The sequence below is a fragment of the Nicotiana tabacum genome, chromosome 23, assembly GCF_000715075.1.
Source record: "Nicotiana tabacum cultivar K326 chromosome 23, ASM71507v2, whole genome shotgun sequence".
In the NCBI taxonomy this organism is placed as follows: Eukaryota; Viridiplantae; Streptophyta; class Magnoliopsida; order Solanales; family Solanaceae; genus Nicotiana; species Nicotiana tabacum.
In genome coordinates this window covers 141,832,522-141,904,610 of record NC_134102.1, presented here as the reverse complement: position 1 = coordinate 141,904,610, position 72,089 = coordinate 141,832,522, and the positions used below count along the sequence as shown (strand labels likewise).

Below are 72,089 nucleotides of genomic sequence, written 5' to 3'. Positions count from 1 at the left end.
CGATATCAGGTGACGCTAAAGACAATACCAGCTTACTTTAACCATCTGAATCCTTTCCTGCTCATCCGAGCTCTTGACATTCTTGTCGACACCAAACTGCAACCTTGATCCTCAACTTCTGAATCCCATGCCGATCACTGCACTTAATCATGCCAATGTGCAAGAGTACAAGAATTTCATCTTAACTTCCGAACTACTAATAGGGTAAACACTTCATCACATAGAAACCTTTTACTTAACTCATTCCAAGAGAACCATTGCAACACGCAACTGAATCCTCATATCCTCATAAAATACCAACCTCAAATAGTGGTCTAAACCACCATAACCCTTTCGGGATCCATCTGCACATAATATGCCATAATACTCGAAAGCCTCCAAATAAGATCAGTTACGGCGACCGTCAAACCTCGCACGTACCGTCACAAATCACCTGAATAACCTAACACACTGAAGGAGCTGATCATTGCCATCATTATGCGAATTCAATCATTTGCTAACCGACCCGACTCTTTCTAATTTACCCTAGACTTGCCTTAGGAATAATAATAGCTCTATTCAAAATATGGCGAACTCAATCCACACTCGTCCTGAGTGATCCTATTTCACAAGACCACATTTTCTCAAAACCCACAAACAATTTCATACCCTCCTTGTGCGCATAATCGTGTGTTCACCTGATACACCCATTCTGATGATTCTTCTATAAATCCAAAGTTACATGCTCCCCTTCCTCTCATGATACCCTGTAGACCAAAGATAACATGGAACACTCCAAGCTCCTTTATCGTAATCCGTTGCGAAAGCTCGATATTCAACCATACTATGGACTCAAAATCCTTAGGCACCACACCTTAACTTTTGAATCCACTAGGACCGTTATTGAGAGTCGCCCACTCTGACTTGGTCCCGAATATAATCAACTCTAAGGCTCTGTTAGCACATGAGCACCCTCTCAAAGAAGCACCTGGCCGAATCATCTTCCTTGTAACTCGCCTCTACACGAAGCACAAATCCTGAATCTTTCCAAAGCCTGGGCATTAATCAATAAGGCCAACTATAGCACACATTCCTCAAATCACTTGCTCAAATTACCACTGATGTTCTCTTTCCTTAGTCGTAATAACCTATCAATATGCCGATAACCAAAAATCTTACAAATAGACGACCATGCAATCCAACAGTAGGCGGTGGGACTCTCCCACTTAGCTTGAAGCTCCTATTACATAAACTTGAAACCCACCAAGATTCTTCCTTCATCGACATGATCTAGCACAATCAACCCGCCAAATTCCTCAAAATCAGTCCATTAACCTTTAATGAACACTCCGAACCACTAGCCACATTTATATATTCAATCTCTTACCGGGTAGCCAGTAGAATTCTTTGCAAAAACTTCGTCAACACCATGCGACCACTAACATGCTCACATGATATAACCCACCTGTGGAAATTACATGCCGACATATTCTAACGTCGTTGCACTAGGTATAATTACTACGAAATCAGTAAACCATCCTAAGTCCGAGCTCATTCACCAGCTGCACTAGTCCGTTCACTCCTCATGGATGTCAACTAAAGGTGCGACAATACATTCCAATCCAAAGTCATGTTGTAACCTTCTTCATATCGAGCAACTCATTTCTGTTGTATCCAATCTCCCACCGTATAATAGCCAATATTTCAAATTAAGTCCATAAACCCAATCACCGTCCACCATAATTCCCAAATCACTCTAAATTTTCCTCAAGGCATGTAGCTATCCTATCACAGAACCCACATGCTACTCTGCCACTCTCCCACTTTGGTCAAACTCACTCCTTTAAGTAACTACCCAACTCATGTTTCTCACACTTGGCCTTCTATAAGTTTATCCACCGCAAGGCACCTCCCACATGTCCTTCCTCATCCTTTGTTTCCCAGTTGTTGCCTTAAATCAAAATCTACCTCTGTAGCACTTGAATCGATAGATCACTACCAACTTTAAACCTTTCCAGAAATCATCTTTCTTGAGCCATCAATATCAGGAATGCCGATTCGATCCTGAACCTTTGCACAATGCGACCTCTGACAGCCACTTTCTCGACACCATTTTATAATACTCTTCCCCAAGGCGAATTAAAGGAAACCATAACACCGGCGAACTTAACACATTATAACCAATCAAGGATGATGACGCCACATCACAGGCGAAGATTCCACCATGCTCGAAAATATCGAGTCCTGCTACTCCATCAACCCAAGTCTGAACATTCTTAGTTCGATTGCCTTTTCTCTGTCGTAAGTAAAATACTGAATCTCTAAATCATGCACTGAGTAAACCTCCTTTCAAGCCATTCACTGCCCCGAGACATAGGCAAGCATCCTACCATCACATCAATACGGTGTGATAATAACTCATGAGCATCATAGCAACCTGTGCATAGCCTCAAAGCTCTCAAAGGTACAACTACTAAGTTGAAATGACAGAATATCCTTCCACAAGGCGACGACAATATCCCAATCAACTACGCAAGGAGAAATATCCCGCATCACATTTGTAGTACCAGTACTTCACGTCATATAAGATTTAATGGGAAAGAAATAAAGGCATAAGCCTCAAAGGAATCAAATCGCGCGATAAGGAATCAAGAAAGGAAGTGCTCCTAACAACCTTGTAGTCTCTCGAAGACAAGTACAGACATCTCCGTACCGATCCGCAAGACTCTACTAGATTCGCTCATGACTCGTGAGACCTAAGTGAACCTAGTGCTCTAATACCATGTTGCCACGATCCAGAATCCGTTAAAGGTCATGATGGCACCGAAAACCATTGTCAAGCAAGCCAACACTAAATAGTTAATTAAATTCTCATTTTAATATTTTTGAAATCGTAAATTTGCTTCAATTTAACTAGTAAAAGATGAATTTACATAATAGATAACAATGTTTTCCAATTTCAATACTGAACATCCCATAATCATCCCAGAACCCGGCGTCACAAGTGCATGAGCATCAACTAGGAAGATAAAATAAAACACAACACCTGTCCAGAATATAAATTAGACAGAAAATTACATAAGTAACTCTGAAGGGGATTCTGTTGGTTGCGGATCGTAGATGGAAATGCAGCTCACCTAAGTCTCCGCATTGACCACACCTCTGCGCCCGCAAGGCTGCTAGACATATATGCACATGCACAAAAATGTGCAGCAAGTGTAGTATGAGTACGTAAATCAACGTGTACCCAGTAAGTATCTAGTCTAACCTCAAAGAAGTAGTGACGAGAGGTTGACTCCGACACTTACTAGTGGTCCAAGAATAATATACCGATAATATAATAAATTATGGATTTTATAAGGCAACGGTAACTCAATAACACGAAGTAGGTAAATAATTCTTTTGTTAATAGGGGATTTCCAAATTTATTTTCATCTTTTAACAATTTATATCTCCGGCCAATGAGGCCATATCAATTATCAATAATTCCAAAACAATCAATTAAGTCATGTGCAAATCATGCCGAGGTCGTACGACCCGATCCAACATAATATTAAATTGTGCACTGTCGGAGGGTCGAACGGCGCAAACCATAGATGTATCTATTTAATCTGCCGAGGCATTCGGCCCGTTTCACAAAAGATAAACACATTCAGATAACCAAATAAAGGATTTATTTAGGTTTGATGTTTAAAGAAATATCAATTCTCATTAACGGTCAAGTGACCCGTCCAAAACCCAAGTAGGTGAAGTCTAACCCTTATGAAATTCCTTTATCAAGTTCTAATCTGTTTTAAATGGCTAAATTAACAAGTAGGATGCAAGCATCGCAAGTATAACGTGATTTGGGTCCTAGATCATCCGTACATAAGGATAATAGTAGCTACGCACGGACTCTCGTCACCTCGTACGTACGTATCCCCCACAAATAGAAGCACATGTTGAATTATTTCACCTTTGGGGTAAACTTCCCTCTTACAAGGTTAGAAAAGAGACTTACCTCGCTCCGCAGCTCCTTAACCGGTTCCCAAGCCCTTTTGACGACTCAAACTGATGCCCAACGCTCTAAAACTAGCCAATAAATATACAAACCCATAAAGATATACTGTAATACTCATTATAATCCAATTTATAATAATTTCTAACCCCGATCAAAAAGTCGATAAAAATCACCCTCGGGCCCACGTGCCCGGATTTCAAAATTTTGCAGTAATTTATTACGATAATGTTACACTCCGCAGTAATTTATTACGATGATATTACGCTCCACAGTGATTTATTACGATGATGTTACGCTCCGCAGTAATTTGTTACGACTATGTTACACCTTGTAGTATTGTACGTTGAATTTGTCGTAAGATAATTGACATCAGTTCAAAGACAAGATTATTTGGAGATTATAAGTATTAGGCAGTTTCAAACAAATGATGAGTAAATCCGTGAAGGTGAAAGGGTAAACGAATCAAAGAAAATGAGTTTCATCGAAATTTGACAATTTGGAATAAAATATGGCCCGAGCTATAATACCCGGTATTTATGGACTAGTAGCATACAAGGTACCACATGACTATGATAGTAAAATATATGAGGTATGTTAAAAGTAAGTGGTATTTTAAGTAATTTAAGATAATTGGTTAATTATTAATTTAACAGGATAAGTGTAAGAATTGTCTTGTCCACGTGGGACCATGAAAATTAAAGTATGTATGACTAATATGGATGCTACGTTGGAATCACACTTTGGGGATAAGAATGCTTGTTAAGCATTCAAGTTAAAAGTGGGGCCCACACCACTAATAAACAAAGCTTCTCTAAATTATAATATTGAGATGCTTACTACAAAGTAACGAATGGAATTTGTCAAAGAAGGAATTCACATGAATCCTTTACACATGTTAATAGCAACGTGAGTTACCTCTCAAATTCAAAGAGAGACATCATGTGAATTTGAATGGCAACGAGAGTTATGTCAATAATTCATACGAGATTGTATTTGAGTAACGTGAGAATTTTCATCTTCAAAGTGACGAATAGCTTCAGCAAGAAAAGTTATCCAATATTGTGATCAAATTCATTAAGAGAGAAGGATTAAAAAAATTCAGCAAGGTAACTATATTCAAGCAATTCTTACAAGATTTCAACCAAACTTCTTGCAACCAAACAATTCCAACGAGAATTGTTAGAACCATAGCAACGTAAAATTTTACGGTTCTAAAGGAGTACGGTGCAACCTTTTTCAAGAATATCATACGGATTTTTCCATACTCCAGGTATGTTAAGGCTATCCCTTCTTTCCTTTTGACATGATCCAAATGATACAAATGAAACAAGCAAAATACGCAGCTTTCATAAATGACTCTGTACATAGAAATACTAGGGGTGTCTATATTATTGATTCCCCATGTGAATTATTATTATATCATCTATTCGTGGATCTCAGAAAAATACGTATTTGATAAAGTTTGTCCGAAAGGCATATTGATTTTATGATACTCGAGAAATCTTATTAATGTATTTCTTATGCATTTATACATGTACATTGACCCATGACCAAAAGGCATTATATACGTGTATATTATATGTATATGGGATATGGGAAGAGGTTATGGCGTTATATACGCACCACCACCTGATCAGCTGGTATACGTTGATGATTTTGCCCACAGTGGCTGAGATGATATGATGGGATGCCCTCAGAGGCTTGATGATATTATGAAACATATACCTATGCACGACATGACATTCATACGCATATGCATGACACTATAATTATTTCATGATTTACAGAGTTATACAGACTTATAGGTTGAGTCATTTTCTCTATATTTCTTCCATATCAGTTATGTACTTATTTATGTGCCTTACATACTCGGTACATTATTCGTACTGACGTTCCTTTTGCCTGGGGATGCTGCGTTTCATACCTGCAAGTTTCGATAGACAGGTCGAGAGTCCTCCAAGTATGACATCAGATCAGCGGAAGATGTTGGTGCGCTCCATTTGCTCCGAAGTTGCTTGTTTGGTTAGTATGATTTAGACGTGTATTGTTTGGTATGGCGGGGCCCTGCCCCGACCTTTGTGATAAGTATATACTCTTAGAGGCTTGTAGACAAATATCATGTATACGAATGCTTGTATGGCCTTGCCGGCCTATGTTTAGAGTTTATAAATGATCATGTTGGCCTATCAGGCCCGTATGTCACGTGTATATAATGATGTAATAAGAAAGATACGTTACGTTGGTACTCGGTTGAGTAAGGTACCGAGTGCCGGTCGCGGCCCATCGATTTGGGACTTTGGGTCGTGAAAAAGTGGTATCAGAGCAGTTCTGTTCTAAGAAGTCTACAATCCGTGTCTAGTAGAGTCTTGTTAATGGGTGTGTTGCGCACCACACTTATAAGCAGGAGGATACGGGAATTTTAGGACTGTCACTCTTTCTTCTTACTCTAGATCATATGGTAGAGCTCAATTGTAAGAACTCAATTTCCTAAACTCTGTCTTATTCATAATACGATGATGCCTACATCGAGAAAGACTGTTGGTAAGAGATATAGCTGTGGAAAAGTTGAGTAAGAGGAACTCAATGTTTGCATCATGCTTATGGTGGATAAATATGAGGCATTCTGCAGACCATGTGTGTACTAAGATGTGTAAGCTTCTTAATAAGGAGCCTTAAGGCAAGAATATACCTATATGGTGAAAAGAAATGTGAGATTCAAAAGGTAGATACAAGTTTCAACAAGTAAAAGAAGCAAGGTAAAGAAGGGTATAAGGTACCCATTTAGTAAAGATGAACATTATCTACAATTCAGGAAGAGAGATATAAGCATTTTGAGTTACCTTCAACAGTAACAGAGGTATGTACAATTGGCCACACACATCTCATTTATGCCCTATGGAAGCAAACAGAAGTAGTATAAGAGATGGACGGATATTAGGATCCGGCTGGGGTTAGAGTGACCCAACATGGTGGATGGCTTGTTTGCGTAGGTTGCCATGTCCGAAGTATATTGCAAATGTGCTAATAGATCTCCTCGTGAGACACCCAGATGGTGCACTCTAAAATAGTACAGCTAGATACGAGTACTACAAAGATAGGCACTAGAAGCCTTGAAGGGATAAATATTACCTTAGTGTGGATCCCTTCCCAGGTAGAGAAAGAATGTTAGGCAACCCGAAGAGCAAGTAGATGGATCAAGGGGAGCTAAAAAGCAAAAGAATGTCTTGTTCGAGTTTTCAGAATAAAGTGTCGGACAGAGATGTTGGCAGGGAAATAAGAAGAGAGTTAATGAAGCATTATGAGTAAGATGTGATACATGGATGACAACGGTAGATCAAAAAGATGAAAGTATTACAGAGTCTATAGTCAAGTCAAGGAAAAGACGAGAGGTGACAGGCCTTGAGACAACAAAAGTGTTTAGGCCATAAAGTCATATCCTCATTTCGAGAAATAAGTTCGTGACTCCAATGTGATTACCAAAAGGAAAAGTTAGACCCCAGAGTAATAAAAAATCAGCATGGACTGATGAACAAGATAAACTAAACATAAATTAGGGATTGAGTAAAAGTCGGCATCATGAGAATATCATAGATTGCGTCCCGACAATAATAGAATAGAGGACATAAGAATACCCTTTAAAGGTCATTCAGGAAGATGCTTCCCTAAATCAAGCAAGGTGAGTAAAGTTAAGCTTAAGGGACTATATGTGCCAGTTACACTAAGTGTCACCCTCGCAAGTGAGGAATTTCATTATCCTTGGTACAGAAGGATTACCGCGAGAAGAGTAAGGATCATCGATAATGTGAAAAGATGCCAAAGATGAAAAGGTAAAACATCTATACGTAGATCGTCGTAGCTCTCATTCTTAGTACTCCCCTAAAGGGACAAATATGAAGTGATGTGGCATTTAGTCAAAATTAAATGGTTTTAGTAATTACGGAATGGTAAAAGGAGAATGCGATAAAAATGAGAAAGGGATGAGATTGCACTTATTCAAATCCTACAGATATGCAACGATTCCAGGACATTATGCAAACATGACGTCAAGGAGAGGAAGTAAGGATTCATGCCCGAGATGTTATTAATAGATAAGGAGCCAGTGCGAGACGTAAGTTAAGACAAAGGAAATTACCCAAGAAAGATTACGCGGATTATTAATATGAGAATGGGCTAACGAGCAGTTAGTAGTTGATTCAGGAAGAGTCTAGTTATGGCTAGACAAGATGTTACAGACAAATCAATAGATCGTGAAAGATAAACATAGTAAACCCCAGCATGGGGAGTTCATTCTCGCATAAATGATATAGTGACCCTTGAGAAATATTCAGAGGAAGGTTAGGGTAGTTAAAGGTATCATATGAATGTTATGGAACTAAAAGATAGTCTCACTGGAAGGCAGTCAAAACTTTAGTTCAGGAGCAACCCTACAAGTATAAGGGCGTGGAAATAAGTAACTACGGATAATAATTATAGGCAAGGAAGAACATCAAAAATTCCGTCAAGTATACGATGTGATAAGCTTGTAACTTTACAAGAGCCAGAAGGTCTCCCTAAATACTACAACGAAAGACTAGCTGAGGAAATAAGGAAGAAGGCTTCAACCTAAGTACAATGACCTAAAGAGGAAATGGTCTTGTAAAAAAAAAGTCTCACTACAACATTGTATGTACTCCATGAGAAAGTGGCACTTACCGTGGCTAAGGAATGGGAATAAAAATCAAAAGTAATATTCGAGATCATATGAGTTGCACGAAAATTTCGGCATGCATGGGAACTAAGATAAGCTAAGTATGCTTGCAACAAGTGGCAAAACGACCAGGAAAGTAATTGCTTACATTTAAAGAAAATGGAGAAGGAACGAAAGGAATTATTCGATCAGTGATCCAAAGTGAGTTACGTTATGAATGCACTCAAAGGATTGAATAGAAATCATGATTGAGAACATAGTGGAATCACTCTTAATATCAGAGGTGTAAGAGAGATAGTACAACAACTATATTCTATAACGGCTCTACGATAAAGCCATTTAGAAGAGTACTAGCCTCATAAGAAGTCACTATAAAGCTCTCACCAGATTGTGTATGCACCTGAGGTGCAAGTGTTATAATAGAGCTTCAAGTCATGGATGTGAATTATACTTGTGTTAAAGTGAGGTCATAAAAGAGATAGAAGATGTGATGCAATATTTTAAGGTAAGTAAGGTAAAGGTGAACAACGTATGAGATACTCAAATGCAGAAGGTTGTGAATAATCCATACTTCAGATAGAAGGCCAGAAACGCTGAGACTCAGTATCCAGGAATGATAGAGGCATCGTCAGTGGCATATTTTCCGGCCTATGGTTTCTATGTATCAAGAAGTCTAATTAAAAGAATAAATAAGAGTTAGCAACGATGTGATATCTCGCTTGATGTTCCAGGATGACATAAGAAAATCTACGATGCAAGTAAGAGGTTGCGAGTAATATAAATAGATATGTGTAGGTCGCAAGCTAGAGTATTAGGGCTGCTTATCGGGTGGATCGGGCGGTTATTTATTCTTAACGGTTTGGCTTATCGGTTATCGGCTTTTAAATGTATTAATCCGCTAGCCACCGCGGATTGGTATCGGTTTAGCTATTATCGAGCAGATATCGGTTTAGTTTCAGTTGACTGAAACTTAACATACTTCAGCACAATCGACATTTCGCATACATTCAACATTTCTCATACATATATATCAACTACAGTCAAGTGGATGGTTATTGTCTCATATATAAGAATGTGGACTGCTTGGGTATTAGAAGATAGGGATTGCTTGAGCATAAGAATGCATAGTGTTGTTAGCACAGCAACCATACGAATTTTACCAACAAAATTGCTCTTCTTCTTTGGATCTGCATAATCCAGGCCTACAATTAACAAAGAAAGTTGATGTTTTAGACCCTAAAAATAAGTATTGCTCGCAATACTGAAAGAAAATAAAAGACAACTGACCACATTGTCATACCACCAGCACAAAGTTACAAACATATCCAAGGACCAAAATTGAACTGTTTTACACTGGCATCAACTACCAATATAATACTTCAATGACTTAAACCAAACATAACTAGTTCAATTGTAAGTATTTACGACATAATGAGTTCTACCCCAGTACCATAAAAAACTTACCAAGAAACAAATTGTAAATAACAAGCAAATCAGATATTTGTAGTATATTGTATGAACTTTAGAATATCTTCTCACCAAACTCATAGAGAGAATAGTTTAGAATACTTTAGAATCAGATAACATGAGTGTCTGGTGATACTATAAACCTGCACTTATCATGATATATAAAGCTATTACATATGCTTCACAAAGCTATAAACCTGCACTTAACATAATATTAGTTGTTACATATGTTTCACAGAGCTATAAACCATAGGGAAGGAATATGAATGATGCACATCCATAATTCGAATTCTTACTAGATATATTAACACTACACGTCAATTACGGAAGGGTCTTTTCCATCGCTAGCTAAATCTGAAGAAAAAAATTAAAATAATGAGTCGTGCGATAAATATAAGCATATCCACAACGTTTATATACAACAAAAATATAGTAACAATATTATTACCTTGTTCAAGCTGCTCGATTTTATCAATATCTTTCTCAACACTAACAGGTTATTTTAATTTTTTATTTCGAAGCCAATCTTGAAGACACACTAAAGCTTGCACCAATTTAGGAGTTAATGAACTCCTAAATGAATCAAGAAGACGTCCTCTTGTACTAAACGCACATTCAGATGCCACACTTGAAACCGGAACAGCTAATACATCACGAGCCATCTCCGCAAGAATAGGAAATCTAGCTGAGTTCAATTTCCACCAGAGAAGAACATCAAATTCTTTAGTGCCATCCTCAGTTTCTTCACCAAAATATTTATCTAACTTTGTTCTAGTATCCACACCTCCACTCCCACTTTTATATTTTTTTATATCTTGTATGAGTGATTCTAAAAGTCCTGTATTTTGGGTACCTACTTGACTACCAGAAAACCCGGAAGTAGAAGTGTCCAATGAAGAATAATCTGAAGATGAAGCAAGCACGACACCTTTTGAGCCGGACTTTACATACTCACTAAACAATGAAGTCATGTACTTCTTCACTTCTGCTTGTATAGTTGCCCCCGGATCTTGACCAAACATCTTTACAAGTACATAGCCAACTGATTCGAGCTTGTAACGTGGATCCAAAATACATGAGATAAAAATTATCTTGTTCATTTTCCCTGGATCACCCCAATATTTATCAAACTTTTCTTTCATCTTCTTTGCCATTTAACTTAAAACTGTATCTTCATTTGCTATCAATTGCTTCAAATAAACAGCAACCGCACAAATTTCAAGAAAATGAATATTCGATGTAACATAACGTGATCCAGATATTTTCAAAGTAAGAAGATAAAAGATTTCAAGAAACTTTGTAATTCTTTTTACATTCTCCCAATCACTACTCAAAATTCACCTGTAGGAATTCCAACTTCAATATAAGAATGCTTAAGATAATGTCTCAGGCCAATTTCACTAGAAGCATAATGTGAAAATGTACTTTCAAATTCAACAGCCCTACGCAACATCAAGCAGGTGGAATTCCACCTAGTTGGAACATCCAAGCATAAAGTTTTTTTTTACAATTTAGTTGTTCATCAACAAAACATTCTTGAAACCTCTTCAACCTCGCAGGAGATTGCCTAACATATCTCACTGCATGCCTAACACGTTCAATAGACACTGAAGATTCTTTTAAACTATCCTAGACCACAAGATTCATGATGTGAGCCATACATCTCACGTGAAGGTGATTACCGTTCATCAAATTAGTTTCCATTTTTGTTAATTGCTTAGACAATTCTTTTACTGTCACATTATTTGAGCTTGCATTATCAACTGTGACAGTGAAGATCTTATTTATCCCCCACTCATGTAAGCACCTACCAATACCATTTGCCATATCTTCGCCTTTATGACTAACAATAGGACAAAAATTAATTATTCTCTTATGCATATTTCATTCACTATCAATCCAATGGGAAGTGATACACATGTAATTGATTCTTTGTATAGAAATCCAAGTATCAGTGGTAATACATACTCTTTGTTTCGTTTCTATAAAAGACCTCTTCAACTTTTGCTTTTCTTCATTAAAAAGATCTAAACAATCCCTAGTTACAGTACTACGGGAAGGGATCCGAAAATAAGATTGCGCCACTTTCATAAAGTCTCTAAAACCTTCTTTCTCAACAAAGCTAAAAGGAAGTTCATCAACTATTACCATACGACATAACGCCTTTCTACACTCTTCTTGATCAAATTTTCAAGTAACAACAGCTACGTCACCCCCCCCCGAAACAGATTTAAAGCCTAAATTTGATTATTTTTTATCAACAATAACAGGGCGTTTAGGACACTTAAACATATGAGAAAGAAGTGTCGACGTACCGTCTTTAGTTTTAAAAGAATACTCAATAAAGCAATAGTCACATTTTGCTTTTGTAGTCCCTTCATAAGTAATAATTTCTGTAAAATGATCCCAGACAACAGACCTTTTTTTACTTTTTTTGGTTATATTTGACTCCGTTGTTTCAGCTTGACTTATTGAATTTGAATTAGAAGCCCCACTTTCACCCATCACCTTATGACTTAATATATTTTCAGCCATACTACAAATTAAGGAACTATCTGCAGAAAGACACAAGATCAAATTAATACAGAACAATAGTTAGTTTGAGGAAATTCATTTAAAGATTCTGCTAATAAGTAATGGAAAAGCTATCCATATTTATCAACTCATATAGAAAAACTTCATTCTTTAACTGAATATCAACTAAATATTTATCAACTCAAATATTATCCAGGCTTGTGTTATAATATTCTTTAACTGAATATCTACCTGATTTTCAATTGAAGTGAAGAAAAGAATGATTAGAATTGATTATGAATCTTTAACTTGCAAAGCATGGCCATACATTTTTTGACTTTCTCCTTCCTTCTTCCTTGCTCTACTGGCTATGCATGTGTGGGACTGCGCGTGGTTGTTGTTTGAGAATTTCTTGCTAAAGGGAGAGGCGAGAGGGGCCAGAGGGTTGGCTGCTCTGCTGGGTTTAGAACTTTAGATGCTAGGGTTTCTAAAGGGGACTATTGTAAATATTAAATGTTAATCAAGCGGGGAAGGGGTTAGGATTTAGGAGAATGGGAAATCAGGAAATAAAGTTAAAGTGAAAGCTAGGTTCCATGAAAAGTTAATAATAATTCATAAAAAAGTATAATTAGGAGATTAATGGGAAACAATTACGGAAAACATGTACCAAATTATGTACTTTTTTGCTAATAAGGTTGATAAACAACCAGAGGGTATCCAACTCAATCCTCTACTAAGAAATGACTACAAAAATGGAAGTGGGATTCAACTTGTCCCTCTCAACCTTGTCTTGAAAATAGACAAATTCTTTATTCCAAGTACATGCAACTCTTTTTTTTCCGCGCTGCAAATATATATTTTGTCTTGGGAATCTATCTATCAAAATATTTTTCAAGTACAAAATATATTGAGGGGATTAGGTTAAGATTAATGAACCTAATTTGCAGGGACCATGCTTGGTCGTCTTTCTTCCTCCCTGCAATCAAGTGGGGAAGGGATTAGGATTTAGGAGAACGGAAAATCAGGAAATAAAGCTAAAGGGAAAGCTAGGTGTCCCACTCAAACTAAAAATATAAAAAATTGTTCAGAGCAGTAATATGGATAAAAATAAATTTTATATATATATATATATATATATATATATATATATATATATATTCTTAACGGGTTAACGGATTATCCGTTAAGAAAATTAAATAATCCGCCCCAAAATCGATAAGCCATTAATAAAAAAAATTCAATTTGTTCCCCGTCCGTTAAACCATTAACCCGATACCAATAAGCCATTAAGTCACTTTTGCGGTTCGGTTTTCGATTTCGGTTCGGTTTTGAACACCCCTATAGAGTATGATAAAGCGACAAGGTTGTAGGAAGACAGGAGTAAGGATAAGAAAGGGCAAGTGAGAAGGTGACGAAAATAGATAAGTCCTCAGGATTAAGCCAGTGAAAACAAGAAGGATGATTGTTTCTCTAAGTTATAGAAAGCTCAGTATAGCCTGAATGAACTCAAAGGAGTCTAAGACTAGTAGCATTTAGAAAAGATGTAATGTTTCCCTGGTAGTAGAATGAGGGTGTGATTGCGATAGATAAAGGATGGCGTTTGGGACTTCGATTGAGTAATGATTTGATTTCATAAATTGTACAGGATTAAAATACCCACATAAGGTGAATCACATTGGGATGCTATGAAATACGGTTATGAAAGCATGGTATCGTCCTAGGTGGATCAGTCTGATCATCTCAGATGTTCCCCGATGAGATGTGAGCCCTGGGGATTACATAAAAGGTCAAGTTATCAATGGTAGATTATAGATCAATATTGAGGTGAGTCAACAATGGATGGATAAAAGCTACAAAGTATGAGATGAGAATAGGCCATCACTCTTAAGATGAACAGTGACGAAGAAGCATTAAAGGACTTAGATTTATACATATAGGATAAGCAACTAAAATAACCTGGAGTTTGGTAGAAGACCTCAGTAACGATAAATCGAAGTAAGAGTTATGGTACAGTATGACCTACATAGATGCAGTAAAGTCAAACGGATGAATAATCGGGTCTATGAAATAAGATATAGCAATATTCGTAAGTTCAACAAAGTACCGAGCAGAGAACTTCAGTGTACTTATAGATGCCCAGAGAGACATCTTATCAAGCTCTGTATATGTTTACAAAGTGAGGCCTGGAGATTGGCTAAAATATGGAGGAAAAAGGAGAGAAGAGTCGCATAGGCACATTTACAAAGTCAAAATCGTACATAATGCATGATAAAAGGTAACAACAGTTACGGGATTGAAAGGATTCCGGCCACAAGTCGTGGTGTAAGAAAGAGGCCTAAAGGGGGGAATGCCATGGCCCTTGGATTTATTGACAAAACAGTTGCCTAGATGGCAAGAAGAGTACTAAAGCATTCGCAAGAACCATAGGTTATGAAAATAATAAGTGCATCCGTCAACATTCGAGGACGAATGTTCCAAAGGGGGGAATGGTGTTATACCTCACATTATTACGTCGATGTTACGCTCTGCAGTAATTTATTACGATGATGTTACGCTCCGCAGTAATTTATTACGACGATGTTACGCTCCACAGTAATTTATTACGACGATGTTACACTCTACAATAATTTGTTACGACGATGTTACACCCTGTAGTATTATACGTTGAATTTGTCGTAAGATAATTGACATCAGTTCAAGGACAAGATTATTTGGAGATTATAAGTATTAGGCGGTTTCAAACAAATGATGAGTAAATCCGTGAAGGTGAAAGGGTAAACGAATCAAAGAAAATGAGTTTTGTCGAAATTTGACAATTTGGAATAAAATATGGTCCAAGCTATAATACCTGGTATTTATGGACTAGTACCATACAAGGTACCACATGACTATGATAGTAAAATATATGAGGTATGTTAAAAGTGAGTAGTATTTTAAGTAATTTAAGATAATTGGTTAATTATTAATTTAATTGGATAAGTGTAAGAATTGTCTTGTCCACGCGGGACCATGACAATTAAAGTATGTATGACTAATATGGATGCTACGTTGGAATCACACTTTGGGGATAAGAATGCTTGTTAAGCATTCAAGTTAAAAGTGGGCCCCACACCACTAATAAATAAAGCTTCTCTAAATTATAATATTGAGATGCTTACTACAAAGTAACGGATGGAATTTGTCAAAGAAGGAATTCACATGAATCCTTTACAGATGTTGATGGCAACGTGAGTTACCTCTCAAAAAAGACTTCTCAAATTCAAAGAGAGACATCATGTGAATTTGAATGGCAACGAGAGTTACGTCAATAATTCATACGAGATTATATCTGAGTAACGTGAGAATTTTCATCTTCAAAGTGACGAATAGCTTCAGCAAGAAAAGTTATCCAATATTGTGATCAAATTCATTAAGAGAGAAGGATTAAAAAAATTCAGCAAGGTAACTATATTCAAGCAATTCTTACAAGATTTCAACCAAACTTCTTACAACCAAACAATTCCAACGAGAATTGTTAGAACCGTAGCAACGTAAAATTTTGCGGTTCTAAAGGAGTACGGTGCAACCTTTTCCAAGAATATCATACGGATTTTTCCATACTCCAGGTATGTTAAGGCTATTCCTTCTTTCCTTTTGACATGATCCAAATGATACAAATAAAACGAGCAAAATACATAACTTTCATAAATAACTCTATACATAGAAATACTAGGGGTGTCTATATTCTTGATTCCCCATGTGAATTATTATTATATCATCTGTTCATGAATCTCAGAAAAATACGTATTTGATAAAGTTTGTCCGAAAGGCATATTGATTTTATGATACTCGAGAAATCTTATTAACGTATTTCTTATGCATTTATACATGTACATTGACCCATGACCAGAAGGCATTATATACGCGTATATTATATGTATATGGGATATGGGAAGAGGTTATGGCGTTATATGCGTACCACCACCTGATCAGCTGGTATACGTTGATGATTTTGCCCACAGTGACTGAGATGATATGATGGAATGCCCTTAGAGGGCTGATGATATTATGAAACATGTACCTATGCACGACATGATATTCATACGCATATGCATGACTCTATAATTATTTAATGATTTACAAAGTTATCCATACTTACAGGTTGAGTCATTTACTCTATATTTCTTCCATGTCTGTTATGTACTTATTTATGTGCCTTACATACTCGGTACATTATTCGTACTGACGTCCCTTTTGCCTAGGGACGCTGCGTTTCATGCCCGCAGGTTCCGATAGACAGGTCGAGAGTCCTCCAAGTAGGCCATCAGATCAGCGGAAGATGTTGGTGCGCTCCATTTGCTCCGAAGTTGCTTGTTTGGTCAGTATGATTTAGACGTGTATTGTTTGGTATGGTGGGGCCCTGCCCCGACCTTTGTGATAAGTATATACTCTTAGAGGCTTGTAGACAGATGTTATGTATACGAATGCTTGCATGGCCTTGCCGGCCTATGTTTAGAGTTTATAAATGATCATGTTGACCTACTAGGCCCGTATGTCACGTGTATATGATGATGTAATAAGAAAGATACGTTACGTTGGTACTCGGTTGAGTAAGGTACCCAGGGGACGGTGGCGGCCCATCAGTTTGAGTCGTGACACGTGGGCCCACATCTCAGAATCCGACAAAACTCACAAAATTCTATAACCCATCCAATTACAAGTTCACCCATACTAATTTCAACCAAATCTGACTCCGAATCGATGTTTAAATCTTGGAAATTCATTTTATGAAATTGTAAAAAATTCCTCCGATTTCTCTTGAAAAATCAATAATCTAACGCCAAAAAACGAAGGTTAATTCATGGAATAAAATCACAAGGGAGTCAAAAACACTTGCCCCAAGTTGTGTGAAAAACTTCCTCTCCAAAATCGTCCAAACCGAGCTCCAAAATTTGAAAATGGTAAAAAATAGCGAAACCCCGAACTTAAAGGGTTCTGTCCAGCCCTTTCGCAGATGCGGACAAGAGGTCGCAGCTGCAACCCTCGCTTCTGCGATGGTCATGGTCGCTTTGCGAGACTGGCCGCTTCAGCGATGGACATAGTCGCATCTGCGATTGCGCAGGTGCGTCTAAGCACCCGCATCTGTGGTCCTCACGCTCAGCTCCCTTCACGCTTCTGCGATGGCACTGCCGCTTTTGCGGCTCCGCACCTGTGCCCAACACTCCGCAGGTGCGGTCACACCATAACCAGAAAAATTCCAGCCTTAGCCAAAACTTCCAAAATGCTCTGAACCTCGTCCGAAACTCACCCAAGTCCCTCGGGACCCCGTCTGAACATACCAACAAATCCCATAACATAATACGGATCTACTCGAGATCTCAAATTATATCAAATAACGTCAAAATCACAAATCATACTCCAATTCAAGCCTAATGAACTTTGAAATTACCAAATTCTACAAACAACGTTAAAACCTATCAAATCAAGTCCGATTGACCTTAAATTTTGCACACAAGTCGCATTTCACATTACAGACCTATTATTATTTTCAGAATCAGATTCCGACCCCGATATCAAAAAGCCAATCCCTTGGTCAAACTTCCCAAAAATTCGACTTTCGCCATTTCAAGGCTAATTCCACTACGGACCTTCAAATAATTTTTTAGACACGCTCCTAAGTCCAAAATTACTATACGGAGCTATTGGAATCATCAAAACTCTATTCCATGGTCGTTTACACATAAGTCAATATCCGATCACTATTTTAACTTAATCTTTAAACCTTGGAATTAAGTATTCCAATTCATTCCAAAATCTCACCGGACCCGAACCAATTAACATGGTAAGTCATAAAATAACTGTAAAGTATAAATTGAGTAGTAAATGGGGAAACGGGGCTATAATACTCAAAACGACCGGCCGGGTCATTATAGTGTATGAGTCGAAATCTTTAAAAATAGTGTGTTGGATATTATTTTCAATTTGGTTTCGATTACATGTAGATGTAGTATTTACATTTTACACCATGGATTTATAATTAATAATGATGAAATAATTATATTTGATTGTTCTAAATGATTAAGATGATTAAATTAAAATATCTAAATATGGAAATAAACTAAGAACATAAGAAATTGGTAGAATTTGGGGGGTAATAAAAGACTAGGGTGATGATTGATGAATTCTCCAATTATCGGGTTGTTCTATTAATTTTGGACTTGAAATCGTTTGCTATAATTCTTAATTACAAACGAAACCAATTAAAAATATTTTTTCAAAAATAATTAAGACCGTTAATACCTGTCCAATTTAGGATTAATAGAATTGTAAAAATGGCTAGAACAATTTAAATTCTTATATTTTGATACTCTTAGTGAAAATCCTGGCTCCGCCACCGTCGAAGGTAGTCAAGTCATTAAAGAATAAAATGATAATAATCAATTATATTAAATTTGAACTTCAATATAGATGATATTAAGTGAATTCTTCTCGTCTGCGCATATTCTATAGGAATTACATATATCTATCTATATCTATCTATCTATTTATCTATATCTATATTTATATTTATTATAAAAACACAAATAATTTATACTAAATGTTGAACGACTAAAATATTCTTGAAATATTGATTGACTTTTATGCCCTTAAATATTTGTTTAATATAAGGATCTAATTGTAAATTATCCAATAATAAAATTATTTTTCTATTTAAACTATACATATGCCCACCCTACAAAGTAGCTAAATCCTATATGTTGACTTCGTCTCTACCCACCCAATTGATACAGCGGTGCATAGCAATTTTCAACAACCAGAATGTATGAAACCCAACTCAATCTCCTTTTAGCTCGCTTTTGATTTGACCCCGGACAAAAGCGGATTCAGGATTTAAATTTAATAGGTTTAACTTTTAAAATTTTCAGCATTAAACTCATTGTATTGTTAAAATTGTGATTCAGATTTAATATTTATTAAAATTTTATTATATTTTTACATATACATCTATATTCCGTGTCGAAAGTTATGAGTTCAAATAAATTCGTAACTGGTAGGCTATATCCACACCTGAGCCCGGACCAAATTTCTGTTAAATTTTACCGGTAGAATTATTCAAATAGTCATTTTTAGGATAACGAGAATAGTCGAAATTTATAGAGTTTTTAAAGTTTAACTGTCTCAAAATACTTGGATTAGAAAGACACGTCCATAATTTTATTTTAAGAAAATTATTGTTCATAATTACACGAAATTATTGTCACCTTAATCACCACAAATACCCGTGCTCAAACCTAGACGTGAGGAGCTAAACAATACAGGATGTGTGCATAAAATAACATGTAGAGTTGAAGTTGGAGTCTGCTTTTGGTATTTGTTTAGTTTTGCACATCAATATTCACATAAATATAAATATTTATTACGTGTAAGCTTGGTATTTGGTTTTCCAATTTATATGGAACTTAGATTTATTGCATGAATTAGAAAAAGAACAAGCCAAATATTTCTATAAAAGAAAGCATTGTTCCACATAATTATCATAAACGTTTTAGGGAGTATTGCACATAATTTGTGGTATTGCTGTAGAAAGATGCAAAGTTCTCCAAATATTATTAGTTCTCTTTTTTCCCTTGAATTAATATTTTAAACTTTAAAAGTTAAATCTAAAGTATTTGTCACTCTTATTTTTGTAGGACTTTTTACCATTTCAATTAAAAAAAGAATTTAACATTCTAAAAACAAGTTTATTTAGGATTAGAGATTGCATATCTAATCCAATTATTCATTGCATAACTAAATGGTTCCGATCAAGTTAAGATAGACTTTAGGTTAGAATCCTTAATTTTATTGGAAGTACTTGAGCAAATGTAATTGCTTTAGATTTAACCATCATTGGACCTTCTATCCCCATAGAAGCGAAAAAGAAGTTAGAACGTTGATCCTTTCAAACAAATATGTAATTGTGGGAGAATGAGAGATTTATATAGCTATTGTGAAGTCAATATGAGATTATTCCTCACAAGGATGATGGGTTATATTTGAAAATGTGATAGTTAATGTAACGATCCGGCCGGTCGTTTTGAGTATTACCATCCTGTTTTCCTATTTACTGCTAAGTTTGTGCTTTATAGCTGCATTATGACCTATCAGAATAGTTAGTTCGGGTCCGAAAGGATTTCATAATGAATGGAATAGTTAGTTCGGGTCCAGAAGGATTTCGGAATGAATTGAAACACTTAGCCTCGTAATGGAAAACTTAAGTTGGAAGAGTCGGCCGGATATTGAATTATGTGTAAACGACCTCGGAATTTAGTTTTGATAATTTCAATAGCTCCATATGGCGATTTTGGACTTAGGAGCGTGTCCGAAAAATTATTTGGAGTACCGTAGTGGAATTAGGCTTGAAATGACGAAAGTTGAATTTTTGGGAAGTTTGATCGGAGGTTGACTTTTTGATATCGGGGTCGAAATCCGATTCTGAAAATTGGAATAGGTCCATAATGTGAAATGTATTGGTTTCATATATTTTCTTTTAATTAATTGCCTTATTAAATTCATTGGAATTGGATAGTTGATAATTGGCTTACCTAGCGGGTTGAGTTAGGTGCCATCACGACTAGTCGGATTTTGGGTCGTGACAAGGTGGTATCAGAGCTCTAGGTTCATAGGTTATATGAGTCATGAGCAAGTGTCTAGTAGAGTCTTACGGATCAGTAAGATGACGTTCATACTTATCTTTGAGAGGCTACTAGACATTTAAGATAATTTCCCCTCTTTTTTCCTTATCGTGCGGAAGTGATTCAGCTTGAAATATAACTCTTTGAATTCCTTCCACGCATTCGTGTGCGCATGTGAGTACTCGGTATCAGCTGTGTATCGCCGGCTTGTGATTTCAGGGATAATGTGCGAGATGTGTATTATGTGTTTTGGTGATGGGCAAGTCTGGAGGACTTGAGGCCATGGTTGAACCGCATCTCAAGCTCGGTAGCTTCAGTTGTAACTTGTACAACTGGACTCATATGTCCGATAATGTCCCTACGAGTAGAATTTGTGGCTCAATGAGCGGTAGAATGGTCTTGTGATGAGTATGATGTAAGTGTGGGATGTGTTAAGATGATTTGAATGTGACGAGAAGTGTTTCCTTGAAATGTAAAGGAAGGCCATTGGGTGCTTGATTTTCGTTTTGATGTGACGTACAGTCTCGAGTGTGAATGTTTTGAAGGATCTTTCACGTTGTTAAATTTTGGGACAAATTAAATTCTCATGTCTTGTTAATGAGTTTGGACTCAGAAAGATTAAGTGATTTCATAATAATTAAAACTGCGAAAGGATATAACAAGATACTAATTTGAGGCTAAGCAGGTGGGTTATCCCCTGTGGAGTAATCTACGTAGGTGTGTCCCTTATAATGTGAATGGAGAGTTTCTTTTCTGCCAGCAGGGCATATGTGATGAGATTTGAATTGGATATGGTTGAGAAAGTCGACTCGAGTATTAAGATAATGAATGCGAGCTTAGCAGACGATTGAGGTATTTTTATGGTTGGCGTTGTATGAGCTTGAGGAGAATTTTTGTTGTACTGACTGCGGTATTATGACAGTAATAGAGTATGAATATTGTGAGTTATCGAGTGTTTAAATTTATGGCTTTGAGCCAAGTGGGGGAGTTTACTATGGACAAATCAATTCATGGGTATGTGTCATTTTTTTTTGTTTTGGTCTGAAGTATACTTGAGAATCAGTGATGACTTGCAGATGTGGAGTTCTAGAATGACTCGAGTAAGGAAAGTTTTGGATACGGGTTATATTGCGCTTTATGAGTATATAAAAATCGTGGGATGAGTGAGTTGTTATTTGTGAATGATGTAGTGCGCAAGGAGTATGAATTTGATAGGCGGTATTAAAAGTAGAGTTACTTATTTGAGTGTTGTTGTGCTAATGGGGCACGTATCTTTTGGCTTATTTGGGCAGTGTAATTTGGATTCGAACAAAGGAGGAGACTCTCGAGAAAGTTCCAATAGGTTCGAGGTTTATTTATAGCAATTGAAAATTTCTCTGGACTTATGTATGGATAAAATCTGAGATTTACATTTGATGATGCTTGGACTTGCGAAAATTCTGTATGACTATGGATTCTACATTTTAGTATAAGGAATGTAAGAAGAATAGTTTCAAATTCACATAAGGTATTTTCAGAGTGAGTGTTACAGTTGTGGTATTTATGGAGGTGCTTAAGAAGAATACAGTTGCTTATGGGCCGTAGGACGTTGTGATTCTATGCCAAGGTTTGTGAGGTGAAATTTGGTTAAAGATCGTGGTGTTTTAGCAAGAAAAAGTATCAATATAAAAACAAATTCGGAAGGGACTCGGAGAAATAGGATAACTGGATAGTAGACTGGACCAATATGGTAATGGTAGGATCGGTCCTTTGGGTAATTACGATGTGATAAGACTTTACAGATGTTTTGGTGGCAATATTCTTGGGTTTGGTGACCTGCGTGGCCAGGTCGAGTTAGAGGAATTCAGTTCTAATATCTTGGTTATGTGCAAATGGATTTCAAAGTATTATTGATGGTTTCTACCATAGTTTGAACCGAATATTTTCTACTGATATGAAAAACGTGTTGTGTATTGTGATTTCCTCCTCGAAGGAAGCAAGAGGAAGTTTTCTAACTAACCGGGTATGTAATTTCCTAGTGATTCAGAGTTGATAATAGGATTCTTGTGCTTGTCACCTGATGGCATAATAGATGTGGTATATTGTGCGTGATTAGGATTTACATGTACAATGTGACAATTCAGTCTTGACGGGAAGGTCCCGAATTTTGGACAACATGGTCAACTTCAGATATTTAGACGAATGTTATAACTCCTCGGTAATCCCTGAGAAGGGTGCGTATTTCAAAAAGCGCATTGTGTTTTGATGTCATTGGTATTACGGTACTCACCTAGTTGATAAACTACTGATATTCAAATTATTGCTATGTGGCACGGAAGCATTATAGAAATATTCCGAGTGGGATGATCGTGCATTAAGGATGTGATAGATGTTCGGGTAGTGGAGATGGAATCAGAAAAAGTGATTCATGTGTTCTATGGATTTGGAGACTGAGAGTTTATAGGAGCAGATTGTTTCATGGTTGCGGACTGTGAAGTCGTGGCCGAAGCTATCCAGATGATAGTATGTATTGTGATTTCAGTTATTGTGGATTTTTGGAGGGTTATTTATCTATTTGTGGGTAACCAAGCTGATTTGGGGGTCCATCGGTAGGCCCAATTAGGATATTCAAATTATTGCTATGTGGCACGGAAGAATTATGAAAATATTTCGAGTGGGATGATCGTGCATTAAGGATGTGATAGACGTTCGGGTAGTGGAGATGGAATCAGAAATAGTGATTCGTGTGTTCTATGGATTTGGAGACTGAGAGTTTATAAGAGCAGATTGTTTCATGGTTGCGGACTGTGAAGTCGTGGCCGAAGCTAGCCAGATGATAGTATGTATTGTGATTTCAGTTATTGTGGATTTTTTGAGGGTTATTTATCTATTTGTGGGTAACCAAGCTGATTTGGGGGTCCATCGGTAGGCCCAATTAGGATGTGTATTCTACACCTAGTCGGATTGGTTAGCTCCATACTGCTATTGTTGAAGGATGTGCCATTCGGTTGATGTTGAAATTATTCGTGTTCTGAAGTGATCTGTGAGTTACTCTTCTATGCTATGAGGAGTTGTGATTCATCGGTTATATTCACACACGGTGAAGTTCTATTGGCGGCCTTATGGCGGAATTTGAGCGAGATGAGTATTTGGGTATTGCATGATCGATTGCGTATTGGTTAGTTTCTTTCAGGTTTTGTGTGGCATTGTGTCATTTGCCTCTTCATGGTTATGGTCTTGTTCAGACTCATACAGTATGTAAATGTAAGATTCGTGTCTTGAAAAGAAATCCTGAATGTTTGGAATTGAATTCCAAGGTTTTTGAGCTAAGGTTAAATTAAGGATTTTCAATTGTATTATGTTGTCAGGCCTATGTGGAATAGAGTGACGTGGGATCACCTCCGGGTACGTGCGTGGTAAGATGGAATAATGATTTGATGGCTTGGAAATAACTCTTGGCACGTTCAAGGACGAACATATGTCTAAGTGGGGGAGAATGTAACGACCCAACCGGTCGTTTTGAGTATTACCACCCCATTTCCCCATTTACTGCTCTGTTTGTGCTTTATAGCTATATTATGACCTATCAGAATAGTTAGTTTGGGTCCGGAAGGATTTCGGAATGAATTGAAACACTTAGCCTCGTAATGGAAAGCTTAAGTTGAAAAAGTCGACCAGATGTTGATTTATGTGTAAATGACCTCGGAATTTAGTTTTGATGATTCCAATAGCTCCGTATGGCGATTTTGGACTCAAGAGCGTATCTGGAAAATTATTTGGAGGTCCGTAGTAGAATTAGGCTTGAAATGGTGAAAGTTGAATTTTTTAAAAATTTGAATGAGGGATTGACTTTTTGATATCGGGGTCGGAATCCGATTTTGGAAATTGGAATAGGTCCGTAATGTGAAATGTATTGGTTTCATATATTTTCTTTTAATTAATTACCTTATTAAATTTATTGGAATTGGATAGTTGATAATTGGCTTACTTAGCGGGTTGAGTCAGATGCCATCACAACTAGTCGAATTTTGGATCGTGACAGTTAAATAGCGGTAGAGAAAAAATAAATGCTTTATAATATGACTCTAATAACTAATATTTGGAAATCTAGAGCAAGGACACCAATTATCTAATTTAGTTATTCATTTTGGAAGGTTCAAGCAATATTTAACTATTTTTTATTTATGGACTTGGTGAATACATGCAATTAAGAACTTATATTTTTAAAATATATTTTATAATAATTGATAAGAGTTGCACATACATGTACATAGAAACTAGTTATATTAAAAGCACGAAGTTCCTTAGCAAAATGTCGTTCGCCTATTTTACCCTTTAAAAATAGATTTCGCATGGGATAAAATATTTATTTATTTATTTTCCTAATATTTAGACATAGTCATTTAATTATTTTCCTAATATTTAAGATTTTAAAATTAACTAAATTTTATATATTAAATTCGACCTTATTAAACTAAGAGTACGTAACATAACATATTTTGTTTCCTTCGTCAAGGGACTTCCACTATTGAAATTTCCTTTTGGACCTTTTTTTTTCTCCCTCAACTCTATTCTCTTATGGTGTATTTATATAAATTTATTTTCATTCGTTTACTTTTTGTTTGAGTATTTTTTAAAATTCATAATCAAGATTAGTTGCATCTAATTCAGTTTCACATGTCTTCGGTATCATTCTTCATACGTCCTATCTTAATCCTACAAGAGAGGATAAAGTGCCGGAAAACATTAGTTTTGAGGTAAAGAATTTATGTTAGTTTTGAGATAAAAAATCTATGTATGTCCAATAAAAGTTCAAACATATTTCATTATTTTAGATATAATATTTATTTTTTTCTTTCAAATATCATTCTTGCAGTTTTTGACATCCAATATAAAGAGAGTATGTTATATATATTTAAATTTCTTTTTACTTGGAAAGTTTTTTTTAATTCCTAAAGTTTCGTAAGATTGGGAAATAGTAGGAGGGTATTACTTTTCTAGATAAACGAATAATGAAATTTTAGCAAACATGAGCAATCTTCCTAAATATTATTGCCTGAATTTTCTAGAAAATGAAAGGAGATGACAATTTAAACAGTTAAATAATTAGTTATGGTGTTTGGATTTCAAAATAATTAATCATTAAATTTCTGAAATTTTAAAAATGATAATTCCTTTAGCCAAAGCAAAGAAGTTCCTCCTTACCCAAAAATCATAAAAAAATTACGAGTACAACATTCTCCTAATTGTCTCGCACGAAATGGAAGTCTGAATCACCGTTCTTTATTCCAATTAAGTAACAAAGACAATCAACAAATATGGGTTTCTAATTTCATGACAAAATAATTTATTATCCCAGAGAGATACAAAAGAATGTTATACACTTAACTGAATATAATTAACATTTGTTATTCTAAAAAAAAAATATTTTTTTAAAAAAATTATTATTTATTAATATATGGTAAACGCGCAACGTGCGTACCCTAAAACTAGTATGATAAAATAATATATGAACTGAATCTTTCGATCTTAGGGAGTTACATTTGATGCCTTAACAAAGATGAGTTTTTGGGTTCTATATTTACTTAGAACGATAAGGCTCTTGCAATATCACCTCTTTGACTCTTTCGATGGATATACAAATTGCAGAATACTCTAAAGAAGTGAAGTTGTTAATACTTCATTTTTTCTCAAACTTGGAAGATAATCTTTGAAAATATGAGTTGTTGGGTTCTATATTCAGTCAAATCAATCGCATAAAGATTGTTTTCCTTGTCTATCCTCATAAATAACAAAAAGAAAAAAGGTCCTTAGTGTAAAATTTTATTTTCCTTTATGTGTGTTTATAAGAACGTAAAGATATTAAGATGTAACAATAATAAGTTACGTTTCGTTTCAAAAAGATTAAAAGTATAATATTAAAAGATAAAATAAAGTTTGTAAATAAGAAAGGCGACTTTACGGCGCAAATACCCTTCCATAAAAACAATAAAAGAAATTAGAAAAAGCTTCGAATTGAAATCTATCTTTTTTTGTCCCTTTTTATTTTCTTCCTTTCCGAATTTGCTTAAAAGAAACACCTTTTGAAAACGCTCGGAGTACAATTTACCAAAAGAACGACAATTTCCCGCCTAAATTTCGCACCAAAAAGTCACTGATTCTCCCGAAGTTTCTAGAACCATCCGTATTATCCAGAGGAAAAAAATCGCCGATTTGCTATCTGCTCGGCGACAATGGGAGATGTGAAGAAATGGAGCGTGACGTACACGAAGCATCTCAAGCAGAAGCGAAAAGTTTATCACGATGGCTTCTTAGAGCTTCAATCTTCAAGCCACAAGGTATATTTTCATATATCTATACTTAGGTATTCCATTTTCTCCATTTGTTAGTTTATACAGCTCGAAATGTCACGTTTCAAGTAATTTGGAAGGAAAAAAAAACGTAAATTAGTTTAGTTGTTAATCAGTGAATGCGAGTAGCACTGTGCTTACTGCTTTTTTCTGACTGAGTCTGGGTTTAGTATACATTCATACATACACATATCATATATATGTATGTGTGTATATCTGTGCAGAGGCAAATCCAAGATTTAAGATTGATCAGTTCAACATTTAAGGTTTTTAGTGTTGAGCCCATTATATTTTCAAAATTATGTGTTTAGACATTAGATATAGTATTTGTTGCATTTTAGTGAAGTTCTACATATAACTTTATGTTCATTGTCAAAAGTTATTATGTGCAATGAGAGAGAGATTTCATTGAAGAGCTAAAATTATGTGCAATTTCAATTCCATATACTGTTTTATGCACGTTTAATTCAAATTGATTTCTACTCTTAAGGTGGAAGGCTTGCAGTCAAGCAAACTCATGTTAGCTTGTGCAATTTTATCTAGAGATTTATGGGTCAATCTTCAAAGGCATTAGCCGCTTGAATTATATATATATATATATAAAACTTTTATGAGCTACTTGTAAATAAAACCTCAGTAAGACAATGCCAGCCTCTCTAGCAAGGCAGATCCAATAAGCAGTGGGTCCACAATCGTTATAGAGCATGTCCTGTATCAGCTGCCAGAGTTCTATTAGTGCTGCTATCAAGGAGTCCACTGATACACAAACAGATATGTTTGGAAGGGGGTCTGCGGACTAGTCTTGGCTGTTGAATAGAAAGGGCTTTCACATTCTGCTGTGAATACATCCTCAAGAAATTATGTATAACATCAAAATGTTCTGGTTCTTTACAGGCCATGCTCTATGATGATTGTGAGAAGCTGTTAGGCATTAAGATTTTGAAGAATGACGATGATGTCAAAACAGGCGAAACACTGCCATTTGATTCTTACCTTGTTGATATTGGTGATCCTCACGGCGATTACAACCCTATACCCAAATTAAATACTAAACTGATGGATAAGAAAGTTCCGGTGGAATCTGGGCTACTGCATTCTGGGAAAAGCTCAACTGCTGTTGGTATCACTCAACTTTCTTTCTTTTGTTCTTGGCAGTTGTTTATAATTTGATGTTGTTCTTCCTTTTTGTAGTTTGCACATGGTTATTATTTTTGCAACACTTTCTTCTTTTGTTTTCAGATAATAGGAAATCTAATCTGGGGAAAAGGAAAGCAACACCAAGTAATCTAAGCCCATCACAAAAGATTATTAGAGGTCCGTCAGATGATTCCTGTCCTGCTTTATCCGTGAAGTACAGTAATGGATTATTTTTTCTTGCTTTTATTAGAGGTTCTGACATTATGGAATTCACCGCATGAATTCATGAGGGACAGTACAAAGATATGATGTCCATTGATTGAGTCTCTGATTGTGAGATTATGGTCCTTATGGGTCTAATATGAGTCTGAAAGTTCAAGCGAACCTTTAGTAACCTAATTTGTGTCTTTTATCTGTTACTGTTCCGAGAGTGAAGTATATCAGGAACAAATTTCAACTTGCAGAGTTCAAGAAAAGTGAAGCTAGCAAATATGGTTCTTCTCCAGGTTCTCTTGATACAACAAAGTCAAGCACAGAAGGTAGATAAGTACTTTTTGCAGCAACTGTGCTAAATATTACTTTTGTGGATTTTATGGTAAATAATTTTCTTGTTTCAAGTTTAGAAGCTTCGATATTTTTACTGCCTCTAGTCTAAATTTAATAGATCTAATTTCTCTTTTGGTTCATCCAATTTCCTGAACTGAACTGCTGAAACGCTTTCAAAGCGTTTCTCCAGAATTTCTCTCGGTACACCCACTGCCTGTGGAAGTAAGAGGACATTTGGAGCTATAAAGGCAAACAAGAAAATCACTTTAGAGTGGTTCTTTTGTTCACTTTATAATCTTATGGTCACTCTTTCAGAAAGGGGCTGCATCCCTCCCATTTCATTTTTCAAACCATTGCATAGCTGGATGTTTCTTTATGTGCCCGCACACAATCAGTCTTCATTGGGACACATTCTTTTGTAAAGAGATGAGCTTGTTCATCTTTTCATTAGGTAATGAAGAGGTCGGATTCTATGTTCCTCTCCTTCATGTGTTCACCTTTTGGGTTTTGAGATACAGGGATGTCAGTGAGACTCCTCTCTCCCCCCTCATCCCTCCCACCTCTAGATGAATTTTTAAGAAATTGCATTAAAGTAATCCAATTCCAACCTTGAGGTGTTTTATTTGAGGTGTAACATATTCTTAACAAAAGTCCGTTCTCCTATCTGAACTATAATCTGGACAGATCTCTATCTACAAATTACTATTAAAAACATTCATCTTCTTCTCTTAGTTAAATAAACCGGCTAAATAGAGATGATAATACAAGTGCTGCTGGCTATCATGTTTCCATTACTGGATTTGAAAAATCAGTTCTCCTAGACTGCATTTTCTCGCCTTTTTCTGAGAATGAGTTTCTATTTTGATTGTTAATTCAGAATGGCAGGTATTGTACACCACACAAATAACTCAAAAGGCAAAGAAGTTCCATGATGGGTATTTGCGACTTGTGATGTCTGGCTCACATGGCAAGCAGGTTGCTTTCTGCAATTATTTCTTGTCTAACTTGCATGATGAACACCTTCACTGTTCAGAATCATCTTGTCATTACCAGCTGTGTGCTTGGACCTTCTCAAAGTATGATGTTGGCACTTCTTTTTGTCTAATTTAAAATCTGTGTTAGAACTATATTACCAACACTGTGCTCCCCCTCCCCAGGCCAAATCAAAAAGCTTGCTGTTGCTTGCGTATGAGAGAAATAACCTGTTGAAGCCAATGTAGTTCCTCTATACAGTCTTGCTAATGCAAGAGTCAATGCTGTATTCTGAAAATTTGAGAACTTACTAGCTTACACGTATTGATATTTGATAGCAACACTGGATATTGTCTCCGCATCTCAGGAGAGTTTCAACTTTGAAGGTGAATATGACCTCACGCTTCATACTTCTGGTCAAGGCATGAATTAGAAGAAAAACATTTTTGATCTTTAACGAAAATCTATTACTCCTATCTGTTCACTTTTGAACTTCCAAATGAGGAGGCATGTCAAGAGCCAAGAAGGTATTGCCAGGGAATTAGATGTGGAGCAAAAGGAAGGGGGAGTGAAAAAGAGAAGAATAATATATGTTAGAGCCGGCTGTTATAGGGAGGTTACAAAGAAGACAAGTATAAAATATGAAGGATAGTAAACAAGCAGTAGAGCATCTCCTTTATATTTTCATGTTCTTTTGTCCCAAAGTCCCACACGTTAATCTCACAACTCTCAGACCTGAAGCCAGGCCTAAGTAAGTTGCTTTCAGCAGCTTGGATGCATCTAGTTCTTAAGATTGAAACATCATACTAGCATATCTGAACGGTAGCTGAAAAACTTTTGTGAAGAACGGTGTGTTTCTTTTTTTTTTTTCTAAAGCATAGTTATGTTCAATATTATGTCCTTATATTGCTGACTTCTCGTTTGAATAAAAAAATTTGCTGATTGTTTCCAGATCATGCTGTATGATGCAACCAGGAGACTCCTAGATAGTAGGTTTCTGAAAAAGAATGAAAGTATCATGTCTGGCCAATCGGTAACATTTGATGGTCACTTAGTGGAGATAGGAGAATCTGAGGAAGATCAAAAGCCTCCAAAGGACCTTAGAGATCAAGGAAAGCATGTCACAGGACTTGGAAAAAGAGAACCAGTACACGGGGATGTCGGTGTCCATAACAAGTTTCCGGCTGGTAGGTCTGTCTTTGTCTAAATAAAATTCAGTTAGGTAAAGATCGTATTATAGTATTTGATGCTTGTATAGGAAGTCTTCCTTATAATAGATTATTCTTTTTTGTTTAATGACTATCTTATTTGTCACATCCTATTATCTTGGACTTACAAATGAAGAAGGGCTTGTTTGGTTGGGCCATAAAGTTTCACATAATAATGCGATGTTTGGTTTGCAATGTTAAACTTTGGTGTAATCTTTGCTTCCCTAGTGAAATGCTTGGTTTTCAGTACAAAACATATGTAACATGTTTTTCTGCAATTAAACTCTGCATTACTAATATTAGCATTAACTTATGTGGGAATGTTTGCATTATTTATGTGGGATAAAACATGGAATACGAATCTGTTCTTAGCAGTAGCTGGATAAGAGCATCTAATGACAAAAATGCCATTAAAATAGGCAATTCCTGCATAACAATCCCTATAAATATTACTATCATATGACAATAACTACAGTATCATTCTCTGCATAACAATTCTTATATTATTATTCACTGCATTACTACTCCAGAATCAAACAACCCTAAAGGTTTTGCAATTTGGTAACAATCCTAATTTCATTTGTGACATACGTATACCTTTGTCTTAGTACATCAAAACTGGAATTGTCAGTCATTGTTCTAAGCTCATATCTCGGTCTCATGTTCTATTTCTCTTACACTCCTTTGCTTTTGTTAATGGGCTTACCCTTTGTCATTAAATTGAATTTTCAGAAATTCTTTGTGGGACAGAAGCTGTTAAGGAGTACTTTGTAAAATGCTGTATGTTGCTTTGTCAGATGGTGTAGGGTAGTGGCATCCTTAAACCTAAAAGATTTTGATTCATCAAGTTGAACCTAACTACTCTTAAAATCAGAAGCTTTTCATGCGAATCTAATTATTTCAAGTGACCTTTCAAGTTAAAAAACACGTGTAAATGGTAGGAAAGCTGCGAGGATTCTTCTACACTGACAAGTTCGGGGAACCTTTTTCCTCCATATTTTCTAGCAATTGCTTTTGAATTTCCTGCACAAAAATGAAATTTCATGTCTTCAGTTTTCGATAAGCCAGCTTATGTGAATCTAGAATGTGTTACTAAAGTTGTTTTTGTATGTCTGGAATATCACAATCATGGTTCACTCATTAGGGCTTTGTAACAAGTTGTCCACCATCTTAAAATGGATTTATTATGAGTCTGAAAGTTCAAGCTAGCCTTTATTAATCTTTCTCATGGCTTTTGTCTGTTACTGTTCTGGGGGTGAAGTATATCAATTACAACTTTCACTTTGCAGAGTTCAAGAAGAGTGAAGTTCGCAAATATAGTTCTTCACCGGGTTCCCTTGACATGGCAAAGTCAAGCACAGAAGGTAGGAACGTACTTTTGCAGCAACTTTGCTAACTATTATTTTTGTGCATTTATTGTAAATTATTTTCTTATATATATATATATATATATATATATATATATATATATATATATATATATTGTATTTTTACTCCCTCTAGTCTAAATTTAGTAGACCTAATTTCTCTTTTAGTACATCCAACTTCCTAAGCTGAGTTGCAGAACCTCTTTCTAATTTTGCATTATCTTCAACATTTTCCCATTACTTTTTCTTGGTTCACTCGCTACCTGTAGAAGTAAGAGGACATCTGAAGCTTGATAAGTTGCAACTACCATCTCATAAACGTAAAGCAAAACAAGAAAGTCCCATCAGCATGGTCTTTTGTTCACTTTAAAATCTTATGTTCACTCTTTGAGAAGGGCTGTGGCCCTCCCATTTCATTTTCAACCATTGCATAATGGATATTCCTTTATGTACCCGCACATAACTGGTCTCCTTAGAGACTCATTTTGTAAAAAGATGAGGTTGTTCATCTTTTCATTAGGTTATGAAGAGGCCGGATGCTATGTTCATCTCCTTCATGTATTTATTTGGGTTTTGAGAATATACAGGGGGACGTTTTGTCAAACCCCTCACTGCCTCTAGATGGATCTATAAGAATTGCAGTAAAGTAATTCAATCTTAAGTTGCTTTGTCGTGGTGTTACATATTTTTAACAAAAGCCATGCTTTCTCAGATCGGAACTATAATTTGAACAGATCTCTGACACAGACTACTATAAGAAATATACGAGTACCTTTTTATTCTTAAAATGTGCTCTAGTCAAATGAACCGATTAAATTGAGATGACAAGACAAGTAAACTGGCTATCATGTTTCCGTTAGTGGATTTGAAAGATCAATTTTCACAGATTGCATCTCTTGACATCTCTATGTAGTTTCTGAGAATGAATTTTTACTTTATTTCTAAATTCAGAATGGCAGGTACTCTACACCACACAAATAACTCAAAAGGCAAAGAAGTTCCATGATGGGATTTTGCGACTGGTGATGTCTAGCTCACATGGAAAACAGGTTGGTTTCCGCAATTATTTCTTGTCTAACTTATAAATAGTCAACATCTTCCACTGTTCAGCATCAGCTTGTCATTAACAATTGTGAGCTTGGACCTTCTCAAAATATTATGTTGATCCTTTTTTTGGTCTAATTTTACTGTGTTTGAACTGCCTCACCTACCTAATCTGCTCCCTCCCCAGGCCAAATGCAAAAAGCTTGCTGTTGCATGCTTATGAGAGCAATATTAAAAATTAACCAGTTTAAGCCAATGTAATTCCTTTGTAAGTCTTGCTAATGCAAGAGCCAGTGCTGCATGCTGAATTTGAGAACTTATTAGCTTAAATCTATTGATAGCAACATCAGATTAGTCTAGTTTAAACTCGGATGGTGAATATGACCTTATGTTTCATACTTCTCATCAGGCATGCATTAGCAGAGAAACATTTTTTTATCTTTACCAAGATTTTATTATCTGTCAACTTTTGAATTTCCAAAGAGGGCACATACCGAGAGGCAAGAAGGTATTGCCAGGGAATTAGGGGTGGAGCAAGAGAAAGGGGAATGAGAAAGAGAAGAACAATAGATTTTAGAGCCTGTTGTAATAGGGAGGCAGCTACCTTTGAGCTAAAATATGAAGAATATTAAATCAGCAGTAAAACATCTCTTTTCTGTTTTCATATTCTTTTGACCCAAAGTCCCACAGTTAACACTTAACTCTCTGACCCAATGCCTAAGTAAGTTCCTTTCAGCAGTTAGGATGCATCTCATTCTTAATATTGAAGACATTGGTTTCTATGCTTAGCTAATATGAACGATAGCGGTGCAACTTTTGTGAAAGAACAGTTCCTATATTTTTCTAGATATTCAAATAAAGTGCATACTTATGCTAAATATTATGTCCTTATATTGTTGGCTTCTTGCTTGATAAAAAGTGTTTCTGATTGTTTCCAGATCATGCTGTATGATGCGACCAGGAGACTCCTAGTTAGCAGGTTTCTGAAAAAGAATGAGAACATCGATTCTGGTGAATCGGTAACATTTGATGGTTACTTGGTGGATATTGGAGAATGTAAGGGAGACCAAAAGCCTCCAAAGGATATTAGTCCTCGAGGAAAGCATATCAAGGAACTTGGAAAAAGAGGACCGGTACACGGGGAAGTTGCTGTCCTCAATAAGTTGCTTGCTGGTACGCCTGACTTTGCCCAAATAAAGCTCTAGGTTGGTAACAATAGTATTATGGTGCTTGATGCTCTTGTAGGAAGTCCACCTTACCATAGATGATTCTTCTTTTTAATGACTATCCAGTTTGTCACTTCCTTTAATCATGAACTTATAACTGATGAGCTTTGTTGGGTTTGCGCGTAAAATTCCACATAATGATTCAATGTTTAATTTGCAGCATAAAACTTTGCATTTATTGTGCAATCTTTGCATAATGAATGAGATGTTTGATTTTTAGTATAAAACTCTGCATTATGCAACATGTTGTTTCTGTATCTAAATTTTGCATTAACCGGCACAATTTATTTGAGAATTTATGTATTGTTCTATGTTGGTTAGAACATGAAATAAGAATATGCATGTTTGCAATCCCTGGATAAGAGCATCTAAAGACAACAATGCCATTAAAGTAGGTGATTCCTGCATAACAATCCCTCTAATATTACTCATCATATAACAATCCATTATTATTTACGACATTACAATTTTTACATTATTATTCATTGTATAACTAGTCCATGAATCAAATGACCCATAAGGTTTTTGTAGTTTGGGATCCTTAAATTCATTTATAACATCTATATAGCTTTGTGGCTGAATTACCAAATCATTCTTTTAAGCTCATATATCTTTGTGGCTTAGAACTTCAAATCAGGAATAACCAATCATTATTCTAAGCTCATCACCTCTGTCGGGTAGTTACTGGGCATCCTCTCGGACTTGTTCATAAACTACTATTATTGTACTTCGATTACAGAATGGGATGCCATGTATACAGCTCAGATAACTCAAAAGGCAAAAAAGTACAATAATGGAATCCTTAGACTTTCATCCTGTGGTTCCTACCAATCTCAGGTTAGTTCTATATTCATCCATTCCATGCAACTGTAATTCAGTTCATCGTTGTCTAGTTTGCCAAGGATTTGGTTGATAGGCATGACTGTGCTTATCTTAGCAGTTTATCTGCCTAGTATTTCTATGATTGCCAAGGTTTTCGGAAGCTAATCATTCAGGTATTCTAGATGTTTGCATCAATAATTGATTCAGACTTTCAACATTAACTAACTGACTTTGTTTTGATTATCCTTATTTGGATTAATTCTAAACGTCAATCAAATTGTTTAGTTGGTGATATTACATATCTCAAACTTATGATCTGGTTCTAACATAAACTCACTCCATAATCAAGTCAGGTTACTCTACTTACAGAAGAAGGAAACATACTATGCCGAAGGTTCCTCAAGTTATCAGAACATGTCACAACTGGAACTACATTGAATCTGTCAAATTATTTGGTTGAAGTTGGTGACATGAGGACAAGTCCAGAAGGTAATTTTCTACATCACATGGCTAATATTCCTGCTTTCTTCAATCAGTAAGGTAAGATTGATAATTCAGCTATCATATGCTTTCACTGTCTTGACATAAGCTTAGTTTGAGAAGTTCTAAATGCTCTTATGCACTTGATTTCATTGCTATGTGCAGGAAAACCTCAAACTGATGCTTCTTCCCGAGAGCATGCACAATCTGATTTTAAAATATCTGGACTCGACAATATCAAATCAAGTAGGAGAATCTCCTCTGACAAGCCACTTCCTAATAGTAAGTCTGTTGGCAATTTAGTGTATAGAATAACGTTTGATTTCTAGAAACAAAACAGTCTTGCCTTTCCTTTCCTTAGTTCATCTTTATGTGCACTTTTGTTTTGTTTGTGGCATCAAAATTTCTTGCTTTTAACAAGTATATAGATATATTTCGCCCTCCAGTTTTTATAGCCTGTTGTAACGTAGCATCACACACGACTACAGCATCAGAAATGAGTATTAGTACTCATGATCTTACTTCCTACATCCAGAACCTTCATTATGTTTCACTTTTCCTGCTCCCAATTGGTATTGCCTAACAGGGGAACCTCAAAATGGAGTTTTTTCAGTGGAACATATGGACTCAAAGACTGCAAGCTGTTCTGTTGACAATACAATGAATTGTAGGATCTCCAGATCAAACTCTGTTCGTGCAGGTAAACTGTCGGCCTTTTCCTTATTTAAGCAGCAGAATTTTACTTTTCTCCAGATGATCTTGTCGAGATTATTCAAGAAAATTCATTATAATTAACTTCTAAAATAAGTTCTCTAATTTCTTTCTGTTGCCTCTGCTTCCGATTCTGTTCCGTTAGCCTTAGTTAGCCGTTTAGTCAAAGCCGTACATATGCCCCTTTCTAATCGTTCTATCATTCGATAAGTGAAGAAAACAGAATGAAATGTTAAACTACATATGACAAGTTGGTTTAGGACAAAAGTGGGAGAGACGGAGCAAACAAAGAAGGCAGCCCGGTGCACTAAGCTCCCGCCTCCCGCTATGCGCAGGGTCTGGGGAAGGGGCGGAGGACCACAAGGATCTATTGTACGCAGCCTTACCCTGCATTTCTGCAAGAGGCCGTGGAGTTAAAAAGCGGGAGTAAAAAGTGGCTGTGACATTAAAAACATTACTGTTTAAATCATATATGATGTTTGATTGGGGTAAAAAAAGGACTGGTGGGACGGGGGAAGAAAATAAGGATTACCAATTGTTTCTCTCGTTGGTTAAGGATGTAAAAGTGGAGGGATTTGAAATTTGGATACTCAGAAGTAAAATTGTAGGGGTTGAATTTCTGGACACTTAGAAATACAAGTGCAGGGGTTTGAATCCGTTATAGCTGCTTTTTGAACCCCTCCAAAAAATTGGATGGAAGGAGGAAGCTTATCTCTTTTACTTCCTCTAAGCCGCACCAAACAGCCGGATGTAAATCATCAATCTTTCCACTTAAGATAAGTAACAAAGGAGTTTCTCTCTCCTGTATCCCTCCCTTTCCTAATGGAACCAAATATAATGTCAGCAAACTGCAATGTATTGCTTTTCACTAAGCAAGTCATAAGGTTATTTCGCGGAACAAAATTTGATAGGGTGTTGTCAAAATGTAATAACAAAGCTGATATCCCTCCTTAAACTATTAGGATAAATAAGTATAATCAGATATGACATGTTATCTTTCTTCTTATGCAAATGAACATGCTAAAGATAATACTCTGTTTTAGCTTCAAAAGAGAAGCCAGTCGAAATTGTTTTTCCTTCCAATGTTGTATGTTTGTATTGTTGAAACTATATGACTTTCATCGATTTTTCTTGGGAATGGGGCTGCCTTTGGTTTAATGTTAGTGTATGAGGCCACCTAGCTTGATTTTTAAATCAGCCGACAGCCATTGATCCCCAAGTCCATAATATGTAAAGATAAATATCAAGGACTGCAAATGCTATACATCAAGTTAGTTAAACTTGGAACTACAAGAAACTTTAGTTTTCTTTCTTTCTTTTTTTTGGGTAATGTAAGGTCCATAAAGTTTTCTTTTGGCCAATCTAGTCAATTGCTAAATATATCTGTTAATTTCTGATGCTATTTGCCTCATGGCAGCTCATGAAATCTTGTCCATTCTTAAAAAACCGATCTCTTCGAAAGGTGCTGGCACAGTAAGGGACATCACATTTGCAGACGAATGCCAAGTATTGCAGTCATCAAATCTTGTTTGCAGTGACATTAAGAGTCAAACAGAGGAACATCTCTTGCAAGACTTCAATGTTAAAGGCAGTTCATCATTGCATAGGGAAGAACAAACTACCATGACGCATAGCAGCGGCACGAACCTTTCAGAAATAAAAGTTACTGATGCATTCCATTTGGATGAAATTTCTCAACCATCGGATTGCACCGGTCAAAGAGTATATCATACTCGGTCATTAAGCTTGTCTACAGGGTATGTATTGACTTCATGCCATGAATAAAAAATGGTTACATAAATAATAAGCACACTTCCATTTGTCAGCTTTATCTGTTGGCTTATTGGGTAAAACACACCTAAAAGTGGCTTATATATGTGATTATTCTTTGACTGTTTTAACTAGTATTTGGAAAATTATATTTGGTTTGAATTAATTCTTTCCAGATTAGGAGAGATGGATATATGCTTGCGTGATGTAGAATGCACTGTCACAGAGAGGTCTCCAACTGCAAAGCTGAAGCATTTGGTTATTCCTGAGTCAGACTCTAAGATTCAAGCAGTTGAAACACTCCGCCACGACAGGTCTAATAAAATTTTGGAAATTGAGGATGCATCTGAATCTGTCTCGCAGCAAGGCAAGCATCCTCTAGAACACATACCAGCATATCAATTTTGCTAGTAACTACATTTACTGTCATTTGCTTCTACTTGTGCAGATAATCCTAGTGGCCCAGTGGCTCCATTAACTGATGCCTGCACCTTGACTCATGCATCCAACAAGGTAAGACATTAAATTCTCTATTTCTTTTTTGAGCTTTCAGTTTATATTATGATATCACCCTCCCTCATATGGTGAATGTATTGAGTCAAATATGAAGAGGAAAACGTTATTTCCTTCTCCCATGTAACAAAGGAGAAAAAGGGAAAAAGAGGCCAAGAGGGAATAGGAGTTGAAAACTAGGGAAAGAAATGGGTTTCTGGAAACAAAGCAGGGGAGAGGAACATTGAAATTAGACTTTTTTTTTTGGATGGAAGCTATTATGAAAATTGAAGGGGAATCCTAGCGTAACCGGTAAAGTTGCTGCCATGTGACCAGGAGGTCACGGGTTCAAGCCGTGGAAACAGTCTCTTGCAGAAATGCAGGGTAAGGCTGCGTACAATAGACCCTTATGGTCCGGCCCTTCCCCGGACCCCGCACATAGCGGGAGCTTAGTGCACCGGGGTGCTTTTTTTAAGCTATTATGACAATTATATGCATGCCAATCAACTCTTAACAGTAGATGATTGGAACATCAATATATCATCCACTATTTGCTCAAAATCCATCCCCTAACGCGGATTATAACATTAATACTTTGCCACCAAAACCTGTATCCTATGATGAAAATCTGTGTACGACTGTGCCACCAGTACTTGCATTCTGACAGTATCTGCTGTTTTCTTTAGCCTGCTGTCGATAACAAGCAGATGGATACTCAACGTAGGCAAGAGGGATTTTCTGGTGTTATTACTGATGTTTCAAATGATTCTCCTCCACAGTTCCCTTGTCACTCAACTGAGACGAATTCTCTTCATGATATCAGTACATACAAAATGGATGATTTACCTAGTTTTGATCTTGGATTTTAGAGGACTATTGTCATATTGTATTATTCTTTCGCATGTAACTGCAGAGTACATTAACTGAGGTTTTCTCTCAAGATGTATGCAAACTCACCAATAGCGGGCATGCTCAGACTAGAATGAATCATAATGATTCTAGTTCATTCATAATTACTATTGAGTAGAAGGAAAAAATGGTGAAAAAGTACTGACAATAGAAGCTAACAATTTTTGTATGAACTGGAAGGGGCATGTGCCACGCATATGCATATCATGCAATAGTAAGACCTCAATATATTTTTCATTTCGAATTCAAAAGCTGTTCATTATATTACACTATTTCACTAGTCTATATGTTGTATAGTACTACAACGTTTCTACAAGATTATCACAATATTAAACCAAAAATTGATGTATTTGCTTCTAGTTGTTTGCTAGACAATAATATGAAGACATAATAACGTGTATGAACTTACAATTTACATGTACAAGAGAAGTTCCAATTTGTATGGTTACAAGACGAAGGCAATGGACTCTGAATTACATTGCTCTTAGTTCATTCAATTATTCTTTGATTAAGCACCATTGTACATTCAGTCTTTTGTTTTTCTTTCTCTTTATTCAAATTATTTAATCTCATTTCTGAAAGGAGATGTTGGCATTACCCTGCAAATGGCATAGTAGTTTACATTTTACACAGTTTTTGAACTTTCTTTTATTGGGATTTCCATTTCTTTGCCCATGCAGTAAGCCAGTTCCCATTTCCATGATTCCATCCTCATTTCCAATGCTTATTCATACTTAACTATCCATTGATGAAAGCATTGCCTTTTAGCTGTAGAAGAAGGCTAACACATCTTTTATGCACCCAAAATTCCAAATTACTTGAAGATATCTCTATTTTCTGATTTCATCATCTGTCGTCGCGGTATCTGGAAGGTATATTTCCCTTTCTTGATCCATGACTATGAAGGCTGAGGAATGCTGTAAGTACATTTTTACTCTTTCTGCTGTAGTCTTGAATATCCTTTGCACCATTTCTTTCTGGATTTATTGACAAGGAAACTGCCCGCCGTGGCTCAGATGGACACTGTAATATTTATCCAAAAACATATAATACAATCATTTAGTATGAACAGATACAACTTTTCTTTGCCACAAACATAATGTACTTGCTAAAAGTCCTTACCCTCACTTTATTATTGGAAGTGCTGGGAGAAATTGATCTACTGATAACGGATCCAAAACGCATGAGAGGAGAAACTGATCTATTGACAGATCCAGAGCGCTTGAGAGCAAATTTAAGTGGTGAAACTGATCTTTTCCCTGTTTCATTATTGAATGTGTTAATTGAGTTCAACTTCTACACACGAAGGTAAATCCGTGATAATTTACCAAGTCTTTTGAGCTGTACTGTGTAAAAGGGCAGCCCGGTGCACTCCGCCCCCGCTATACGTGGAGTCCGGGGAAGGGCCGGACCACAAGGGTCTATCATACGCATGCAGCCTTACCTTGCATTTCTGCAAGAGGCTGTTTCCATGGCTCGGAACGCGTGACCTCCTTGTCACATGGCAACAACTTTACCAGTTATGCCAAGACTCCCATTCTTGAACTGTACTGTGTATAACTAGAATTTAATTTGGTACTTACCAACTTCTTTGGTGGATGCTACCCTTGTGAACGAGAAGTTGAGAGGATTTGGAGAAGCATCTGTCCATGAAATCTTGGAATGCCTTTTCCTGTGGCAATGTTTCATATGATTACTACTTTTAAAGGTAAACTAACAAAAAAAAACTTATCAAGAGTATCCTCATTTATCGAAAACTTACATGTACTTTGGTTTATATGAATGTGGCTTTGATGGTAGAGCTTGAAAAGGATGAGGAAAACAATCACCTAATGGCAGACAGAAGAATCAAAGAAAGTTAAGAAGAAAAAGAACTACAAAAGGGCAAAGATTAAAAGAACTTGGTAAATTACGTGACATCTCATCTAAAAGCTTAAACTGCTTGAGAGATCACACATAAATTAGTTAATTACGTTATGTTTAAACACGCCCCTCATTAAATTGTATGATCATTTTATATATAAGTTTAGGTTGTCAAAGATATATTTAAGTGAATAAAAAGTGTATTCTCGCTAATAGCTTAAACTTTTTGATGAGATGGTCATACAATTCACCAAAAGAACAAGAAGATGTCAAATAAAGTACCTTGCTTAGGCAGCTGCAGGTCATCTTGAGGGCACAGGTTCTGTTCCTTATGTCTTTGTCGAGGTTTTAGAACTGCAGATTGTGTCTCTGCAGCTACAAAATGTGAACACTTGAGAGTGAAATTGAAGCAAAACACATTTGTTTGTCATAAAAGTATTGAATGTAAAAATAATATTCTCTCCGTTTAAAAAAAATTGTCTTAGTTTGACTTGACACAAACTTTAATAAAGAATGAAAGACTTTTAAGATATGTAGTCTTAAATAAGCCATAACATTTGTATGTCTGTAAAACTTTTGAAACTTGTGGTTTGAAATCTATCATAGCATTTGTGTGGCTGTAATTGCGACTAATTAAGAAAATATTGAAAGATGTCAATTTTTTTGGAATAGACTAATAAGGAAATAGTGCCAATCTTTTTGGAACAGAGGGAGTACTAACGAAGAGGAGGGAAAAAGATCATTGCCTGAAGTCACGTAACGCTTATGTTGCTTTGGAGTCAGAATTACAAAGGATTGTTGCAAGAGGCCACTGCGATCAACGAATTCTTGGCATGTTTGCAATTTCTAATTTGGAGTAACAGCCAAAAAAAATGGTAAGACATGAGACTCATGATTCTTACTCTACAAATATTCATATCATTAATTAAAGCCATAAGGTTTTAACCAAGCTAGTGGGTTCGGCCGAACCCGTCCACGCACTCTAGCTCCGCCCCTGATCAGAGCTAAACATTCGGACGTGTACAACATAACATGGGACCCAAAATTGGGTAAACCGAGAATAGAGGTGACTCTGACCTATTAACATGTCAAGAAAATAGACCTCGGGCCTAAGTTAACCTCACGTGAGGATTGCTCAAAACCATATAAAAAGATAACTAACACATTTTCTCAAACAAACGTGGAGTACTCTAACGTAAAGGAACTAACTTTGAGACATATTTAACATCTTATAAAATAAACCAGCTATGCTTTCTGGTGTGTGTGTGTGTGTCTAGAGAGAGAGAGAGAGAGAAAGGGGGGTAAATATTACCTGTTCCATGCATGAGAAACGAAGCTTGGTTGTAGAAAATTCATCAACTTTTTCATCCAAGAAGCTATTTAATTTACATGCCACAGATCCCAAATGATCCACACTACTAACTAGAGCTTTACTCACATAATCTTTCAAAGTCTCTATCACTCTGTACCACATATTTTTTAACAAAGAATTAGTAAAACTCCAATGAGTTAACAAAAATTTTCAATAAGAAAGGGAATGACTTTAGACTTACAATGTTTTGTGCTCATTTTCCCCATAAGAAGATTCAAAGTACTCTGCAGCTGAATACAACTGCTTCCTTAAATTCTTCAAGTCCTAATTACCACAAACCAAGAGTTTAAGTTCTGTATACTGAGGTTTTTGACACCAGCACGTAAAGTTTAGCTACATCAATAATTAACTCTTTATTTGAAGTCTGGTATCATAACTTAGAAATAGAGGTAGCAAAATGGTTAAAAGAAAACAGTTAACCACCCATATTATCCGCTAAAAAATGAGTTGGACAATAAACTTTTTAAAAACGGGTCAAATATGGATAAAAACCATATTATCCATTTAGAAAATGGATAACCAATGGGTAACCCATTGATCTAACTTTTATATTTGTAAAGCCTCAAATTAGGGGTTCCTCAAGTTAAGGAGACTAAGAATTCTCTCAAAAGTGATCATATGTAAGAAGTCATGGATAATATGGTTACCCATATTATCTGCCGGTCAACCCATTTTTTATCCGTATTAAATATGGGCCGGGTCGAATAATTTATCCGTTTTTCATTACCCGTCTCGACCCGAACCACATCCGACCCGACCCGCCCGTTTGCCACTCCTACTTAGAAAGTAAAGTGATAACCCGATACTCCCTCCAGTTCACTTTAATTGATTTTTTGGCTGTTTTAACACATTAAAGAATTCACCTTTTAGCATTAATTAACGAAGTTGACCATATTAACCTAATTTGTTCATTGGAAATATAATAGATACTTCAAGACTCTTTACTTCAAGGCAACGTTGAATATCTTAAAAAATCAAATATTAAGACCACAAAAGGAAAGGCCAAAAAATCAATTAAAATGGACCATAGCGAATATAACATAGCAAAACTACACTAATAGTGTACCTAAATAAAAACGAAAACTCCATTTATACCATAAAACCAAGATTTATATATTATCACATGAAAATTAAGCATAGAATTTGTAATGGAGAAATTAAAGCATCTACCTTTAAACTATCAGAGAACTGCAAACTATGCTGCATAAATATTTCATCATAGTTGGAGCTTTCTTGAGGACCATTTGCTGTCAAAAATGATGGAAACTCATTTCCCATTGTTAGATGAAAAAACTGAAACTTTTTTCAAACCTGCCACCAATGAAATTACCAATGTTAGTACTACTAATATTTTTCACTTTTCAGGAGTAAACGTGCAACTTTTTACTCAATAAAAGCAAGGACACAAGAAACATGTGATAACTTTAAATATATTTGATTCTTGACAATAACTCAAAAAGAACAGAGTATACCCCTGAACTTATCTATGTAAACTGCAATATAAAGGATAAAAATGTTTATGACCCTCTTATATTGTGACACCCCATGCGAATCCCACGTTGAATTGACAAAACACGGGAGAGATGTTGGGTATATACGTAAACAAGCTTTAGACCATAGTGACGTGTTTTAAAACCCTGAAAGCTTAGGTCCAAAGCGAACAATATCACTAATACGCTCGGCTATTAAATATGTGACACCCCAGGCGAATCCCCGACAAAACACAGGAGAGATGCTAGTTATATAAGTAAACAAGCTTTAGACTCTAGTTTTTGAACTATATATATATATATATATATATATATATATATATATATATATATATATATACATACTATAATCCCACAAAAAGTAAAATAAAGATTCAAACTTTTTGTTCAAACCTGCTATTCAAGAATGAATTATTGTAACTGGCAAACTCAGGAGAAGAAGAAAGTGAGAAACACTGTAAATAGAGAGCAGAAAAGGGACAAAAGATCAATAATACAAGTGGTGGGAAGAGATGTGGGAGAGACAGGATTGTGGGGTATCAAGAATCTAAATTCCAAAAAGGAATGGGTCATCATAAATACATATATAGTGAAATCTGAAAAGTGAGGCATGTTTCTCAAAGGCAAGAACCATTATCCTCCAAATAATATGCTTTTAACATTTAGTGCCAAAATTCATGGTTGAAAATGTTTTACCTCGTTTTCAGGGTAGCTTATTTTTTTTCTTATTCCCACCCCCCACACAAAAGAATAGTTATTGATTTGTCAACGTATGTATTGTTCACTTTTGCACAATGGGTCATATGGATTTGCCTCTTGAGCTAGGTCACATTAACGTGCTTCCATGTAAAGTTATATTTTTTATATAATACCTTATTTTATTCTTTTTTTTAATATGAGATTTGCTTAAAATGTCATATTTACTCATTCTTTATCTGCCTTTATTAGCTCAACCTCCATCATAAGCGTCGCACACACCCTCCTTCTCATTTATTTAGCATCCGTGCTGAGATTTGCTCCCGTCCGACTATTATCTTTGGGTAGCTTTTCTTTTCTTTGAACTAGACACAATGCTCAACTAACATGATTTTGTTGTGGTAGGATTAATCAACCAAAGTTCATTTGTTAAGCTCTATTTACTTGAATTCTTCAGTTTAACAACATTGGGATGTTGTGGACATTTTGTATTCAGTTTAGTGTAATCATACATGTTAAAGAGGTACACACTAAACTTTCTTCTATTTAGGCTTTGAGTTCTTTTTGGAACAGTTTAATATTAATAATGGTTAATATTGATGATGGATTTTGTGGTAATTAGTAAGGAAAGAATATCTCCACTTATTACATGAGAAAGTTGATTTTTTTTTTCTTTATGCTTTTTGTCTTTACTTTCTTAAAGAAGAAAATCTGCTATATAATTTGTCAGTATTGGAGGAAAAGTTTCAAAAAAGCTACGTAAGCTATGCTATCATTTGACATGTTTAAAATTTGTGGTTAGGTACGAAAATTTAAAATATATTATTATTGGATGTTGGTATTTGGAGAAGCTCTTTACTTTAGCATAGAGGGAACGTTGGCTAAATAAAGGCCATAATTGATTCTATAACTACTTCACCAAAATAATTGGGAAAAAAGCAAACTTTCATTAAAGGTGAAGCGCTAAGGTTACAAGAATATAAATATAACATTAAATTGCGTAGAAATAAGTCAATAATTTAGACGTGGTATTAAAGAGTAGTGCTTTCTTTTTTTTTTTTTTTTTTAGAGTGAATAGACAAGAGTGGGTTGATCCAGTGGTGAGCACCCTCCACTTCTAATAAAGAGGTTGTGAATTCGAGTCACCCAAGAGTAAGGTGAGAGTTCTTGGAGGGAGGGAACCGAAGGTTTATCGGAAACAGCCTCTCTACCCAGGGTAGGGGTAAGGTCTGCGTACACACTATCCTCCCTAGACCCCACTAGTGGAATTATACTGGGTTGTTATTATTGTATTTCCGTAGAGTGAATAGTAATGTGCCTACTAGGAAATGAAAAATTACTTATTAAATGGCATAACCCCAAACGTAACACAACCATAAGATATATAGCATAAGAGGAGAAATAAATATAAAGTGTTAGGAGCGGATCTAGCCTTCATTACTTGTTTAAATCCACTGTTTTTGATTCAGACAATATATGTCAAAAAATAAAGGTGGTCACGGACTCACATACCTTAACGAAAAGGACATTGATAGGATATGATTAGGTAATTGCAATTATTTGCAGCTGAGAATTCTTTTTCCTGTTGTTATAGCTGTAAATATTTATTTATTAATTAATGTTTTCGTCGCGGCTAATAAGTGCATTTCAAATTTCAATCCCATACTATATTAAAAGTACGAAAGCCCTTAGCGAAATGTCCTTCGCTTTTTTTACCCTTTAAAAATAGAGTTCATAGTGAATAAAATAGTCATTTTATTAATATCCTAATATTTAGGATTTTAAAATCAACTAAAACTTTATTTATTATAGTAGGAAATTTTAATATTTAGGACATTTAAATCAACTAAAATTTTCCTTTTATAATTCAAAATCCTACGTAGTAATATTTAGGACCAAATATAAGAACTAATTTTGACATTGTTTCAAGGTTTCACAACTAAACGTTAGACTTGCATTCAAGGCATTAAAGTTAAAAATGAAGAACTGCTACTACTTTTTAATTTGAAGAAAAGAACTACTATTATTGGTTCTTCCATTTATTTTTTTGGTACTATTGTTATTCTAAAAGTAAAGTTAGATGAGAAATTAGAGTTAAAATAAGAACTACTATGGCTTATTTTAATCTACTCCTTCTGTCTCAAATTATTTATCGAAATTTTTAAACATAGATATTTCAAATTATTTGTTATTTCAGAAGTTCAAGACAAAAGTAATTATTTTTTTTCATTTTATCTCAAGCAGTAATTATTCTTGCAGATGAAGATGACACATAAATAAAGTAAATGTAATAAAGAGATACTATATTAAAGACACAAATAAGGGTAAATAGTCAAAAATTTATTCTAATTAATTTGAAACATATGAAATATTTATTAGTAATCAAGAGCCTTTAAATATATAGAAAGATGATGAATTATTTTGTGTTATGAGACATTTAGTTTAACAACAAAAACGTAAATTTAACCAAACAAATAATTGGTCAAGGTCAGAAATTTCATCATATGGTGAAGGTTACAATTACAAATTATTAGTACATAAGTTGCACTAATCAATAAACTCACAGAAGTTTACTAGCAAACTTAATAGTTTTGGTTAGTGGAATAGTATTTTCTAAAAGTTGAAGGCAGTAAACGTTATTAGTAATTGAGATTAAAAGAAACAGAAAAGAAAATTTCTAACTCACAAAATTAAAATTCTGTATCAAAATTATTCAAAGTTGCAAGTTGAAAGCTATATTTTTCTAAATATAAAAGGACTAATAACAAATAACATTAGATCTTTGTTTAATATTAATTACTATGTATATATTGTCTTAGTCCACAACTAAAAAATATACATGAGTTTATCTATCTATCTATCTATCTATCTATCTTTTTTTAATAAGAAAAATATGTCATGTAAATTAAAATACAGGAAATAATATTTATATAAATTTTTAAAAATTGAACACTCACTGATATATACACGCGCAAAGCGCGTACCCTAAAGCTTGTCCCCCTATTAAAGGCAATATACAATATTTCCTTGTTAAATAAGTCAAGTTTCTTTTTGGATTCATTTCACGTTATCTTCTTAGTGTTGCAATATTGACTTATTTGGTTAGTGATTATATTACACTTAAATACGAAATCGACCACAAACTCTTATTAGACTGCTTAAACTTTCACCTTGTTGGTAAGACTATACGGACGCTTATTATTCTTAATGATACTATTAAATTTAAACACTTTTTAGCAAAAAATTTTCTAATTTTCTTAAACAAATTAAGGTTATGACATCAATTATATGATCTTATTTGGAGTCGCATTATTCATTAACCAAAAACCTAGTTTAAATATGGATTTGACTTTTGGGGTTGCCTTATCACATACTCATCCTGTCATTTACTAAAACACATTCTCAAAAATAATTACCATACTGCAATTGCAGCACTCCTCTCAATCTACTCCTAATCCTACTATTCCCGTTAAAAAACAAGATTAACTGGCTTTGTTCCTTGTGCAAGAACCAAATGAACCACATTACTAGTCCTGGGTTTTTTCGTTTCCTTCTTTTGGTTGATACCTGACTATTAGTCCTCATCTTAATGCCTGGATTTAGTCGACCACAAATACAACGATTATAATTCTTCTCGAAAACTTAGGAAAATGATGCAAATTCCGAAAAGGAAAAACACACATCACACAGAGATGTTGCAGTGACCCACGGCCGTATACTGAGAGCAACAAATATATGCAGACACAGAAACCTCCTAATGAAACAGGCAAAGTGTTTTTCACTAAATGTGGAATGAAATAAGCAACAGATTAAATATATCTGACTTTAAATGCAGATTAAACACAAAAAAGAAAGTTGCACAATCAGTTTAAGATACAAAAACTGGTCCCCGTAACACATCCTTTTCATTATCATTAGCTCGTAATGAAGGTTAAAGGCAATGAATTCAACCAGAACAACGAAATGTCAACTACTAAGAGTTGAATATATGAAATGTTGAAGTGACAAAAGGAACAGAGAGGCATATCCTCTCAGACAATTCGCTCCAACTCCCTTGCATAGCTGAGTGTTTGAGTGATGAGCTGAAGGGATGGTATTTCCTTGCAAGGCACAGAATCTTTTACTTTTTGGAAGACGATAAACCCATCTTTGATCTCCCACTCAGGATGCTCCTGCACAGCACCCTCTGATCAGATGATTTCAAGAAAAGGAAAACAAGCAGTGCTCATATTGATCAGCCTTACAGGCAAAGAAATGGTTAAACTAGTTTAAAAAGCAGACTAGTGAGATATTAACATTAACAGAGAAGGATTCTAAGGCAAATACACAACTTGAAGGCGCCATTTATCTACCGGTAGCTACACATCCAGAATATAAATATCTGATTAAAGAAGCATGGGGCACCCAGCTTTTATTGCTTTGGTACTCAAAAAGGAAGGATCAGTGCATCACCAATATCAAATATTTAACGCTTATTATCTTAGTAAATGCAACACCACTATCAAGCTACTATACTACAAAATGCTGAATAGTATTGTTTCTCGACTCCAACGCTTTTGTGGTAGCGAGACAGAATCTGAATGTAGCCTTATTCAATAGTCAACAGTTACTAAGGTGTGCAGTATATAATTCAAGCCAGACTTCCAAAAAGTCAATGGTATTCTTTGATCCCAGTTGTTAAGCACAAACTGGATTTGGGATATAGGTGGACCAACGGATAAGAATGTGCATCCCTACAGTGAAACTATCCATACTTGGTAATGATAGGCCTTATATGGTATAAGAGGTTCACGGCAAGAGGATACCTTTATCCCTGTGCATTTCACAGTTGTCCTTGAAGGATTGAGTAGGATAAGAAGGCCAAGGATAGGGGCTATCAGTGGCTTAAAGGAGAAGTGTGGTGGGGACGAACACACAGAAACTTAAGAAATACTCTGCTTCGATTCCAACTTCCAAGCAAATCCTAAAATGAGGTTTGATCTTTAGATTATGAAAACTATTTTTCATTGAGGGGTGATTATATCGAGAGTTCATCACAGTTTATGGTTGCAAAGTTAGTCAGTTCCCAACAACCATTTGGGGATGCCATTGTGGGCACGATAAAAAGGTATTTTTGTCGTAATATTAAAATACTTTAAAAAGGATTAGCATGATTGCAGAAGCAGTACTCATCAGAGGGGTATACTTATCCAACGTACTTCATCTACTCTCAATCTACTAGCTGTACTAGCTCCTTGTACACCACCTATTGCAGACATAATGGAGATGCAATACCAAAGGTACTTTGTGCTGGGCAAGAGAGCTATGAAAAAATTCCATTGCATACATTGGTTAACTGTTACTTCTCCAACTTTTTTTTTGTGGGTGGGGGGTGGTTACACGAGAGCATTCAGCAGGCTTGAGGATGATTTGTGGGTTGGAAAGGGGAGATGATGGAGATTTGGACAAGCTTAGCCAATGAGATCTTCTTGCAAGCTATTTTAACAAAATTTGCTTCAATTACCAAAAAACTAAACGGAGAGAGGGAGACAAGGGGACACAGTTTACCTCCCTAACATATTCAAGAAGTTCTTGATCCGAGGAGAACAGCAACATTTGCCGAGCATCACTAGTTGAAAGACGATCATAAGCTTTCTCACTGCATCCAGCTATCTCATCCCTACGAATGACAGGAGGAGTTGCACCATTTCAATCTAAAAACTAACATGTAACATGGAAATACATTTGGGTACAATAGGATTTATAAGGTGATTGGTTATTAACACACACACACACACACACACACACACACACACACACACACACATATATATATATATATATATATATATATATATATATATATATATATATATATATATATATATATATATATATTAGGAGGCTTTAATATGGTTGTACTTTCAATATGTCCAGCTTCAAGCAGCCAGACTAACCGCTTTCTATTTGGTTTAAAACAAACTAGGCTTAAACCAGTTACTGTACCTTACTATAGGTAAAAATAAAAGTGCAGTTACGAAACAATATGTATGAATGTGTGTGTGCCTGCTCGCATGCATATCCCCAATAATATAAAATTTCAAATAAATAGAATAAATATCAGTGAAATTATCAATTAATGACAGTAAGTTAAAGATGTAATCAGAATTTCAATTCAGGCGGATTTCTTTTTCTCAACTTAGGATTTTCATTTTAACTAAGTAGTGCAAGGAATAAGGAAAATCAGGGAGGAGGAGAAAGATGAATTTCTATACATAATTAAGAGTCATATATTTCTAACTTTCTTTATGTTCCTTGGAATTGAATAATTTCTTCAGAAAGTATTTCTCGTAGATCTAATTAATCCTTGAAAGATCTCACTTCATTAATCAAGCAATAAGTGACCTCTCTAACATGATTGCAGCTACGCCAATGAACATATAAAATATTAAGCTTAGGCAACAGTCCAACAAAATGTTGTCCCAAAAACTTCCAATCACCAGAGAGAGCAAAATTGCAGTCAGTATCTACAGCCTGTTCTGCCAAGTGCTACTATTAGTATAGAATATGGGTGGAATGAATTAATTTACCTCACAGTCTTTGCAAGCAGATCCATGAAATAAGCATAGGTTGCATCTGGCACGGTCTGCCTTGCACTCAACACCCGGTGGTAGGCCCCTTCCATGAAGGATTGCTCCAATTCAACAGCATGCTTTATACATGGATTGTCCAAAGCACGTTGAGAAAGCAACTCAAGTTCAGTGTGGAATTCAGCAATTCTATTTTGTACAAGGAGTCTCAGAAGGTTGAGACCTAAGATTGGGTATTCCTGCGGGGAAGGTGGAAGACGACCACTGCATCATCACAAGAAAGAGAAGATGATAAGCACCTTCTTCAGTTCAATTGCTATGCATCTATAAAACAGACCCAACCAGCAGGTAATATGACAAAAACAAAGATGTGACAAGAATAACTAGACCGCTACTAACATACACCAACCCAACTGTGCTCTAAGGCATTTCCCCCCCTTGTCCTAAAGCATATCCTAGTTGAAATCAGGGATTCAAACTAGCAGAAAAGCAATCTAAATATCTAACTCAGCCACCTCAGGTGATATTGTTAGTTTACAAATATGTATAGTGTAGTCTTGTCCTACATTGGAAGAGGAGTAATATCTCCTTGTAGTGTATAGCTATAAATCAGGGATTCAAACTAGCAGAAAAGCAATTTAAATATCTAACTCAGCCACCTCAGTTGATATATGTATTGCTCCCTTTTGTCAAACAAGCACAGAAGAATGAAATGGTATCTGGATCTAAAGCTTGAGTACATAGATACCGTGCATCTGTGTAATAAGACTTTAGCTGAAAAAAGTCCCTCTCAAAAGCATCTTGATCCTCCATCTTCACAGATAAAACAACCGCATGCTCGTAAATATCTCCTGTGAATTGTTATACCATCGAATTCTATTAGTTTAGACAACTGAGAAAACCATAAAATTTCACCAAGCTCCAAATACATGGCTAAACTCAAGTAAATCACTTAATATTAGTAAGCCAACAACAATCTCAACAATAAGCAAGACAGAAGAGTATAACAAGCTGAAATCACAGGCAATCAAGTTTTGCAATCTATTCCCTAACAAGACCTTGGTCACACTTCACTTAAATTAACATTTCCATCTGAGAAAGAAACATAGAATTTAACTTTTCAAACAATAGTTGGTCTTTGGTTAAATTATAACTACAAAGATAATGATACTAATAATAATCACAAGCAAACAACTTTCTGCCTTTCCTAGACTTCCAGACATGATCAGAAATAGTGATTCATTAAGCAAGGAGAAAAGCAGTCTACATTCAGACGGCCTCATGGAATACATGCCCTGCATACTTTTTTGAAAAAGGTAGCAGATTTCATATATATATGAAAGAACTCAAGCATGCCCTGCATGCTTGGAGGACATTTTCTATTTAATTTTAATAAAGTAATAACTGTAACAAATTGTTCGGAAACATTGCTGCTCCTTCTCCTAGTCTACTTTTTTATTTTTCAAACGGTTGGACTACATAACATTACACTTTCAATTTTAGAGCATATCACATAGTGGTGAAAGAATGTCGAAAAAGGGAAGGAAAAAAAACAAAATAGTGTCATCCTTGCGCAGGGGCCATGCTAATCTTCTATGTATCGTTCCAATTTTATCGGATGTCCCCGAAGGAGAATAACAGAACATTGTATCTCCAAAATAATGTACTTATAATCCATAGATACACAATCAACAACCAACCACCAGCATCTTCAGAAGCAATTAGGCGAACATAATAAACAAAATAAGATAAAGAAGAGTGCAGAACATTACTTGCAATTGTCAACTCATGGATGGCATTAGGTGTTTCTTGGAATAGGGGAGGTAGGCTCTTGAATTCGGTCAACAGAACCTAAAACATCAATAAGAAAAATCAAAGTTAATGGGAAAAAAATGTTATCTAAAACTGATTTCAACAAGGTAAAGAAGTCCTTTATATTTTAAAAAACAACAATAACAAAGGTAAGAGAAGTCATTGCTAATATCTAGATTCACACAAAAACAATATATATTTGGTACCTTATCTCCTCAATTGATTAACTATGCCCCAATCCTAAACTAGTCGAGGTTGGCTATTATGACTCCCCTATATAAATTCAGCTATGTTTGGTGCATCTCATTCCAAATACTCCATTCAGGATTTCCCTAAAACTAGAGGTTCTCTAAATCTCACACTTATCAGTGGATCAGTCTTTTGCCTAGAAGTGCTGGTTGTGTCCAGCTCGTGATGATGGACTAAGTTATCGAATATCTCTAAGCCACCATTTCTCCCTTTTTATATGTTCATTGGAAAATACGGGATAGAATGGACTGTGTAAGTTGATATGTCTCTCATTTGAAGCTCTTTTAGGTCCAAACATTCTATTTGATATATTGCTACCTAATCTCCTGGACACAATCATCAAAGCATAAACCCGAATATCATAATGAAGATTATCTTAACATAAGATTATTTTTATAAGCAAGAAATTCTCTATGAGTTAGCTGGCCCACCCTTGTTGTGGCACAAGGTTCTGAAACTTGGGGTAGCATGTGCCCGTCTCTCTACTACCCTTCGCCACAAGAACAAGTATCTGTTACTCATCAGGATTCAAACTCGTAATGTGCGCCTACCATACATTCGGGGCTATCATAAAGATACGTCTTCTAAGGCAACAGAATAGAAAGTGTTCAATAACAAGAGCTAAATTATGACAACTACTGCTAAGGTTTTGTATGAGTTTGAGCTGCGGCAGTGATATAGTCTACCTTGAGCTGAAAGATAACCTATTGCAAGTATCAAAATCGTTCCTAACAAAAGTGTCAAATTTCGCAATAAATGCAATCATAAAGAGAACATTTTTAAGGCAGCATAAGAGTAAAATCTAAAAATAGCACATTTTCATAAGATGAGTAATATTATTGCAAAAATAAAAGCTAGGGTTTTAGACGAGTTTGAGTGCAAGCATCAAATTCGTTCCACATAAAATCGGCATTATATAATAATAATTATCACCATAAAGATAAGAATATTAAGCTAATTGAAGAGAATATTTCTAATCATACTACATTTCAGAAATTGAGCAAAATTATGAACAAAAAAGCTAGGGTTTTGAACGAGTTTAAGCAGTGGTAATGACTGATTGAAGCGATTACCTTGAGCTGAGAGAGTAGGGTAGTACAAGCGCCGAAATCGTTACGCACAAAAGCGGCTTTGAATCGCTCGAAAATTTGTGAAACTTCTCTTAGCTTTGGATCCATCTCTGATCGGAGCTTTTCGAGTGTAGATTTGGTTCTTCTGTAAAAGGATTCTCTTCTTTCTCTACAAGTAAACGGAGGAAGAGGGATGGACGATTTTTATGAGTATTTATAAAAGGGGCCTCATAGCCCACGGGAGAAGAGTTTGTGGGCTTTAAAGTTAGGCTGATCAATCTAATGGATATTGGGCCTAATAAGTTTTCCCCAGCAAAAAACATAAATAGGCAAAATTTAAGAAAACATTTCACAAACGTAGGCAACTAAATAATTATATTCCTAGCAGAAAGCTTTAAACCCTTGCCTACAATCACGCATCTGAAGTGTTCATTTCCTTAAATATAAACCAAAGGGTTTCAGTTTCCCATCTAATAATGAAATTATCATTAATTATGATTTTATTGGTACTTTCTCTCTATTTCAATTATAGTAACGTTTTAAATGGTGGTATAACTATATTTTATTGATAAATGTGAATGCTTGTATAATAGTGCATATTTGGATGAATAAATGATATTTATAATATTTAGATATTATACATATTATATGATTTGTAGAATACATTAATATTTATTTAATAAGTATATTATGAAATATAAATTAAATATTATTAGTATAAAATATTATTTTATTTGGATATACATAGTATATAATTCTTTTTCTCAATATGATAAATATATACGACGTATATTCGGAATATTAAATTTTATAATATAAATATACCACATATTTATTGTATAAATATTATATATTTAGAGCATATTGTAGTTGTTTAAATATTATATAGTATTACTATTATATGTAAAGTATAAAAATGACTCATGAATGCTTCACATTTAAAGCCTTTCATTTTATTTAGTAATTGAATTTTGTGGAAGGGAGAGAAAACAATGAAAAGGAAGAGAAAATCATGGCATAAAGGATTCTTAAATTTATTATGACAGATTTATACTAAACAAATAACATAAATCTTTAAATTTATTATAGAAAGATATGATGAATCTGTAACTGTTATATTCAAATGTAATAGAATATAAAATTATTAAATAAAATTAAATGCGGTTATACAATGTACGCTTTATAAATATTTAGTGAATTTAAGTTACATTACTTCATACATGCTTATAGATCTAAATGTCCAAATAATTAAAAAAAATTAAACTCCAAAAAAGTTGAATTTTTCATATTTTCATTACCATATAGATGAGAAAGAAACATTTAATAAGGAAGAAGGGAATAAAATAAATCCCTAATTTAGTGGGATCTATTTATTTTCTTAACCTGCCAGTGTATGTGCAGACATTGTTACCAAACTAATTTATCTACTTATGAGAATTCACAGTAACAACGTCTACTTGTAAGAATTTGAAGAAAACAAATACTCTTTGCAAAAAGATCGGCAAAGGGCCAAATATACCCCTATACTTTCGAAAATGGTCTAAAAATACCCCTCGTTATACTATTGGGTTATATATACCCTTTCCGTCATACTTTGGAATAAATATACCCTTATTTTGGATGGAGTGCCACGTGTCAGCACCAGATGAAAATGACCTATTTTTTTTACCCGATCCGTTTTAAAAAACCCATCACCCGACCCGTTTTAAAATCCAGTTTTTTTCAAAGCATATATTTAGTAAAAACTGATTTATTTTTTGTAAAAACTGAAAAAAAAAGGAATTTGCAAAATATATATTTTTAAGTCTTTTCAATTTTTTTAAAGTATGTTTTTTGTAAAAACTGAAAAAAAAATATTTTTTTTAAAAATATTTTAAAAACTGAAAAATATATATTCTGTAAAAACTGAAAAAAAAAGAAATTTTCAATATATATATATTTTCAGTTTTTTCAGTTTTAAAGTATTTGTTTTTGTAAAAACTGATTTGCAAAATATTTTTATTTTTTAAAAACTAATGCATATGTAGACCATTTTCGAAAGTACAGGAATATATTTGACCCTTCGCCGCAAAAAAAAAAAAAATGCTACCGTACATTCTAGGCTCCATATGGTTATGAAATATCGGTGAACCTGGAGCAGCCTAATTGAAGTACTGACCAAGTAGCGCTTTCCATGAAATTCGTTTTTTGTTGGTGGTTCTATAGTTTCGACTTTTTTCGGATAAGGTGCAGACAACTCGAATACATGTACGTTATTTTCATGTGTCGCGTCATATAACTTCTCCTCATAAAAAATAGCATCTTCACCTTCGGAAATGGATGTCCATTTTTTACCTCCAAGCCAGGGGCGACCTAATGATATTTGGGGCCTAAAGCCATACTTCATGAAATCTTCAGGGTTGTGTATGTACCAAATTGGTGTTGGCCACAGCCACTACCAGTATTTAACGTTATCATTGTATCGCCAGACCTCTATACCTCTACTATCCAAGTCATAGAAACAAATGTCATAACCTCCCAACTTACCAATGGTTTGTTCATCTTGATTATTATCCGTAAAATAAATACGGTTCCCTTTGTAATATCCATCAGGAGTAAGATAACTAGATCCTATCGAAATGGATGTATTTAATCCTCAAAACAACATATTTTCACCTATATTTTCCACCTTATACCAACTTCGACTGCTAGATTCATACATATATAACTTGAAGCGGATTGTTTGATAATAGATATCCCAAACTCTCCCCAAGGATATGAAATATCGGTGAACCTGGAGCAACCCAATTGAAGTATTGACCAAGTAGCGCTTTCCATAAAAATTCTTTTTTTGTTGGTGGTTCTTGTTAAGATTAATTATTCACTTAGCTTAGCTTAGTCACTAGCTTAGTTATTGGAGCAGAGTTATTAGTGTTAGCTGTCAGTTAGTGGAACGTATTAGTTAAATGACAATTGTAATAGCTTTAGTCAGTGGACTTCATTTTTCTTAATATTTTCGTTTTTATATATAGTGGACTCTCCAATCAGATTTTAATTTTGAAGAGAAATGAAATTCTAGAAGCTTCACTCTCTCTCCTTCTTCATTCTCTTCACTGTAACCTCCCATGGCGTAGAAGTCCAGTTCTCATCACCATTAAAGTTTAGCTGAGGCTTAAGCTGCTGTTACACTGATGAATTTAATATAGTATCAGAGCAAGGAGCGTAAGTTTGGACTCGTCTCTCTGAATCTGTTAGTTCTAATTTCTTCAATCTCGATCTCAATCAGATCGCACATATGCAAGTTCATTTTTCATCAATTTCAAGCTTCTCTGTTTTTGTAATCACTTGGAAATTGCTTCTAGATCTGTAATCATTGATTTCTAGTTCTCAATCACTTAGAAATTTCATACTGTACGAGATGACTATTGTCGAAGATGATGATCAATCTACACCGACCATGGCTGAACCGCCTAATCAGTCAAGTGTTGATATCAGTAGTCCCTTATATATGCATCCATCTGATAATCCCGGAGCAGCGTTGGTTCCTGTTCCATTTGATGGTTTTGGATATCGATCATGGAGAATGGGTGTAATGCGAGCCCTATCAGTGAAAAATAAGCCGGGATTCATCAACGGGGAATGTAAGAGACCAGATCCAGACTCATCAAAATTTCGACTATGGGAAAGATGCGATGACATGGTCACCTCATGGATTCTAAAATTCTTAACTAAGGAGATTGCAGATAGTGTTGAATATGTGACAGATGCATTTGAATTGTGGAGAGAACTTGAAGATCGATATGATCAAACAAATGGAATAAAACTCTACCAGATCCAAAAGGAAATCAATGATCTATCCCAAGGAGCCCTCGATATCACTGGTTACTACACTAAAATGAAGAAGCTATGGGAGGAACTCAACACTTTGATTGTCAAATCTCATTGCACTTGTAATTGTACATGTGGAGCTAAGGAAAGCATGCACAAAGCTGAGCAGGATAAGAGGTTGATACAGTTTCTCATGGGATTGAATGAGACATACACTGTAGTTCGAGGCAGTATACTCATGATGAATTCTCTTCCTTCAATTGCCCAAGCCTTTTCGTTAATAATTCAAGAGGAAAGGCAGAGAGAAATCAAGCCAAATAATCATTTGGCTTTAGAGTCATCAGCTTTAAGTGCTAGCACAAATAGACCTGGTTCATTCAAGACAAACTATTCTCCCAGTAACAATTACAACAACAGGAACAAACCCTTTTGTGATTATTGTAAGAGACCAGGGCACATCAAGGAGAAATGTTATAAGCTTCATGAATATCCTCAAAGTTGCAGTCAGAATCAGAATCCAAATACAAATCACAATCAGACCTCCAACTTCAATCAAAATCCTGGACAAAGTTTCAACTACAATCACAATTCCAACAACAACCAGAATAATAGGTTCAATAGAGGAAATAGAGCAGTGGCTAATGCATATGTAGCAACCACTGATACACAACCTGCTGAAACTGAGAAACATGATGCTCATGATAATACTCAGAATGTGAGTCTCACTCAAGAGTAATACAACCAGTTGGTGAGTCTACTGCAATAGTTTCAATCAGGAGGAGGAAGAGACTGCACAACTAGTACTAATATTGCATCAGGAGCAGCAAACTTTGTAGGTATTATAGCTTGTACTTCCTCTATTGATTTTGGTAAACTGTCATGTGAGTGTATAAAAAACAAAGTTGACTCATGGATTATAGATTCAGGGGCATCAAATAACATGACCTTTAACAAATCCCTATTAACTAAGATAATAACCTTACCCTATCCTTTATTAGTTGTACTTCCAAATGGCTACAAGGTAAAGGTGACAGAAATTGGTAGTGTGATGCTCACTCCTAAGATCACCCTAGACAAATTGATGTTTGTCAAACACTGTTGCATACTGCAGGCCCCTTCAATGAAGAGGCCTCTGGTGATTGGTAGAGTCAAAGATGGGCTGTACATCCTGTGCCCAAGCTGCCTGAGGAGCAACAGTGCAAGCCCTGCAGTAAAGACCACTAATGCCTTGTCCATTACTTCTACTTGTTGCACTTGTAACACATATTGTCCCTCTCATTATACTATAAATAGGTCATTGCATGTCAATAAGTGTGTTTCCTCTTATCCAGTTATAAATAATCCATGTGAAAATACTAAAGAACAACTTTCCTTTACAAGTCCATCTTCTAAGATTCCTAGTATATTTTCTCATTTCTGTACTAAAGGCAATATGGATGTATTGTGGCATAACAGACTTGGACATGTCCCCTTTACCAAAATGAGAAACATTACTACTATTCCTGTCAATTTCTCTCCCAAAAAACCCTTCAACTGCACCATTTGCCCAATGGCTAGACAAGAAAGACTGCTATTCCCTCATAAAACCAGTACAACCAACAGAATTTTTGAACTTCTACATGTTGATTTGTGTGGTCCATATCATGTTCCTACACATGATAGATACAAATACTTTATAACTATGATGGATGATTTTAGTAGATCTACTTGGACTTACCTTTTATCCAGCAAAAGTAATGCCCTTCAAACATTCAAAGGATTCATAAATCTAGTAGAAAACCAATTTGGTGTAACTATCAAATCCATAAGGTCAGACAATGGATTAGAGTTTACTAACACAGAAGCAAGAATGTTGTTTCAATCTAAAGGCATCATCTATCAAAGAACATGTCCCTACACACCACAGCAGAATGGTGTAGTGGAAAGAAAACACAAATATCTTCTTGAAACAGCAAGAGCACTTCTCTTCCAATCCAAATTTCCCCTAAGATACTGGGGTGAATGTGTTCTTTGTGCCACATACATTATAAACAGATTGCCTTCTACTTCAACTAACAACCAAATTCCATATGAACTATTGTATAAAAGAAAGACAAAGTATTCTCACCTAAAGAGTTTTGGTTGCTTATGCTACCCTACTGTACCAATACCACACAGGGACAATTTTGAACCCAGAACAACACCACATGTGTTTATTGGCTATCCTTTCAACACAAAGGGATACAAAGTCTTGAGTCTAGCCACCAGAAAGATTCATATCTCCAGAGATGTAGTCTTCAATGAGTCCAACTTTCCTTTTGCAGTCAACATTAACAAATCTCCTTAGTCATCTGTCCCTCATTCAATTCCCTTCATTGAGTCTCTATGTGAACAATCCTATGATAGTACAAATATTACACAACTGTCTGAAGATTTCAATGATCAAAGGAGTCCTGATAGCACATCCAATCCTATGTCACCTATACATGTAGCTTCCCCATCACCTTCTGCAGTACCCTTTTCTTCATTACCTGATTCACCACAATATTGTCACAATGAACAGACCCATGTAGAACCTGTCCAACTGAGGCAATCTCAAAGAACTCATAAACTACCTATCTATTTGCAAGATTATGTACATTCCCTTCCTCACCTTAAAACAAATCATGTTACCCTAAATGACTTATTCTCTATGAATCACCACATTACCTCTGATCTACTAACCTCTAACAGTCAGACTCTTGTGAGAAATGTTTGTCATGACAGGGAACCATCATCATATGAGGAGGCAGCCATTGATCCTGCATGGCAAGCAGCAGTGACACAGGAATTTAAAGCACTATATTCCAATCATACTTGGGACCTAGTAACTCTGCCACCTGGGAAGCAAGCAATAGGTTGCAAATGGGTTTACAAGGTGAAGCACAAAGCAGATGGCAGCATTGAAAGGTTCAAAGCCAGGCTGGTTGTTAAAGGCTACACTCAGCAGACAAGAATTGATTATACAAAAACATTCTCACCAGTGGTAAAGATGACAACAGTGAGGGCTTTGATAGCTACAGCAGTTAAGAAAGATTGGTTCATATCTCAATTAGATGTGAACAATGCTTTCCTCCATGAAAACCTCAATGAGGAGGTGTATATGCAGGTACCACCTGGGCTTGTTGTGGATAAACCAAGATTGATTTGTAAACTGAACAAATCTCTTTATGGCTTGAAATAAGCCAGTCGACAATGGTATGCAAAGTTGACTGAGGCATTATGTTCAAAGGGCTATATACATTCCATGTATGACTACTCACTTTTCTATAAAAGAAATGGAGAATCCTCAGTATATGTTGCAGTATATGTGGATGATGTACTACTCACTGGAACTGACCAACAGGAAATTGCACAACTCAAAGTATTTCTACATGAACAATTCAAGATCAAGGACTTAGGGCAGCTGCACTACTTCATGGTATTGGAGATTATGTGTAAAGATGATGGGGTTATTATATCTCAAAGGAAGTTTGTGCTAGACCTGTTAAAAGAATACAATTGTTTGGATTACAAGCCTTGTTCTTCACCCTTGGATTTCACTATAAAGCTGAAGGCTAGAGAAGGCACAATCCTACAGGATCCTACCTATTATAGAAAGTTAGTAGGTAAATTGAATTTTCTAACTAATACCAAATTGGACATTGCATATAGTGTCCAACACTTGAGCCAGTTTATGCAGGAACCTAGAGAACCTCATCTGAAAGCAGCATTTCATCTGCTCAGATATTTGAGAAATGACCCTACTTTGGGAATTTTCATGTCAAAGGATGGAGATCACACAGTTAAAGCCTATTGTGATTCTGATTGGACAGCCTGCCCGGATTCTAGGAGGTCCATTACAGGTTATTTAGTGCTACTGGGCAACAATCCTATCAGCTAGAAATCTAAGAAACAAGAGACTATATCTTTATCCTCTGCAGAAGCAGAGTATAGAGCTCTGAGGAAAGTAGTAGGGGAACTAGTATGGTTGAGCAGACTATTTGAAGAACTGACTGTTCCTTTTTCCTTGCCTATCTCAGTATTCTGTGACAGTCAATCTGCACTGCACATTGCAAAGAATCCAGTATTTCACGAAAGGACCAAGCATATAGAAGTGGATTGCCATTTTGTGCGTGATCAATTACAAGCAGGCCTAATTTCTCTCCACCACATCCGAACCGACAATCAGCTTGCAGATGTTTTGACTAAATCCTTGACTGGGATCAAGCATAGTGCTATATTAGGCAAGTTGGTTGTGTTCACCACACCTCCAACTTGGGGGGAGGGGGAGGTATTAAGATTAATTATTCACTTAGCTTAGCTTAGTCACTAGCTTAATTATTAGAGCAGAATTGTTAGTGTTAGCTGTCAGTTAGTGGAACGTATTAGTTAAATGACAACTGTAATAGCTTTAGTTAATGGACTTTATTTTTCTTAACATTTTTGTTTTTGTATATAGTGGACTCTCCACTCAAATTTTAATTTTGAAGAGAAATGAAATTCTAGAAGCTTCACTTTCTCTCCTTCTTCATTCTCTTCACTGTAACCTCCCATGGCGTAGAAGTCCAGTTCTCATCACCATTAAAGCTTAGCTGAGGCTTAAGCTACTGTTACACTGACGAATTTAATAGTTCTATAGTTTCGACTTTTTTCGGATAAGGTGCAGACAACTCGAATACATGTACGTTATTTTCATGTGTCACATCATAAAACTTCTCCTCATAAAAAATAACATCTTCATATCCTATCTGACCTTCGGAAATGGATGTCCATTTTTTACCTCCAAGTTTGCAGTAGGCCAATATCTAAGATGAACACCATAGATGGCAACGACCATAAAATTACCTTTGTTTGAGGTAGGACAACTCTCCTTTCATGTATGCTAATAAGAAACTTTTGATATTTTTCGTCTGTATTGTTTCGAGGCAACAACATCCATGACTCAAACTTTTTTACCAGAAATAGCTGGTAATATTGACCTCCATAAAGTACAAACACATCAGAACCGGACGTTACGTTCGTACTCGGTTGAGTTAAGCATCGGGTGCCCGTCGCGGCCCTATGGTTTGGGTCTTGACAAATAGAACCCTTGAATTATTTGCTATGTGAATTTCATGTATAGGCAATGTGACAAGTGCCTATACTTTGTCAAATTAATTGTTTGCTTAATTATTTAAACATCTTAAATTATTTTAAGACACAAATTAATTATTATAATAATTATTTCTCTCCTATTCCTTGTCAAATATTAATTCTTGAATTCCTGCAATATTTCTTACATGCTTATTTAATTTATGTGTCTTAATTGCTACATGACATTTAGCATATTAAATATTAAACTGCCTATTTTCTCCCTGATTTCTATAATTAATTGCTACTTGTCATTGTTTGTTTCATAAATAAATTATAATTATTGTATGCCTTGATGCTTAATAGTTTCTCATTGAACATGGTATTTATTGGAGTATTTTTATTACATTTAAGAGTTGTTAAAATATACGGGGAGATCGGGTTGCACGCCGCAACGGAAATGAAAATAAATATATTGGGGGATCGGGTTGCACGCCGCAGCAGATTTATTTAAAGTTTATATTGGGGGATCGGGTTGCACGCCGCAACAGATTTATTATTATTATTATTATTATTATTATTATTATTATTATTATTATTATTATTATTATTATTATTATTATTATTATTATTATTATTATTATTATTATTATTATTATTATTATTATTATTATTATTATTATTATTATTATTATTATTATTATTATTATTATTATTATTATTATTATTATTATTATTATTATTATTATTATTATTATTATTATTATTATTATTATTATTATTATTATTATTATTATTATTATTATTATTATTATTATTATTATTATTATTATTATTATTATTATTATTATTATTATTATTATTATTGTGTACGGATTAATGTAAGCGACCTGCCTTATCCTCGTCACTACTTCGTCGAGGTTAGGCTCGACACTTATAGAGTACATGGGGTCGGTTGTACTCATACTACACTCTGCACTTCTTGTGCAGATTTCAGAGTTGGTCCCATCGGCGTACCATAGACTTGCTCGGATTTCAGCTACCAGAGGAGACTTGAGGTATAACTACACAGCGTTCGCAGTTCTGAAGTCCCCGTCTACTTTATTTTAGCTGTGCATTTTCTTTTAGCGGTTGCACGCCGCAGCAGATTTATTTAAAGTTTATATTGGGGGATCGGGTTGCACGCCGCAACAGATTTATTCTAAGTTTATTTTGTTGGAGCGGGTTGCACGCCGCAATGGAAATAAGTTGAGGGATTAAGACTGCTGAATTGACTTCAATTATTGATATTATTTACCGGTCTTACTACTATTCCTGTTGTTGTTGTTATTATTATTATTATTATTATTATTATTATTATTATTATTATTATTATTATTATTATTATTATTATTATTATTATTATTATTATTATTATTATTATTATTATTATTATTATTATTATTATTATTATTATTATTATTATTATTATTATTATTATTATTATTATTATTATTATTATTATTATTATTGTGTACAGGTTAATGTAAGCGACCTGCCTTATCCTCGTCACTACTTCGTCGAGGTTAGGCTCGACACTTATAGAGTACATGGGGTCGGTTGTACTCATACTACACTTTGCACTTCTTGTGCAGATTTCAGAGTTGGTCCCATCGGCGTACCATAGACTTGCTCGGATTTCAGCTACCAGAGGAGACTTGAGGTATAACTACACAGCGTTCGCAGTTCTGAAGTCCCCGTCTACTTTATTTTAGCTGTGCATTTTCTTTCAGACAACTTTATTTTATTCAAACCCTTATTTGTATTATTCTAGAAGCTCGTGCACTTGTAACTCCAGTTCTGGGATGGTATTTAGATATCGCGTTTATTATGGATTATTCACTTTATTTCAGACTTTATTTCCGCATTTGTTTCTTTTTTATTAATTAATTTAAAATTGTGTTAAAATGGCTAAAATAGCAAGTGAAATGTTAGGCGCCATCACGGTCCCGAAGGTGGGAATTTCGGGTCTTGACAATTACTCAAACGAATAAGGAACACAAGTAAAACTAATTAAACAAGTCCTTGAAATATAAATCTTTCACATATAACTATTTCGAATAAATACCTTCCGAATATATTTCTTTCAAATAAATATATTTCGAATATAAAATTCTTTCAAATAAATATCTTTCGAATATAATTCTTTCAAATAAATATCTTTCGAATATACTTTTTTCAAATAAATATCTTTCGAATATACTTTTTTCAAATAAATGTCTTTCGAATATAAATTCTTTCAAATAAATATCTTTCGAATATACTTCTTTCAAATAAATCTCTTTCGAATATACTTCTTTCAAATAAATATCTTTCGAATATAAATTCTTTCAAATAAAAGTCACAGTGTGACACCTCATTTCATAATCATAAATACGGGTCTCAGCGTACTTTCATATTTTTGTAACACGGGTCCCAACCCACTTTCATGTTTCCACGGCACCTCCTGCCCATATTTCTATCAAAACTGCACGAACAACTCACGTGCCAATAATAAAAATTATCATATTTTACCCGGCACCTCGTGCCCACATTTTATATCTGTTGCGGCGTGCAACCCGATCCCATATAACATAATCTTCCCGGCGATAGCCACATGCTCACATTTCAACATAGATCACACTATCATCAAGTTTACCGAAACAACAAGACAATTTGCACAAGATATAAGAATAAACACAAGAAAAATCACAATATCACATGAAAATTACCAACGCAATAACCCCACATCATCACATAAAAATTACCAACATAATAACTCCACATCATCACATATCATCCCTAACAATAAACACCCTTCTCTCCTATAGCCACCCTTATCACTCCTATAATAGCCTCCCTTATCCCTCCGTCCTGACAATATTAATAGCCACCCTTATCGCTCCTATAGCCACCCTTATCGCTCCGTATAATAGCCATCCTTATCACTCCGCTCAGACAATATCCCAACACATATAATTACAGTAAAATGCTACCCTTATGTCCTCATAATAATAACTCAAATCACACAACAATTCACACGGAACATTATAATGACAACACAACACAATCATTTCATAGCACAAATTGCCCAATGGTAACAACAAATTCCAAAGATATAACAAAATCAATAAATTTCACAACAAATAGCCCAAGGCTCCACACAACGTATATAACACCTCAAAAATAACAACAGAGATGGAAAAGTAACTCAACATAGGACAACACCTTCTTAAATCCAAATTTTGATAAATATATTAACGCCTAAATTTAAACTTATTTAATAATTATTTGCAGATGGAAAGTCCATAATGAAGTTAATTCCAAGAAATATCAAATCATCAAACACACGTAATTCACATAAAAATCCAAGTAGCAATCACCCCAAATTATCATATAAAATACAAACTCAACAAACAAGGAATGAGGCATGACAAATCAAGGATTTACTAAGTTCCAACAATTTTCCAATCTAATACATAAGGGTGTCTACGAATTTTAACTGATTTAATTTGCACATATAAACCAAGTACGTACTCGTCACCTTGCGTGCACGGCTTTCAATCACATAATTTTCACATAAGACTCAAAGTCCTAAGGGGTAATTACCCCACTCAAGGTTAGGCAAGATACTTACCTTTTTGAAGTTGGGCCGATATTCTAAAATAGCCTTCTTGCTTGAATTGACCTCCGGACAACTCAAATCTATCTAAATTAATTGTATAACTTCATTAAAATTCATCAAAAAATAATTTCGGATAATAAAACATCGACTTAAAAAGTCAACCAAAAGTCAAAGCAGGGCCCGCCTCTCGGAACCCGATAAATTTTTTACGAAATCCAAATACCCATTTCGATACGAGTTCAACCAAACCAATTTTACCAAATTTCGATAACGAATAGATTTCCAAATCTTAAATTTTCGTTTTTGAAAGATTTTGTAAAAATCCCAATTTTTTCAATTTGATTCACTAATAATTTGTGAAAATAACCATAAAATCATGAAATATAATCATTTCGATACGAGTTCAACCAAACCAATTTTACCAAATTTCGATAACGAATAGATTTCCAAATCTTAAATTTTCGTTTTTGAAAGATTTTGTAAAAATCCTAATTTTTTCAATTTGATTCACTAATAATTTGTGAAAATAACCATAAAATCATGAAATATAATCACTTTCGGATATATAACACTTACACCAATCAAGCTCGTGAAAAATTCATCCAGAATCGCCCAAAACCGAGCTCCAAAATTCCAGAAATGAATAAAATGACCAAACCCCCAAATATATGTTATGTCCAGGGATTTACCCTTCGCGATCGCAGAAATTGATTTGCGATCGCGAAGCACAAAAGTTTTCCAGAAAAATTTTACTCTATGCGATCGCGGCCATTGTCTTGCGATCGCGATGAACAAATTCTATTAACTCTTCCCAAACTCTTCTCAGACAACATGTAGTTTAATAGCCATAACTTTTTGTACAGAACTCCAAATGTCAAATGGTTTAACTTTATGAAAACTAGACATCGGGATACAACATTCATGTTTTGATCATCTCCCAATTCCTTATAGATTGCGAGATATAAGCTTCCAAAGTCAGTCCTATGCAGCAAAAATTTCTTCTTCGCGATTTCCAAACTCTGTCCAGACAGCCTGTAGTATATCAACCTTAACATTTTGTACACAACTCCAAATGCCAAACAGTTTGAGTTTCAGAAAGTTAGACACAAAGGGCTACAACTTTCATTTTTGGATCCTCTCCAAATTTCTTATAGATTGTAAGATATAAGCTTCCAAAGTTGGGTCAGTGCAACAGAATTTCCTTTTACGCGATCACGGCCTTTCCTTCCGCGATCACGATTCACAAAGCCTAGACTGCACTTTACTCTTCGCGATCGAGTCCCAGACCTCCCCGATCGCATAGCACACTTCCGAGACCAATTAGCAGCAGTTCCAAAGGGCCTAAAAGTGGTCCGAAACTACCCCAAAACTCACCAACAAGTCTCATAACATAATACGGACTTACTCAAGGTCTCAAATCGCACACAACAACATCAAAACTACCTCGATCCTACTAATCGCAAAACCCAAATTCAAGCCTATGAATTATGAACTTCCAAATTTCGAAATCGATACTGATTTATATCAAAACAAATCTGATTAATTTCAAATTTTGCACGCAAGTCTTAAATGACATTACATACCTATTCCAACTTCCAGAAACATATTACGACTCCGATAGTGATAAAGTCAACTCCCGGTCAAACTTTCAAATTTCATTTTCCAACTTTCGCCAATTTACGTCGAAACGACCTACGGACCTCCAAATCAATATCCGGACATACGCCTTAGTCCGAAATCACCATAAGAAGCTATTGACATCATCAAAATCCTATCCTAGAATCATTTGCTCAAAAGTCAAATTTCGGTAAACTTTTTTCATTTAAGCTTCAAAAATTAAGGATTGTTTTTCTAATTAAACTTCGAAACTTCCAAAAATCAAACTCGACCACACATACAAGTCATAATACATATTACGAAGTTGCTCGGGACCTTAAGTCGCTGAACAAGGCGTTAATTCTTAAAACGACAAGTCAGATCGTTACACGGATACTAGTGAGCTGGACTGTACGCGGAGACTTCAAGGTATATCTGTCAGCGTCCGCAGACTTCGGAGTGCCCCTCCATCTTTACTATGTTGTTTTTTCTTATTCTCTTTAGACTCTGATGTATAGAGACACTTAGTATTTGCTCTTAGAAGCTTGTGAGAATTGGCTATTTCAAGTATTGAGATGTAGTTTCATATTTATTTCATGTGTTGAGAATTGGTCTTCAGTTTTATATTATGTTATTCGACAAATTGTTAGGCTTACCTAGTCTTAGAGATTAGGTGTTATCACGACATCCTACGGAGGGTGAATTAGGGTCGTGACACAACTGTTCTATCTGATTTAGAAATTCCCTTTTGAGGCTTTTCTAGACCAACTAACTTTCAAGTTTTGAGAGACAAAACCACCTATGCTTTTAATAATCATGAATGATATTTAGATTCTTATATCTAATCTTTAGTTTCTATTACGTTAAAGGTAAGAATGGTAAAAAATATCTATGCTCTATACGAAATTAATAACATTTAGCTTCCATTATATTATTAGAACCCAGTCATTAGTGGGAGACTTTTTGGTAACGGCTAGGTAAGATTAGAGTAAACATGCCCTTCCCCCCAAATAAATAGATGTTAGATACCTCCTCATTTCCGGTCTATGTGAACCTTTTCAAAGTACAAGGGCCAAATTAACTAATTTTCGATATGAATTTTGATATAGAATTCTAAATATATTTGAAACAAAATTTACATATCTATAAACTACATAAAAAGTACTATAAGTTACAATAGTTAATAATTCAAAGTATTTAAAACTATTTGCCAAAATTATGTTCAAAAATAACTTTGTTTGACTTCCCAAATACAAATTATAATGACTCGGCCGGTCATTTTGAGTATTACAGCTCTGTTCCACTATTTACTACTTATCATGTGTTCAATTATAATTCTGTGACTTGTTGGGGAGGTTTCAGAATGAATTGGAACACTTAGTTCCAAGATTTAAAGCTTATGTTAAAATAGTTGTCCGGATATTGACTTATGTATAAATGACTCCAGAATAGAGTTTTGATGATTCCAATAGCTCCGTATGGTGATTTTGGACTTAGGAGTGTGTCCGAAAAAGTATTTTGAAGTCTGTAGTTAAATAAGGCTTGAAATGGCGAAAATAGAAAATTCAAAGTTTGAAAGTTTGACCGGGAGTTGACTTTTTGATATCGGGGTCAGGATCCGATTCTAGAAATTGGAATATGTATGTTATGTCATTTATGACTTGTGTGCAAAATTTGAGGTCAATCGGACATAGATTTGAGGTCAAGGGTCAAATTAACTAATTTTCGATATGAATTTTGACATAGAATTTTAATGATTTTTGAAACAGAATTTACATATCTAGAAACTGCATAAAAATTACTATAAGTTACAATAGTTATTAATCGAAAGTATTTAAAAGTATTTGCCAAAAATATGTTCAATGATAACTATCACGACCCGAAATCTCACCCGTCGTGATGGTGCCTATCTCGATACTAGGAAAGCCGACAACATCAATAACCCATAATTTCTTTTAAATACGAAAAACATAATAATTAAGTTTAAGAGAAAATCCCACAAGTACTGAATATAAATACACTCCCAAAATCCGGTGTCACTGAGTACATGAGCATCTATATATTATAAGTCTGGACAACACGGTCTATAATATTCTGAGACCAAATACAGTAAATAAGGAGATATGGAAGGAGAGACAAGGTTTACGAAATACAAGAGCTACCTCTGAATCTCCGAAAAATCAACTGTGCAAACGAATCAACACCCATTGTGTCCCAGATCACCTGGATCTGCACACGAAGTGCAGAGTGTAGTATGAGTACAACCAACTCAGTAAGTAAGAATAATAAATAAGAACTGAGAGTAGTGACGAGCTTCACAGCTAAGTCCAAATACAGTAATTTTCAACATAAAAGGGTAGGCATGCTCTCAAGTTCAACATTTAAAATTCCACAGTAGTTTCATATCAACTTGGACTGAAACAGAAGATAATGTCTTTCAGAAATTCCCAAAACAGTGATATATGATAGCTGAAATGCATCAATAATGAAATCAATGCATTCTCTCAGAGTAACAGTCACTCAGTCCTCCCATTCACT

At 35.2% G+C, this 72,089-nt stretch overlaps 4 protein-coding genes and 1 non-coding gene across 12 annotated transcripts; 1 reads left to right on the top strand and 4 right to left on the bottom strand.

The window, feature by feature from the left end:
* Nucleotides 1-10,630: 10,630 nt before the first annotated feature.
* LOC142177410 (zinc finger BED domain-containing protein RICESLEEPER 2-like) lies at nucleotides 10,631-11,287 on the bottom strand. Its single transcript, XM_075245900.1, has one exon. The coding sequence runs from the start codon at nucleotides 11,285-11,287 to the stop codon at nucleotides 10,631-10,633; it is 657 nt and encodes a 218-aa protein (XP_075102001.1).
* A 16,077-nt stretch (nucleotides 11,288-27,364) lies between these two features.
* LOC107813383 (uncharacterized) lies at nucleotides 27,365-40,565 on the top strand. Of its 2 annotated transcripts, none has more exons than XM_016638651.2 (17): nucleotides 27,365-27,618; nucleotides 28,525-28,750; nucleotides 28,870-28,944; nucleotides 29,232-29,306; nucleotides 30,191-30,288; nucleotides 31,238-31,472; nucleotides 32,783-32,857; nucleotides 33,812-33,909; nucleotides 34,843-35,077; nucleotides 35,870-35,967; nucleotides 36,306-36,441; nucleotides 36,598-36,714; nucleotides 37,046-37,132; nucleotides 38,561-38,900; nucleotides 39,090-39,280; nucleotides 39,362-39,426; nucleotides 40,092-40,565. In XM_016638651.2, exons 1-17 carry the CDS (start codon nucleotides 27,514-27,516, stop codon nucleotides 40,272-40,274), a joined length of 2,439 nt encoding a protein of 812 aa, XP_016494137.2. In that variant the 5' UTR covers nucleotides 27,365-27,513; the 3' UTR covers nucleotides 40,275-40,565. The 2 variants fall into 2 exon arrangements, with proteins under 2 accessions (XP_016494137.2, XP_016494135.2); XM_016638649.2 differs by having other exon boundaries at nucleotides 37,019-37,132.
* LOC107813384 (protein ABIL2) lies at nucleotides 40,521-45,595 on the bottom strand. 7 transcript variants are annotated; one of them, XM_016638652.2, is made up of 10 exons: nucleotides 45,433-45,595; nucleotides 44,720-44,860; nucleotides 43,731-43,813; nucleotides 43,490-43,640; nucleotides 42,924-43,023; nucleotides 42,460-42,552; nucleotides 42,077-42,143; nucleotides 41,898-41,986; nucleotides 41,437-41,573; nucleotides 40,521-41,337 (listed from the first exon to the last, which is right to left on the bottom strand). In XM_016638652.2, exons 2-10 carry the CDS (start codon nucleotides 44,825-44,827, stop codon nucleotides 41,161-41,163), a joined length of 1,005 nt encoding a protein of 334 aa, XP_016494138.1. In that variant the 5' UTR covers nucleotides 44,828-44,860; nucleotides 45,433-45,595; the 3' UTR covers nucleotides 40,521-41,160. The 7 variants fall into 7 exon arrangements, with proteins under 7 accessions (XP_016494138.1, XP_016494141.1, XP_016494140.1 ...); XM_016638655.2 differs by having other exon boundaries at nucleotides 42,460-42,546; XM_016638654.2 differs by lacking the exon at nucleotides 45,433-45,595 and adding an exon at nucleotides 45,074-45,202.
* A 3,958-nt stretch (nucleotides 45,596-49,553) lies between these two features.
* Nucleotides 49,554-55,629, bottom strand: LOC107762432 (26S proteasome non-ATPase regulatory subunit 8 homolog A-like). Its single transcript, XM_075246951.1, has 6 exons — nucleotides 55,439-55,629; nucleotides 54,077-54,155; nucleotides 53,053-53,155; nucleotides 52,305-52,568; nucleotides 51,283-51,394; nucleotides 49,554-49,907 (listed from the first exon to the last, which is right to left on the bottom strand). Exons 1-6 carry the CDS (start codon nucleotides 55,541-55,543, stop codon nucleotides 49,767-49,769), a joined length of 804 nt encoding a protein of 267 aa, XP_075103052.1. The 5' UTR covers nucleotides 55,544-55,629; the 3' UTR covers nucleotides 49,554-49,766.
* Nucleotides 53,837-53,939, bottom strand: LOC142177714 (U6 spliceosomal RNA). The gene has a single exon (XR_012706277.1). It is a non-coding gene; the product is annotated as a U6 spliceosomal RNA (small nuclear RNA).
* Nucleotides 55,630-72,089: the final 16,460 nt, after the last annotated feature.

Bases quoted from the DNA above. Each gene is read 5' to 3' on its own strand.
- LOC142177410 (XM_075245900.1), bottom strand. From the start codon at position 11,287: ATGGCAAAGAAGATGAAAGAAAAGTTTGATAAATATTGGGGTGATCCA.
- LOC107813383 (XM_016638649.2), top strand. From the start codon at position 27,514: ATGGGAGATGTGAAGAAATGGAGCGTGACGTACACGAAGCATCTCAAG. The intron at 35,078-35,869 runs GTACGCCTGACT...CTTCGATTACAG, and splicing joins CCTCAATAAGTTGCTTGCTG to AATGGGATGCCATGTATACA. The intron at 39,281-39,361 runs GCAAGCATCCTC...CTACTTGTGCAG, and splicing joins TGAATCTGTCTCGCAGCAAG to ATAATCCTAGTGGCCCAGTG.
- LOC107762432 (XM_075246951.1), bottom strand. From the start codon at position 55,543: ATGGATCCAAAGCTAAGAGAAGTTTCACAAATTTTCGAGCGATTCAAA. The intron at 52,569-53,052 runs GTATCTATGTAC...GTGATGATGCAG, and splicing joins TCTTATTACACAGATGCACG to TGGTCGTCTTCCACCTTCCC. The intron at 49,908-51,282 runs GTAAACTGTGTC...GGTGCTGTGCAG, and splicing joins TTCTTGAATATGTTAGGGAG to GAGCATCCTGAGTGGGAGAT.
- LOC107813384 (XM_016638652.2), bottom strand. From the start codon at position 44,827: ATGGGAAATGAGTTTCCATCATTTTTGACAGCAAATGGTCCTCAAGAA. The intron at 43,814-44,719 runs GTAGATGCTTTA...TGTGGTAATTAG, and splicing joins AGTTCTCTGATAGTTTAAAG to GACTTGAAGAATTTAAGGAA. The intron at 41,987-42,076 runs GTAAGTTTTCGA...ACATTGCCACAG, and splicing joins TCATATAAACCAAAGTACAT to GAAAAGGCATTCCAAGATTT.